This window comes from Cricetulus griseus, chromosome 2, assembly GCF_003668045.3.
Source record: "Cricetulus griseus strain 17A/GY chromosome 2, alternate assembly CriGri-PICRH-1.0, whole genome shotgun sequence".
In the NCBI taxonomy this organism is placed as follows: domain Eukaryota; kingdom Metazoa; phylum Chordata; class Mammalia; order Rodentia; family Cricetidae; genus Cricetulus; species Cricetulus griseus.
In genome coordinates this window covers 422,832,626-422,904,714 of record NC_048595.1, presented here as the reverse complement: position 1 = coordinate 422,904,714, position 72,089 = coordinate 422,832,626, and positions in this window count along the sequence as shown.

Genomic DNA, 72,089 nt, shown 5'->3' with positions numbered 1-72,089 from the left:
GGCATGATGGCATGTACTTACAACCCTAGCCCTGGGACTTCAGTGGGCAGTGATGAGTGGATCCCTGAAGCTAATGAACCAGCCAGCTTAGCCAAACAGATGAACTTCATGTTTTAGTGAGAAAAATAAAGATGGAGAATAATTGATGAAGATACCTGCTAAAAGGTTTCCATACCCTGATATTAAGTCTCTCTGCCAATTCAATAAATCAGATCAAGCCGAATTAAAAGTTTTTGAAGACTCCATAAAGGTATAGTCCCAGCATTTTCTTAGTTACTTAGCAATGTGTTAAGGAACATACATTTACATTTCATGGGCTTGGATATTGATTAGGTAATGCATATACATTCGATATACTTTAAAACTGCCCTGTGGTTAATTTGAGATGATATAGCCTTCAAAGTACTGTAACATTTCCTTCTACCTTGGTACTTGGCCTTCTACATGAAGTATGCATATTAATTGTGACTATTTAATTTATTATTAAGCCATTGAAATATATCTGTGCACATTGTTTCTCCTCTTTGTCTATGCCTTCCCCACCCTGCTATACACTCAGTGTATTTATGAAACTTGAATATAAAAATGTTTTACATATTGTTGAATAAACATATGCATAAAGGAAAGAAATCTTAAACCACTGAGTATATTAATATAGCTACATAAATTATCTGACAATAAAAGAAGAATTAAGAAAACCTTAAAAATCCAGGTTCTGGGGGACTATAATTTGGTGCTTATATAATACTTCCTCTTTGCCAAAGGCCACACAGATACTTAGTAATAAACTAATGACCCTTTTTAACCCATGCAAATTAATATTGCCTGCAAGCATAATGCAGAGTAAATTATACAGGAGCTGAAGAATATTAGGTAGCGAGTCTATAAAACAAGTTATGGTGTTTGACCTAATGCCATATGGAATATATTAATCACAGTGCATACACAAGAGAGTTAACACTCCGTTTTTTTTTTTTTTTGGTCTCTTTTAGAACCCAAATATACATACCCAGAGTTACCACTGCCTATTGATTTGGAAAGGTGATATGGAGTTATAAAATACATGTGCTGAGTTATACTCAGCGGTATATTACCCACTCTGGATAGGAATGAAATTGACCCATCAGAGAAGTCCTTGATAACCGGGCGGTGGTGGCTCACACTTTTAATCCCAGCACTCGAAAGGCAGAGGTAGGCGGATCTCTGTGAGGTTCGAGACCAGCCTGGTCTACAAGAGCTAGTTCCAGGACAGCCTCCAAAGCCACAGAGAAACCCTGTCTTGAAAAAACGGAAAAAAAAAGAAGGTCTTTGAAAGGTGGGTGCTAGCCAAGTATGACATCCCTTTCCTCTGCTAACTAGTCTTAGTAGAGTCTTACTAAGTTTAAACTTAGTGAGTACAATGACAATGATAATCCTGTGTGTGTGTGGTGGGGGGGGGGTGCACTTGTTAAATGTGTTAAAAGGATCCGGAAGTGAAACTCAGCCATTTGTGTATGTGAAACATCCAAGTGAAACTTCTTAACATTTAAATCCTTAATTTTGTGATATTAACTTGATTGCTAGAAGAGAGCAGCAGGAATGGCAGTCATGATAAAAGGCAAATGAAAAACCAAATAATATTTGAAATTCCAGAAGGTCAGCCTAAAAGGTCAACTCTGAAGACATTCAAGAGAAAGCTGTTAATATGGACAACTAAAGTCTCAGAGTTATTTGCAATGTGGTTCTGGGCAAGATGCCTAACAGTTACTTCCTTTAGTTTCCCTGGGTTTAAGTCAGAAGTAAAAGGGAGTGTGCCAGGGGTATATTAAAACTGCACAAGAGAAAGGCAGTGCCTAGTCCTTTTCCTGAAGGGCTGGGAGGCGGTGTTTGTTTGTTTGTTTTTATACCACAGGATTGTCTTGATGCATTTAACAGACTATAAAAATATCACAAAAAAAGATTCTTCATTTAAAAACATTCCTTGCTTTCTACTTCCTTTTTATTTGTCTTAAGAATTTTTACTTGTTAGCCCCCTCATACCACTCCCTTTTTTCTCTAATGCCAGGCAATATGGTGAAAGATGACTAAGGTCCTGGCCCTATCCTACTCAGGGAACTGACAGACTAATTGCAGCAATGTGCTGTGAAGACTCTCAATTACCGGCAGAACACAAGACTAAATGAACAAAGTGTGATAAAACACAGACATTTGGCTGTTCACCTTTCCTACAACCCATTCAACAATTGTGTACCAAGTGACTGCCATGCGTGCCAGGGACCTTTTGCAGACCTTTTTACATCAATGGATAAAATGCATTTCTGATTTCACTGAGCTAATAGTCTAGTGGTTTGGGAAATAGCAAATGCAAATGCAAATAAATACTGTAACTGAGGTCTAGGTAAGCAATGGGGATAAAAGAGTAGCAATATTAAAAGTCAAGTGTGTCTAAGTTACTGTCTGAGCAGATATGAACAACAGAGGCTTTTGCTTGGAGATACTATTTAAGCAGGGACTTGGAAGAAGTGGGGTGAGGTGACAAAAGACACAGGGGAAGGGCAGAAGGTGTAGCTACTGCTAGAGCACTTGCCTGGCAGTGACGTGATCCCAGCACAACCTTGAAGCCATTCAGTCTTAGTGGAGCATTTAAGGGAGGAGTGGTTTGAAGGAAATTGGAAGCAGAGGATAGCTTAGTTATGGTGGGGTTACAGGAGGGTGAAGAGGAGGAATGTGAATGGACTTTCATTTTAGTGATCATCTAGGGCAGCAGAAGGGAAGCAGACACCAGACTTTCAAACTTGCTGTAGAAGAGCTCAGATTCCATGCCTTAAACCCATAGGGTGTACATTCCTTCCCTATTACTGCTTCCTAGACTTCTTGCTGGTGATGGAGTTCTGTCATTTCATCTACCTGAGATGCAGTTCTAATCTAGTGTGATTCTAATTTGCACCTGAGATGTAATTCACTCTTGCTTTTCTCATCATTCTGGTAAAATAATAGGCATTTGCTATAAATCATACCCTTCCTTCAGTCTGCTTTACCTTCAAGACACCATTAAAATTGTTTCAGGCTTTTGACTCTCCTGCCTCTATTGAACTTAGTGTCAAATAATAAGATATAGTATGGCAGATATCATCTCTATCTGAGGCATCAGACAATAGGGCTTACTGTCATTTGGTTTATCTGTTTATTTTATTATTGTTTCCTGTGTTTAGCTTAGTAGGTACTTACACTTATAGACATGTATTTATTGATAACATACATATATAGGTACATGTCTTAGTACAGTTATGTACAGTCTGCATGTGTGCTTATAATTTTGTGTAATACTATGTAACAACACAGCCACCATTTGTTATCTTTTTGTACAGATTTTCTCTGATATATGATTTAAGCCCCTCAATAAACTTCCATTGTGTGGGTACTACTCACTTCAGAAAGAGAAAGGAACAATATGATCAATTTACTACAGACCTAGTAGGAACCAAAATTCAGCCCTAGGTCAGCATGACTCCAAATCCCACATTAATTTTTCAAATAGTGCCGGTGTAGGGAAAATGCAGAATGTGGCTGATAGCAAGAGCCTTTACTTCTAAGGAGATGATACCAGACTCAGAAGTCTTTACTCCCCAGATCACATTTCTGTTAACTTGTTTAGCATTACTCCAGATTCCCTATAAAGAGAGTTTATTTCAGTGACCACATGGATAGTTTCATCAGTGACTTCATTTTGGAGGAATGGTACAACGTCAATCTGCATTTTCTTCTCTTTGTTAGTCTGTTGCTTCCTTATAAATAAAAGATTTCGAAAAGCTGTTAAACTGCATTCAACGAAACACTCAATCCTCAAGCTTTTACAAGCTTTTGTAAAACTAGGGATCTGGGTGAAAAAGTCCTGGCTGGGAGTATAGTGAACAGATGAGCTCACTCCTGGTATGCAAAGCTGCCGAATTAGCTGGTTAAACAGGCTGCTGAGATAATTACATTGTCTGTTTTGTGACACATTACACCGGTGCACTTGGGATTAACCTGTTCTCTTGTGTCTATTCCGATCAGTTTTTTAGACAGCCTTTTATCTGATGAAGGAGCAGAGACATCAAAAGAGAAAGGGGCGTGGGTGAAAAGAAAGCTCACATTAGGCTGAAGAGTTAAAATTTCTATTTAAATTACTGAACCTATATTCCTTATTTCCATAACTTTGCTTGCTCTCTAGAGACCTCTGCTGGAAATTAGGGATAGAAATGAAGTCACATTTTCTTTCCAATTCATTGTTTGCATTTTACTGTAGCCATTATCTAATAAACCCAGTAACTAATTTAAGAATGAAATTTCCATGTTGTGTCATAAGCATAGCACATTAACTACAAAGCTATACTCAGAAGTGTCATATTTTGAAAGTTTCTGAAAGCATTCTCAAGCTAAAACTGAGTTGGTAGTCAGTTAGTATGTACTCATACTGCAAAAGCCTACTACTATATGCTCAACAATGATAAATTTTGGCTTGTTATTTTCATATTTTTGTTAATACTGTCAAAGTTTAAGTGGAATTATATACTTTGAAATTAAATGTGGTAGATATAAACACCAACGACGATAATAATAACAACCGCACATAAGCAACCCTAAAAGCTGTTACTAAAGATGTTTATAGACCCTTAGTTCCATATCATTATACTTAAGGGGAAAATTATTTAGACATTCTGATTATGTGGGAATGTAGCAAACATAAGATTTCATCACAGTGATAATTTAGGTACAGAACAATTAAGAGAATAAATAGAAATCCTTCCCATTAACAGCCCCTGGCAACTCAAATTGAATCTAACCAACTATTGAGCTTCAGGCTATTGGGAGATGCAATTTAAAGCAGGTATAATAAATTTTAACAACTAAAATGTGTTTGTCACACTGTACCAACTAAGATATTTGTTAAATGACGCAAGAAATGTCCCTTCATGTTAATGAACATCAAATTTAACTCCTGCTGTTTATCCCATCCCCATTCCCAGGAATAGCTGTACTTGATTCGATAGACCAGCATTCAGAAATCCGTGTTTGCTCCATGCTTTCAACTTTTTTGCAGGATTTGAAAATATTGGCGTATTTCTCTCTTTTGAGGGTCAATACTGTACTATCAGATGCAAGAGCTTCTGCCAACCGCAGGTGGTTATCTCCGTATCAGTGTTACAGAATATGTTAGCAGGTGATCACTTCTAGGAATCATCTGTCTCTGGAATCATTGTTTTAAATATTTTCAGCAAGAAAAAGGAAATCTTTTCCCGCTGTTTTTACATGAATCAGTTCTGTTGGCTCTAGATCTAGCTACAGTTGGTTTATTATTGAACAGCAGGCAAAAGTGAAGAAACAAACAAGAATTATGTATTTTTTCATCATCTCAGCTAATACATAGAAAATTTAATAGGTATCTATCTTTGTGGATTGGATCCAAAGTTTTATCTCACCATGTGATCATAATTTTACTAAATTTTGTTATAAAACAGAAACAACCCAGACAACTTTATATGATGAAATTACTTTCTCATCAATACTGGAGAAGACAGCTTTCTTTTGATAGTTTAAAAATTACTTCTGGCTATACAGGTATGAATTACACTATGCAAAATTCTCAGATTGGATTTAGTATATATTAGACATTCAGTTTAAAGGTGATTAGAGTTGTATTTTTATGCCTTGAAATTTTTTAATGCTTGTGTTTATGTAGAATCATTAGTCTACCTAGAGTGCAATTGGCAATTTTCTATTAATCCAGAAAGAATGTGTACAACTAATGGTTATGTGAAGTATTTACCATCAGATTGCTCAAAACTCTATACATATAACTTCATTGGCTTCTCATAATGGTCCAGCAATCTTTAGGTTGGTGATCTTTAACACATTTTACAGATGAGGTTGTTGGGATGAGAGAAATTCAATACATTGGAATAGCTTCAAACTCAGATTATTCTTTCTACCCTACAACCCAAGTATTATAATATTTCTGGGGGAAAAACGATAGCATTAGGTTCATTCTCCCTCAAATGCTCATGTCCTGTACATATAATGATATGTTTGCCCACCAATTAGGTATGGCCTTTATGTGCTCTCATTATCTCTTGATACAAAGAAAGTTATATGTAAGTCACTTTTATACCATGTAGTTTAGAGACTAATGACAAGGAATAAAAGTACGTACTAAGTATGGAGACAATTTTCTTTTTCTTGAAAACTTTCCATTCAAAATTGATTGAATCTTTAGGTGTGGAACTGGCAAATGGGATTGTGCAGAACACGATCCAACTAGGCTACCTCTTTCAATAGTTGGGTAGACTGTGTATGTATTCCACAGAAAATACATAGTAGAACCATAACTAGAGCACTGGTTTCCAGTTCCTAAATCCTGTGTAAATTTCTGTTTACATCAGTTGTGCCGCTGCTGACTTCGCACATTCAAACAACCAAGGTCAGACTCCTGAAGCATGCAGTGCACAAAGGGAAGTCTGAGAAGACACAGTACTGCATGCTTTTGAAATAAAATTACCCTTAGTTTGAATTGCAGTGCATATGTAAGCATCTGTATAATGATGTAAGACATACGATATCTCTGAAATTCCATTTCCTCATCTGATCAACGCAGATATTAACACTCACCTTAATGAGTACCTGAGAAGATTAAATATGACACTGAGGTGCCTGGCACGGGAGCAAAGGAGACAGAGCAAAGAAAATAAAGCAAGGTAGAACTGGCAAGATGCCCCAGTGGGTAAAGGTGGTGGCTGCCAAGTTTGCTGACCTGAGTTCTAGATGTTAGAAGGAGAAAACAGACTTCTACATTTTTTTTTCTCAGACTTCCATGGCTGTCATGTGACATGTGTGCAACCTTCTCCACCAATAAATGAATAATATGTAACAGATAAGAGGTACAGTGAATCCTCCTCTCATAGTGAACTTTTGGAAACTTGATATATGTGAACGATACTGGCAGGTACAAAACAATGAAGGAATCCTGGATAACCACATGGAACAAAATGCAACCCTGAATTTTGATACCATTTTTTTGTCAGTATGGACTGGATTTTCAAGAGCAATATTCAAGGAGAAAATGGGGCTTGAGATGAGGGCTGGAAGATAAGATTGTATAGTTTGAGAAAGGAAGCCATTTTATTCAAGAAATACAGCACTCGCCAATTGCCTGGGTGTAATAAAAGTCCAATCCAGTTACAAAAATACCATTCCAGTGAAGAGCTTTAATGAGGTTTCTGCACCCCAGCAGATGACCCATTTATTTAAATACCACACGGCATTCAATACTACAGAATTCCTTGATGACACAATTTAGTCAATCTCTGGCAGTTGGTTGTAACTTAATCAGCGTAGAAATTGAGAATACTTCACTTGCAGTCAGCATATTGCTTCTGGGTTTAGCATTCTGCTCTACTAGCCTAAGTCAGGTCTCTGGTTGTTTGGCCTTCCCCTGTTTTTCCAGAAGGCTATTTCTGTAATTTCACTGCTTGCACTCTCAGACCACTTCTGCACACAGATCATAAAGTGGCCTACCCTGTTTACTCTGTCAGCCCTTGCTTGAAAGTCAGAGGCAATGCTACTCGAGCTCTATCTCTTGGTGGTTAGTGGGATTAAATGTGTTCACAAAGGCCTTTGTGAGTCATGAACAGTAAAAGTGGAGCAAATACAGAACATATGTCATCTGTGCTACAGTCTGGGAACTTTCACAGACTTGGTAAGAGGATAATTAGCTGTGGCCTTTGTGTACGTTAAAGAGGGAAAAAAAAAAGCAGGTTTTCGGGTATGGGGGTAACTCAAAATAGCAGGTACACATTTAGATCCCAGACAGTTGTTCTACCACAATTTACAGAAAGGGCATTTTTTTGCCCCTCAGGTGTTGCATTGTCACAAATCAAGTTTGCATGCATATGTGGTTCTGTTTCTGGAGTCACTATTCTGTTCTGTTGCTCGTCTTTTCTGTCTTGTGTGTATACGAGACTGTCCTACATATGTTAACTGTATAACAAAACTACCTATTTTCTACAGTCTTAATTATAGTTTCTTCGAGATTACCCTGGATATTCTTGAGTCTCTCTATTTCCAAATCAGTTTTTAAATTCATTGATTACAATCCTGCACACAAATATTACTCATTTTAGACTTTAGGATACATTGAATCTGATATTAATATGATATGGGTTTATTGGGATGAACTGACACTTTAACAATACAAATCATCTACACTATGATGATGGAAAAGCCTTGAACTTACACATTTTAAAGTTAGATTCTTTTAAAATTTCTCTAGTTTTATTCAAACCTCTGGAGAGGTTAAGTAGAATGTCTTTTGCTTAATTCAATTACTTCTAGATGACTTATGCTTTTATGTATTTTATAAATAATATTATTTTTACTGTAATCCAGCTGAATGGAAAAACTGATCATCTAAAGGTAACATTTGAAAACAGAACCCTAAAAGACATATCATTCTTACACATAACCATAAAAATCTATATATGATCCTGTACAACTGTAGCAAGATAACAGACAACTCAGTTTTTAAATGGACAACATAGACCAGGAATTCCCAACAGGATAATCCAAAGAGCCAATAACCATAAAAAATTCTTTGTTTGAGAAAGAAGCTTTGAAATCACAATGACATGCCTGAAAACATCAAAGTGCACTTAAAATAAAAAAAAAATCTGATAATGTCAAGAACTGTAAAGAACACCTGGGAATTCCCATAATCCCAACTTGTTGAAGACATCATTTACAGAAGTTATAAAATTTATCACTGTCTCCTAAAACTGAATGCAACAAATACAGGCCAGCGATTATATTGCTACATAAATGTCGGCCATTTAGACCCCTAGATAAGTACCCAACATGAGTTAGCAACACAATGCTTCAGCCAAGTATTTATGACAGTAATATACATGATAGTACAACAGTAAAAAACCTCCACTATCTTCCATTAGTAAAATGAACAGTAGCATGGTGTATGTATTAGGATATAGTGTATTCTATATACATATTGCTTCCTTATTTCAATATGTTGGAAATTTCCTGACAACAAAATTACCTGCTTATACATAGTTATCCATGATAAATAAACTTTGCAGTTGCAATGCAGGTTGTAAACTGTCCTAGAGAACAAATTTTGTGTGGTCCCATTTATCCAGGTGAACTGGCCAATAGCTCTGAGATTCAGGGCATCGGTTTTCTCTGGAAAGCTAAGAGGTGGCAAATGTAGGGAGGCATGAAAAGTCCTTCTGAGACGCTTTGCTTTCACTATTCCATCTCTTAATTCAGGTAAAGAATATGGGTGTGCTCACTTTACGATAATTTCTCAGCTGTCTACTTTTGAATTGTGTACTTTTCTCTGTGTGTTATAGCTCAATAAAACCTCTCAAAACTACCATAGAAAATGAAACCTTTCTGGATGAATACATAAGAAAGCACCATGTCTTAATGAGTGAGACTATGTTTGGAGAGAAATAATTCAGGTTTCTATTGGAAGATCTTAATTATTTGTCTTTAATCCTTTGGTATTTATTATGTGTTTAACTTTTTAAAAATTAAAAGAGTTAAAATCTGAGCAGAATACCTAGGAAATCATTTGTATGTAATAGGATTGCTTTTCCTCTAACTCATTCTTATCCTTCAGGCTTATTGAGCAAACAAATACTAAAACACATTTTAAACACCATCCATAATGTCATAGTTGGAATATAATAAATAGGAGGCCAGGATTTCACAAACACATTTTATTTTACTTTATAATTCATTTGTATCTAAGGTTTATAAAAAAGCTTATTTTTCTCATGTCCTTATAAATTTGGCTCCTTATATTTTATATCACAAAGTTTATGAACATTGGGGATCTTGGTTTTCAAAGGGACACCACAAACTTGCTCATGTGAGATCTAAATTGGACTCAACTTTGTATGTAAGTGTTGTGATCATCAAAACAGGCATCCACAAATTTTAGCAAGATCAAAATCTTTACGAAATTATTGATACACTTCTATGGAATGCATAATGCACCCTTGTTACAATAAATCTTTCTGCCAAAAGCTGCCCGAGCCCCATCGCCACATGGGTGGTCTCCGACAGCTGCCGGAGTTCTGCCCACCGTGTGGATGGACAAAATAATACAGAGACATATTAGGTACAAAGCTGCTTGGCCAATGACTAGGATTCTCATCTGTTATCTCAGTCTTAACCATCATAAACCTATATATTTTATAAGACTTATCTTATTGGATGCCTTATTGGCGTCCCTCCTTGTCAGCGGATCACATTGTGCCACTGGAGGAAGAGCGGAGGGGAAAAGAGGGACACTTCAAGTTTCTCTTTGCTTAAATATGAGTCTCCTTGCTATGTCACTTCCTGCCTGGAACACCACTTCTCTAGTACATTTCCCAGAATACTCTTTGACTCCTAGTTCTGCCTAACTTGCTGCCTCATTGGCCAAACAGTATTTTATTTATCATCCAGTAAGATAAACACACAGAAGCACTTCCTCCATCACACCCTTACAGCCATATTTTAAAATAGCAGTTAAGAGTGCTTGCTGCTCTTTTCAGAGCACCTGAGCTCTGGTCATAATGTATATATGGGGCAGCTCACAACTGCCTGTAACTCCAGCTCCAGGGTATTCAAATCCCTCTTCTTATCTCTCTGGGTAACATACACACACACACACACACACACACACACACACACACACACACACACACACTACACAAAAGTACAAAAAGTAAAATAAATCTTTAAATAATTCAACTTCTAGTGACACTAATAATGCTATAAACTAAAATGTGCCAGAAACCAATATCACTCATTCAAAAAACCAAATGGTAGTTGCCCACAAAATTTCACTTTGAATTTAAGCAACTCACCCAAGTTTATGTGCATTGTGTTTATTTTAGAATTACAGCTGCAGTATTAGAGGAAAAGAAAACAACTCAGCTGCTGTCATACTGAAATTGGCTTTAGGAAATCATCGTTTCTCACATACAGAAATCAAAAAAGTATAAGAAAGTAAAAACCTCAGGTACTTTTTCTAATTTAAAAACTATTTCTTGATGAGTAAATGTTACTTTGGAACCCATCAATATACAGAAATATTTTAGGAAAAAAATGAGATATTTGAAAATGCATAATGAAAGTTAACTCAAGGTTTTAAATTTAATATGCTGTTTTTATTATTGAGTTCAACTTAAATCTTAGAGAAAAGAAATTAGTTAGAATCACCTCAAGTTGTATTTTATGTAATTTTTTTTTACTCTAAAGAAACCTTATAGATTAAAGGTTATTTCTTTCATGTTACAGGTTAAAGAACTAATTCAAACAGATTTACAGACTCAAAACAATGGCATTTGGTTTGTGGAGGTGGGATTCCTATGTGGCTAACTGCCTGAAATCATCAAAAAGATTCTAGTGGTATAATCAACAGTCTGACCCATATGGATGCTACTGGATGTGTAGTTTTGCTAATATGAGGAGAAGATCTTGGTTCTTCCCAGAGTGTTCTACTGATTTGGAGACCCTAGCATGCTAACCAAGTACTTGACCACTGAGCTGTGTTCCTGTTCTCCTTTTAGTTTTTGAAATAGAGTATCATTAAATTGCCTGGGTTTACCTTAACAAACTCTGTAGCCCCCCGCAGAGGTCTTTGACTTCAGACTTCTGAGGAGCTGGGAATGAAGAGCTGGGAAGACACATACCACCAACTTCTCAGAAGTGTGGATAGTGTTCTTTGAACCAGGAGTTCTAAATACTAGGAGTCATTTGAAAGGGTTTCCTTGGGGAGAGGTAGTAGTTTTATTATATCTTTTGCCACTTGCTTGCTGTCTTGTGTAACACTCCCAGTTGGGTTATGTATTAGGTACTTTCCTGTGGCTGTGATTAAACACCATGACCTACACAGCTAATAGAAAGACCTTCTTTGCCTTACAGTTCCAGAAGGTTTAGAGTCCATCATGGCAGGGAAGCAGGGCAGCAAGGGAAAGGATGGCATCTGGAGGAGGAAGTGAGGAGCCCACATTTTCTAAAACACAGAAAGAGGGAATTGCAAGTGGTGTGAGGTTTTGATCTTAAATCTCACTCCCAGGGACATACTTTCTATAGCCAAATTGCACCAGGTGACCTTCCCAAAATAGAACCACCAACTGGGGACCCAGTGATAAATGCCAGAGGCTGCAGGGGACATTTGCCATTCAAGGTGCCAGTGGTTATGATGAACAAAGAGGTCCTCACCAGATGCAAGTACCATGCTCTTGAACTTCCCAAGCTTAAGCATCAGGAACTAAACAAACTTCTACTCAGTATAACTCCACAGCCTGGAACATTCCATTGATAACAGCAATGGTTTTAAGAGGGAGAGGTTCATCACGTAAGTGGGGAACATGAACCCTGTCTCCACCCACCCTCACACCGAGTGCTGGGGTTGTAGACATACAAGTGATCATTTCCAGCTTTTTATATGGATTCTAGGGATTTAAACTCAGGTAGTCATGCTTATGCGCACTAAGGCATCTCCCCAGATGAATTTCATCCATTTAAACAAATTTCCCCAAACTTGGGGAAAGAGGTCATTTTATCTTAATATATTTCACATATTTAAAATCACTTGAAGGTTTTTCATTGTACTGCACAAACTGTACATTTAAAAAAAAAACAGAATGCAGGATTATGGGAGTATTCTCAGTTGTCTACTGTTTGCTTTGCTCCCCCTTCTTTCTAGGGATTGTGGCCTCACATTTCAGAACTCAATTGAACAGAACTTTTGTTTTCTTTGGAAAGTAAAAATGCCATTCCAAATCCTTGTTAATTGATGGGTATGTTCATCAAAGTGGAGTTATTCAAATGTAGCATACATACATATATACAAACATATATAAGAACATACACAGAAATCAACGAGATGGGGTAAGCTAAGCTCTTTTGTCACAGCCGTGTAGGCATATAAAGATACCATTTACCATCAGCAAAAACAGAGTCCTCCCTCCTTATCTCTCTCTTAAAATTCTGTGCTTTTCAGGCTCAACATCAAAAGCAGCCGTCCACCTACAGTTTATACTGGAAAGTTTCAGTTGCTTTTGCAGGACTCGTTAAACCTGAGAGATACTCTTAATTGCCCGAATTGCATGTAAACAGCTATGCATTAATGGGTTAGGTTACTATAGTTTAACTGGGCTCAGGTCCAACATACACAAACTTAGCATGTACACTTCCACAGTATTAAGTTACTTTTCTGTTCAACAGAGTAATAAGGAGATTGGACAAGGATGCAGACAAGTTATGAGAATTCAATAGAGTATAATCTCCTAACCTTATGAATATAAAGTTTGATTTATGGTGGACTCTTGGAAGAAAGACATAGTGAAAATTTGGCAGAACACCAGCAGAGAGTAGAGTGCCTGTGATAGAATTATAGAGTGAAAATATTAGAAGGTGCTAATGTCCCCAAAGAAGGAAAACCTCAGGTATTATTACCTTTTTCCTGTCTTTAGCATTTTCATTCACATTTAGATGTGATTTCCTAGCCTTTACCCTCTAGTCCAACTGCTATTTTCAGTTGACTATTTGACTGTTATCTCAAAATCAGTGCTATGGAATCTCCTAAAAACTTCTTTCCTATACCACTTACCTGCTTTTTTCAAGAACACTTTAATTTCCTGGGTTTGAGTTGCTCTAATGTTGGTGCAGGGCCCACAGTAGGAACTTATATAACAAGAGTTGCATCCTATATTATCCTTTCATGTCACCCATGGATAATCACTCCTTGAGTCATGATGCCATTCACTTTAGGGTGTCTTCAACTTTTCCAAGGTTCTTCAGCTCTTGACCAAGCTGTCTTTTTAATTAAAGTCATGTTTGAATGATATCTTTGTTCTCACCTTTCTCCAAGCTACCTTGCTTATCAGATTGCTATTGGTATGTTCTCTTTGTTCTTAAAGACCAAATATGAACTTCTCAATACAGAAGGATTCAATAAGTATCTGTAGGCCCAGGGGCAAAAAGCAGTAAAACCCCTCATGAGATAGAGAGGCAGTAAACACAGATGGGCAAAGGTAACCCTCAGGAAGAAAAGGTGTGTGGTCCTGTGTGCAGACACACACATACACACACACACACACACACACACACACACACACACACACACACACACATTGTCAGAGATGTGGATGCCTTGAAGAGCAATGGCAACTTCAGAAATAAAGCATTAAACAATTCTAACAGTTGTCTTTTTGACACTTTTCAAATTTGGAGAGAAAAAAGGAGCTAATTGTGAACTTTGGATGTGGTAAAAACATGTGTTAATAATCTACAGCAATACTGACCCAGGGAACTTTCTGCAGGGATGAAACTGGCCATATGGTAGGCTCTTGTTACCTGTGGTTAGGGAACACTTGAAATGTGGCTAGTGTAATTAAGAGGCTAAATTTTAACTTTAATTAATTGTATGGCCAATGATGACCATATTAAGTAGCACAGACCTATAAGCTGAAGTTTTCTAAGGCTCACTAGCATCTCTAAGATTTTCTGAGGTCTTTAATTTCATTTACCAACATACTGCAATTTTTTTCTTTCAGGTAGCAACCCTCAGGGCCAATCTTGATTTCAGTATTAAATCCACTCAAACTCTCATATATTCACAGTTAGCATTATGTTATATTTCTCTTGCTCATTCATCCTAAAGTTCCTTATTGAATATCTACTAGATGATAGCCACTAATGATAGAATGATGTAAACTTAATATTTTTGCTCTATTCACAAACCCTAGCCTTAAAGCTGGGAAACCATCATAGGACCAAATCAGAAACCTTGAATGTGGGTGTCAGTTGGGGGTCCTGGGCAGTCTATGGAACCTTTGGCAGTGGGACCAGTAGTTCTCCCTGGTGCATGAATGGATTTTGGGAGCCCATTCCCTATGGAGGGATACTCTCTCAGCCTGGAAACATGGGGGAGGGCCTAGGTCCTAACCCAAATGATGTGTCAGACTTGGATGATCCCTCAAGGGAGGCCTCACCCTCCCTGGAGAGTGGATGGGAAGTGGGATGAGGGCTTGGTGGGGGACATGGGAGGATGGGAGGGAGAGGGAATTGGGATTGGTATGTAGAATAAGATTGCTTTTAATTTAAATAAAAATTTATTTAAAAATATTCTTGCTCTAACAGAGCTTATTTTCTAATAAGGAAATGAGCAAATGATAAGACTGTAATGCCAATTAATAGGAATTAGATGAAGAAAGGACAGCAGGTTGACAGTTTATGACAAAGGATACCATTGCCATAAAAGTTATCATTAAAAAGAACTCTGAACAGGCAACGTGTGAGCAGAGACCTGAAGGGAAAGAAAGAGTGGGTAGACAAGGAAAGAGGAAAGGATTTCTGCGCAGTTTCACATGCTAAGTACCTGTGAAACGGGTATGACTAATAACCTTAGTAAACACCAATGAACCAAGGATGACACTAAGGGTTCTAAAGAGTTGGGTATTCAGCACAAGATACCCCAACACCAATTTCTCAGCACAGAGGAGATTTATTTGCCCCAGAAGGACAAAGGGTAGGGAGTAAGAGACAATGACAGGAGATATAGAACAAGGGAGACGAGGGAAAGAAATAAGGAAGAGGGTGAAAGGATATTTTGTCCCTGTTCCAGAGGGACAAAGGGCAACCTCAGGACAGAGACGAGACAGATGTGGCACATAGACAAATGGCAGTTTATAAAAGAAAAAGAGGAAACCCTGTGTCAGGATGAGTTGTTTAGTTTTAATTGGGTATATTAATTAGATGAGCCAAGGGGGGCTTTTGATTTCTGCACTTCAATACTTTGATAGCTGGACAGTGGTAGTCAGCCTCAAGAGGAGGAAGTGACCAAATAAGGTGGCTAACTTTAGGAATGTAATCTAAAGGTTTGTTAACAAGACAGAAGGAATGGGAGAGAAGAGAAGGGCAAGGCCTGCTAGAGTTATGCTTGCCATGATAGAGCTGGTTAGAGTTCCTTCAGTTTCCCTACCTGAATAAATGAAAATGTCATTTACTAGGGTGGTAAAGTGTGTGTGTGTGTGTGTGTGTGTGTGTGTGTGTGTGTGTGTGTGTGTGGGTGGGTGGTAATGGATCTGAGTTTTCTAAAGTTAAATTTTAGATGTGCACATTATAGTAAAAACACAGAGTAGAGATTCAGGTTGCAGGCTGGAGTCATGAATTGGTCAGCATTGTTATGATGACTTATTTTCACTGTCAGCTTGACTGACATGAATCACCATGCAAACACACCTTTGATGTGTCTGTGGTGGCAGTTTCCAGAAAGATATAACCAAGGAGGGAAAATCCATTCTGGATATTGGTGGCACCATTGTTGTGTGACAAAAGGCTTTTTGTGGGGAGACACAACACACATGCCTAATCACCCCAGATAGGGAACCTATGACAGACCCAAAGTATGGAAACATCAAAGTCCATATTGGTGAATCAATGAATTTTATTGGAGATACTTACCAGAAATCTGAGCAAGGGGTTACTATAGGAACAGAAATGACTCAAAGACAGCTGCATCATCAAAGCTCAGCTAATATGAGTGACAGCTCAGAAAATCATGAAATCCTGGAGCATACTGCACAGCCTACAATCAGTTCAACAGGTTGGAGAGTGTTCTTTCCAGGTTCTTTTCCAGGGTTAGTTGGTCTCACCCTCTTTGAGGCAGCTACTTTGATCTCAGGCTTCTTTGTAGCTTTGCTTGTCAGAAAGTGACTCTCAGCTGTGTTTTTTGTTTACTCTTTGTAGGGAATTTGATTGGTTTCAGGAACTTCCTGAAGCTACCTACCTGAAGCTATTTTGAGTTGTTTACCTTCAGTCTTAAGACGCTTCCCTTCCAGACTGCTTTAGTCTCCAAGGATATTGTCACACAACAGTCATCCTAAGGGTATATATAGGGGTGCCAGAGTGAAGAAAATGGAGAAATCTAGCTGAGTGCCAGTGTTTACTTCTTTTTGCTTCCTGACTTTGATAGGTTGTGCCTAGCTGCCTTATGCTTCTGCTCTTGTCTTCCCTACCACGAAGGACTGAAATCACAAACTGTGAGCCAATATGAGTCATTGTTCTCTTAAGGTGTTTATTTTCATGTAGTCAGGAATTTGGCCATAGCAATGACAAAACTAACTAACTAACTTAATCCTTAAGCCCATATTTCAATCTGTGAACCTTGCTGCAGCTTCTCAGAAGGTGGGTGTAGATACAGAGTAAAGCTGGGCTACAGTCCCATATAGAGACTAAGAGCATGTGGAGGGAGTCAACAAAGTCTGGTCATTGGTACCAGAGAGAGCAGGCAATAGAGAGAAGGCAATGGATCATTGGCAGGCATATGCAAAGTTTTTAACAGCAGGGTCTGTTATTCTAATCACCCCAGATAGGGAGCCCATGACAGACAAAAGTATGGATACCATCAAGTCCATGTTGGTGAATCAATGAGTTTTATCGGAGTTACTTACAGAAATATGGGTGAGGAGTTACAGGAGTGAAAATGACTCAAAGATAACTGCATCATCAAGCTCACAAATGCTAATGCTTATGCTAATGTGAGTTACAGCTCACAAGAATCATGGAACCCTAGGGCACACTGCACAGCCTACAGGCAGTTCGACAGGTTGGAGAGTGTTCTTTCCAGGTCCCAAGTATCTACCCAGACACTACTGAGAAGTTAAGTTATGTCAGGACTGAGAATTGATGACTAGCTATGGTGACCTATTGCCTTCACAAGTTTCACAGAAAAAGCAACTCTCTGGAAAAATCTTAGTAGTAGGTAATTAAGCAACTTGGTAAATCTAAGGGATGGCAGAAAATATGTCTGTACTTTCTTCTTCTTGAGTTACCACGCAGATGGGCTATTCTAAGTTCAGGTTGGACATCACAAAGAATTCCTTTTCCTGGGCTTCTCTCCTTTGTGTCTTCCTTTTCTACAGAACCTCAGTCTTCCTAACCCTCTTCTCTCTTTGCTGGCTTCTGCTGATTCTTCTGTCCTCTCCTGCCTCAATTTCTTCTCTTTTTACATCCTCGAATCTGGGTGGTCCTTGGGGGTACAAAGGAAATGCTTGCAATAGAAAACTATTTTCTAATTATTAAAATTGGTACATCATATCACAAACTAGTATAATTTAAAACATCTCTGTTTTTCAACAGTGTAAATTTTTATTTTTTGGTTAGTTTAAATTTTTTGTGTGGAATCTCAGGTTCTTTGCTTGCAGCCTGGCCAAAACAAAGCCACTGGACAGAAGTTAGTGAAGGGAGGTGGAATTTTTTGTACTTTGGGACAGAACTAGACAGAAAAAAGTTATTAATTTCTCTCTGCTTTTCTGGTAGGCACACAGATCAACATTTAACAAAATAGTGAAACAAAGGCAAGGAAGTATGTCAATTTAGCTGTAAGACACATTATCAGAACTGTGAGGAGATATTTTCTTAGGTGACAATTCTTTTGTATACCTGGGCTGGTAGACAAAATTCTTATGGTCCTAAGCATAAGAATTCTGAGAGAAATTTGAATTCCCTAGGATTTGTATTTTAAGGGTCTCTGTTACTTTGGTACAATTTCAACATCCCTATCTCAAACCCAGTAGTTCCAACCATCTTTATTCCCCTATCTATATTTTTTCCACTGTAGCATTTATCACCTTTTACCACAATTGCCTATTGATTTTGCTTGCCATTTATTCATTATCTCTTCTGCTAAACATAAACCCCAGATGACCAGTGGTTTATCTGTGTTTCACTTAGTCACGAATCCTAAGTAAGTAGCATTCTACCTGGATTGTAACAGGTGATTGGGAAATTATTGATAACTCCATGAATATTGTCCTTCTCTACAAGTGAGGAGTAAGTAGATATGTATTATAGGGGACACATGACTTTGTCCCGGTTCAAACATGACATTAACTGGAACACAGAAAGTTATTCTTTCTTCAAGGCCATTGAAGAAGAGGGTATGATAGGACATGACCTTTTGTAAGATAACTCTGGAAAGTACTCAATTACTCCCAGAATACAAGGTATAGGGAGGGATAGTGACATAAAGAAACACATTTTAGAAAACTAGTATGGGTAAAACAAGACAAAGATAGACTTACCTCAAAAATCTAAGTCCAGAAATAAAGGCTTCTCTACTTCAGGGATGCAGCAAAATCAGCTTGCTCTTTTCAACTGAGGGGAAAAAACAGTGAAGAGACTAGGAAGAAAGAAACAGTGTATAGAGTGTAGTTAGAAGTAGCTGAACTACAGAGCGGGGCTACTTAAGAAGAATTTAGCTCTGTTTACACAGGAGGAAAAGGATCTCCTGTTTGTGGGGAAAGATATAGAAAACTTGTAGAATTTCAAATATAATGAAAATGAAGCAAATACTGGGAACACTTCCCCCAGAAAGATGTGATCTCTAAAAACAAGGCTGTTTTCCTACATAAACACAATTTGAACATCAATATTGTGTTACATGGAGACAACCAGAGATGACCATTCAGACACAGTTTATAGCCAACAGCTAAGCACTTAGCTGAACTCTTGGAATTCAGTTGTAGAAAGGGAGAAGTGATGAGCAAAGGGGTCAAGATCATGCTGGAGAAACCCACAGAAACAGCTGACCTGAGCAAATGGGAGCTCACAGACCCAAGTCTGACAGCCGAGGAACTGGCATAGGACTGAACCAGGTCCTCTGAATGTGGGAATCAGTTGGGAGGCCTGGACAGTCTATGGTGCCTGTGGCAGTGGAATCAGTATCTAGTCCTAGTGCATGAATTGGCTTTGGGAGCCCATTTCCTATGGAGGGATACTCTCAGCCTAGACACACGGGGGAGGATCTAGACCCTGCTCCAAATGAAAGATCCCCCATGGAAAGCCTCACCCTCCCTGGGGAGCAGAAAGGGGATGGGACAGGTGGTAGGTGGGGAGCAGGGGCGGATGGGAGGGAGCGGGAACAGGGATTGGTATGTAAAATAAGATTGTTTTTAATTTAAATAAAAATTTATTTAAAAATAAGTTTAAAAAGAAAGTCTTTATTCTAGCACGTTGGGACTACACTCATTCAGGACTCATGTATAGCCCTGGCTGTTTAGAGCAAGAGGCTTTTAAAGGCAAAGACCACATCCTGGGCTCTGCAGTTGCTGGGTCAGTAGAATTTTCTTTTCCTTTACTTTTTTTCTTTCTTTTTTTAATTTTAAGCAAGCAGCTTAACAAAAGCTAGACTAAGTTAGCTGGGGCATCTTTACTTTGCATTCCTAGAACATTGTTTGGTAATTTACCACGGGATTTTGCATCAAGGAGGTCAAATTCTAGTTAAACCCAAAATTGTCTCCTCACCAATACAAGGCTGGGGAACTTTTTGCCCTGTCACTATCAGAAACCAATATAATCGAGACCCTGTTCAGAAAACATCAGCCCCCTCCCTTCATGAAAAGCAGCTTGCATTTAGTTATAAGGTCCCTGCAATATGCGTTTGTTTCTAGTTTTTTCTTAGACTCCAACAGTTTTAACTATTTTTCAAGATTACAATTTTTGATTTGTTTTTTCGAGTGTCCAGCTTTATTTTTTTCTTATGTTGTATATTCTTAATGCTTGTCCTAAGCACTACACATCTAGGCAGCAGAAGGCTGGAGATAGACCTTTCTCACAGCCTGCTGAAATTCTTCACATCAGCCAACCTAGACCTATTTCATCTGCCTCACCCTGCATCGCCATGGAAACTGCATGAGGGCCACCATCTTCCTCATTCTTTTTGCCACGATAAAGCCTAGTTAGTGTCTCTCTGTGTGGCCTGCATGATGTAGTGTATTCTTCCTCTTAGAGACTGGAATTGCATAGAACTTGTCATTTCTTTATTTTACAATTTCATATGTATGTGTGTATATATATATATATACATACACACACACACACACACACACACACACACACACACACATATATATATATATATATATATATATATATATATATATAATGTACTTGGCCATATTCTGCTATTATCCTTGCTTATCACCCTCTTCCTTCTACCCATCCCCCCCTTTCTAGCCAATGAGTCCCCTTCCTAATTCCATGGCTTTTTGCATGTGTGTGGGTCACAGTGTTTAATTAGGAATGCTTGTATGAGCATAGGTGGTAGTCATTTATTTGTTCAAAGACAACTTACCAGTGGCTATACCACTAAGGAATATGACCGCTCCTCCCCTGTCACCAACTAACTGCTTCTCAGATAGGGGGTGGGACCTCATGAGCCCTTTCCCAATGTGTGATAGCAAGTACTGATCTTGAGCAAGTAATTACCATTTTGGTGGGCACAATAGCCATGTCATGTCTACAGTTTCATAGCATGTCTACTCATCTTCCAGTTCTTACATTTTTATATTCACCTCTTCTTCCACAATTACCCTTACGCCTTGGAAAGATGATAGAGATATCTGGTTTATGATTGAAGACTCATCAGATTCTTATTCTCATTCCTTTGAACCTTTATGAGTCTCTGCATTCACTACTGCATACTTCAAAATGCTTCTGTGACCAAGGCTGAAATCACTACTAATCTATGGGCACAAACAACTGTTTAGATGGTAATTTGATAACATGTCCATCTACCAAATCATCAGGTTCCTCCCGAAGCTCATGACCTCCTAAACCATGAGCTTTGGACCAGGTTTATAGTGAAAGCCATAGTTTCTCTCCAGTGCAATGAGCCTCAAATGCAATCAGAGAGTAGTTGATTACTTTCGTATCAGTGGACACAACTTTACACACTGCAATATTTAATACCAAGGATCTGTTGGACTTGCTGTACTTGAGTAAATAATAAATGTATGTTTAGAAACAATCTCCTCGTGATTAGATTCCATACCCATTATCCTAAATATGTTTACTAATATTATAGAAGGAAAGTTTTATATGTAATTACCCCCCCCCAGGCCTTTGGTGTCTTCCCTGCACAAACTTTCACTATAGTTTAACTTTGTTCCCTGTAATGCTCAGTACATTCTTTGACAACCTAGTTATTCCTCAAAGACTTTGACACTGTATGTCAGTCCTTCCATACAATACATTTTACTTAAAAATGCCATCAAATAGTGACAGCATTCTTTACACATTAACTGATATGCATCACACAATACCAGAAATGAATGCTGATCTTCTTACGCTCTAATAATAGATGAAGGAGCTAAAACAACAATGGACCTTAAGAGTTTGGGGAAAATGACAACACTTCTTTTTCACATTTTATTGTTATTAGAGGTTCAGGTTATTACCTTTGTTAGCTGATATGAAAAGAAGTAGTACATGGCCAAAGCCAAGTACATGCAATATGCATCAGAAATTACTATATGCCAGCCTACAACTTGGCTTTTATGCATAATAAGCACAAGCTCATCTCTTCTTAATCTATAAGTCTTACAATGGACTATAAAGGGTTGTGGGAGGAATCCAGGGCAATGGATCAGGAATGGAGGACACATTTTTAATTCAGGAAAGCCAAGTTAGCATTGGTAGGTGGTATTCATCTCAGAACTGATGGCTATGGTTCCAAAGATAGGCTACATGGATTATTAAATGTTTCCTAACCATTGAAAGGTTCCTTTAACTGTTAAGAGTCACTATTACCTTATCTTATAAATGCCCCTTAAACTAAGGGCATTTATATTACTTGGAATGCATGTAGCTATAATAGCAGAGAATGCGGACTCATACAGGTTAAATAGGTTAGATACTTAACAAGAAATTAGTTTGAAGACAGCATCAGGAAGTCCCCTTCCATGTGTGTGTGTGTGTGTGTGTGAGAGAGAGAGAGAGAGAGAAAGAGAGAGAGAGAGAGAGAGAGAGAGAGAGAGAGAGAGAGAGAGATCCTTCCCTAGCATCCTTGCTGTGTTTACAAGGTGGCCATAAATGGTGGCAGCAGAGCTGATGGCCTAACATCTGATAACAAGATCCACTGGGATAGAGAGGATTTCTCTTCCTATATAATTCTTATTCGAGAACGCATCTTCAAGAAGCCCCCAGCAGTTTTCTAGTTTGATAGACAATATTGCTATCATGTGGCCTAGTGGAAACCCATCACTGCACACAAGAATCAATACATGATGATTGCCTTTTATCAACCATTATTCACTTTGTGGTGAGGGCTGCATATCAGCTCCCTCAGGCTGTGGAAGGGAGAACAGATCCCTGGAGGGAGAAGAACTTGACTGAAAGTTCACAACCATTAGCAGTGAAGCTATGCTGGCTAAGTGTTATGTTACTAAGATTCTTTTTTTTTTTTTTGATTCATTCAGAATTTTATAAATTACTTGAGAATAGGGTTGTGATTTTTAAAAATATGTTCATCCAACTTCTGTCATTATTGAGTTCTAAGCAAAATTCCACAGAAATATTGATGATTAAGAATTCTTTAAAATACCACTCCATTCAGGGAAAGGGGTACGCTAACTGAAGACCTTCACCTTTCTGCCCTCACCTCCAATTTCAATCCCACAGTAGATTATAACCCAAAAGTTAGGAAAAATCATGATTGGGCTTACTTTTATTCGTGTAAGAAAAATTCACTAGGAATATCAACTTCCATGCATAACAAGAATAAATGAGGTTTTGGTTCACTTGTTAAATGACAAACTAATGAAGGCCTTAAAAACTTATATAGAGTGAAACTTTAATTATGTGGAATGGTACAGGTATTTATGTGTATTTCAGATGCTAAATCCTGCATAGTGTGGGATTATAAAGTGTTCTTTTACAGTAAATTTAAAAGATCTTTGTTTTTGCCCATACATTGTGTGTATTACAGCATGGGGATTAATAGATTGGTTTATACAATTGGGACTGTATTAATTGGACAATTAGTCCAACACTGTATGTCTGTCTATAGAGAAGCTGAGAAACCAATGACTGCTCAGTGCATGAGCTGGGTACCTCCTCAGTCCAAATCAGGCACTGAAATCCTGGAAATTCCTTAGAGATCTTCTGGTATTGATTCCATATTTGCTCAACTAAAGAAGGTGGAGTCTGACACAGTGGAGTGTAGCAGCAGAAGGCATAGGCACCCTTGACCAAAAAGAAACCAAGTGTCTTGGCGCATGATGCTTCCTTAGTGCCTGAGTCACTTGTTGGAAGTTACTACCCCATTTGAGAGTTGGTCTTCCCACTCAGTTAATCCTGTCTGTGAACACCCCCACAGATGCACCCAGAGGTGTTTTCCTAGGGTAATTCTAAAGCCTTCCAAGGTGACAGTCAAGAATATGACAGGTGCCATCTCTAAAACTTCCCCCCAAGCTGGAGTGAACTGTTACAGACCCAAGATTAAGAAGCATGAATTGTTACAGCTACAGACCCAAGAGCCTCCTTGAGTCTCCTGCAAATTCTTTGGCAACTCAAAATTCACGTCTGACAGTTTGTGCCTGCTCATTCATGTCGGTCAACGGATGTCTCCTGTTTCAGAGCTTGGCACCACCCATGCTCTCAGGTGTTCAAGCTGGATGGCTGGCACGTTTTCCATTCCTCGGTTCTTCTTCAGCCCCATTAACAGCAGATCTCACTGGTGATGCCCCCTTAGCACCACTCTACTCACAGCCCTCCTTTTCCTTTGCCATTGTCATATGTCACAAGACTGCCTTTTCTCTGAGTGTATGCAAACTGCCTTCACAGTGATTTCATTTTATCCCCATCCAGAAAGATCTTTGTGGGAATTAAGAGTTTGGCTCTCCCTTACTTAAAATATGCTCAAAGTCATAGGCTAATGGCTCAGTGGATGGTCCCATACCCACGCACTGATTAGACTTGGGGGAAAATGATTAGATGATGATGATGATGATGATGATGATGATGATGATGATGATGATGATACAGACATGAAGCTAGGAGGAAAATAGATAGAGAGGTCCCTGGAGGCATTAAAGGAATGTAGTGGGGACATGGATATGATCAAAATAAGTTTTATAAAAAATACATACATACATACAAATTTGAAAGGATAAAGAAAATTATTATTTGAGAAAGCTCTACTAAGAGACTGATTATCAGGGATATCATATTCTTGACCAGCTGCCCTATTTCGTCTCATCCACTATCACATTCTACCTGAGTCTTAATGTCAACCAAAGATTTTCCGCATTACATCAGATCTCTTATGAACTTGAGTAGGTGTGACTATACTGGAGCTGCAGCCTCTTACTGATTGCCTTTCTTTGCCTGGTGGACTTTTATGTGCTGTTCAGATTTCAGCTTCCACAGTTTCTGTTTTGGGAAACTAACCCAGATCTTCCCTTCCTCCCAACAGCACTTCCTGTATGCATCACGTCACCTGTGTTTACTGTTGACTAAGTTCTCCACTCTGTGAATGAATGATTGGATGGCTCTTCTAGCTTACTATTCCACCTTGATTTCTGTGATGTGTACTTCTATTTGCACAGTTACCCAAACAGTTTGGTTTATAATCACTGTGCAGAATAACATCTCTCAAGCATAGCCATAGTAAATTTTCTTTCATAAACTGGCCAATAATTTCTTGTCAGTATTAGAGATTATATATTATATTGCCTTGGCTATGTAAGAAAAATTATTTTAATGTTTGTTGTTTTTCTTTGCAACTCTCAGAGTTAATGTTAAAGGGTAGTGTCTGAATAGGAATAGGACCAGTGTATCTGATTTCTTTCTGGTTCATCACTCATATAGAAACTGTAACTACTTCATAGGAAAAATCTCATTAGTCCAAAAGAATCTGTGAACTCCAAAGTGTGTTATCCTTAATCCCTTTATAAACTAACTGCTGATTAAAGACAATTTTTACAAGTAGTATTCAGTCAAGCACAGTGGTGCCTAATTATAAACCTTAGCACTGGGTAGGTGAGGCAGGAGAATCACAAGGAATTAGAAAACAGCCTGGGCTAAAGAGTGAGACCCAGCCTCAAAATAGGAAATATGCTTAAAAATTTAAATTTCATTATTTGGTTATTTTTGAAAATAAAAACAAAACAAAATAAAACAGCAATAACAAAATGCAAATAAAAACACCACCATGCACCAGTCAAAGCACCATTTCTGTACAAGTTAGAGAAGCTTTTGTACAGTGTTTTATTTAGCATGTGATTTTTCTGTAACTTCTGACTAGTGCTAGATCCAGATTATTTAATATTCATATAGTGTGGAAGACTTTGTAATTTGAGGAAAAAAAGAAGCAATTTACACACTGTCTTTGTAACCCAACTTTGGTTCATTTTAGAACTTGACAAATCATATGAGAAAACTGTTAGGGAAATTTATCTAAAACTGCAAATTGTAAGAACAATTTTTGTAATGTGGAAACTTCATGAAAACTCTATTGACTTAATCCCAACACATCTAAAACAGTGGAGAGAGTATTCTGAAACCTAATAGAATAAAATTGTCACAACGCAGGGGAAGCATTTTTGTTGTGTGGCTACTGTAATATAGAAACCAAATCAGCATGAGATCTAGGACACAATGCATGATTATATGCTTTAATCCATAAAATAATATTACTACAAACAAATAATAAAACACAGTGTCGGAAGGTTCTCAGGGAGGTCACATGCTGTCCCTATACCCATGCCTGTAATCTACCCAGAATTTCTCCAGTTGAAATATCATATTTTCTACAGTTCCACTGTAGAGCCTTGAGCAAGACAATTAGCCACTTCAGATTTGATTTTCTTAACTGTAATATGAGGAAGTGGACTAGAGTAGCCTCAACCTCCTAACAGACTTGTGATCATGGATTGATTTATAGCTTAATGTGAAGCTGAAAAGTGCCCATCTGGAATTCATTAAGAGGTATTAATTTTATATGCACTGTGGAGGGCAATTAAACATTTGAACCACATTCCTTTGTAGCTTGTCTCCAAGGTTCCTACCTGAGAAATGGTTTGTGTAATCTCCTGATCATTTTACCCAATTAGCTATTTATGCAGCACTTAACACTGATGCCTACTTCTCTGACAAGGAAAGAATTAAAAAAAAAATCATATCGCTTACATTAAAAAAAAAAACCTCAGGAAAATTCAAAAGAGATGCTTCCAACTAACTTTTGAATAATTTACTATTGTGCACACTGTACTGATAACCCTTTCCACCACTGGAACCCCAGCTGATGTTTAGTAGAGAAATCAAGTAGCCTGTAACTTCTACCATCTGAACCTGAGAGGTTCTCCAAGTCCTTTGGAAAAACTGATGTGACAAATTACAAGTTCTGTTCTGGTCTTTGGTCATGTGTGCTTCTATAGGAGAAGGGAAAAGACACAGGCAGTAATTTGTGAAGAAATAGAAATTTCCCTAAGGTGGTGTGTAGGGGAATAAAGTCTACTTATTAATATTTTTCTTTTTCTTCTCTATTAACAGATATTTTATCTGTTGGTTCTAACTAATTGAGAGATTGGTACTATTTTCATTTTGACTGTATGGCAAAGAATGTGGGAAGGGTACTTTCAAATAGCTAAAATTATGCATATATAATTGGTTATTGAATTTCAAATGCACTTGTATATACTGAGTCAGCATTTCTCTCAACTCTTACATTTTTAAAAAATTAAAGTGATTATAGTTGATTTTTGATACTGAAGATTTTTCAGTGTAAGAATGAAAGTAGAAAAAATAATAAAGGGGTGATTCAGTGACTTTGTCTCAATCTGAGAATAAACCCTATGGCCATAACAGCAGACATTTCCAATTTATTACCCTCCTCCCTGTAAGGGCTTGTGTAATCAGCATTATCAAGACAAATATATAATTACCCCTGTAATTGTATTGTTCTAAAGAATTTGTCTGGTTTTAGCATCTACCACAGCCCACAACGAGCATATAAATACTGAACTGAAGAGTGTTGCCAGGTACTGAGCCATGACTAATTTATTACCTGTTGAAATGCCTTAACACTTATAAGGTGTTAATTGTACCCAGGCGGCACAACTGTAGTTGGGAAGATAACTTGGCACACCCTTATCAAATCATGGAAGTGTGGAAAGCATTCAGGTGCTCTGCTGTAGAAGGGCAATTCTTGCAAGTCATCAGCAGGTGGTAATGGACACTTAGCATTCTAACTGGTAAATGATGGTTGTTCTATCACCATTAAGGAGAGTCATTTCAATTAATAATAAGAGAAAATTAAAGTTTTGTTTCATAATGTTTTGACTTGCTGTCTTTTAGAAAGAGATTAGTGGGACAAATGGGAATATAAATTGTTGGTTTGCATGCTTATTGCCCTCATCAGCAAGTCAGTTTGGAGTTTTATGGTGCCTACTCTAGATGAGACCGATATGTTTAGGTGGAAGGTGAGGAATGCCAGTCAGTCATCCTTCACTCTGCGCATTTCCTTAAATGCGGAATGTGAACTAGGGTTAATGTTTGGATCTTAGGGGACTAAGTGCAGAAGCAGAGGATGTTCAGTGCTGTCACAGTCGCTGCAGTGCAGTAGCTTGTTCAGCAGAGATAGTGGGCTAAAGCTGGTCTCCCAGCACAAGCCAACTTGTGTTTTCTCATTAAAATCAGGATCATTCACATGTTCCACTAATCTATCCCATTCAAGATAACAGATTATTAGCATTTCCAGTAGACTATGTTCTGAAGCAGAGTAAGTAAATATGAAATGTTTGCCACAAGATGGGTTTCTTAATGCTCATTTATCCTTTTGTCCTGTACATTTCAGTCTCTGGCACAAAGTGCACAGCTGATATTTATATTTGTATTGACTTTATTTTGGTCTTTTATTGACAGAGCATTTTCTCAAATCTAACAGTTATCTTTTAACAGTAAGGGCTGAGATGTATTAAGCCCAAATTCTGGCCTAAACATCATTTTAGCTTTCTGTGAGTTGTTTTATTCAATTTTCATAGTAACAATATGAAATGGGTTTTAGTTTTAATCCCACTTTTTCAGATAGGAGAACTAGAGTTCAACACAGTAAGGCAGAAGTCACATTCCTAGTAGCAAGAATTCCTGGGGAAGCTGAGGTGACCTCAGACTATGCCTGACTTTATGTTTTAGATCAAAGTTAATTGAGTGCACTTCAATGGAAATTTTATTCTAGAGCTGCTCATGGCTATGAAATATATTTCCCTTTTATAGAATCATGAAACAGTTTCTCTTGTCATATATATATTCATATGTATCCTCCAAAACAAACAGATATATACATATATGCACAAATATATACACATATATGTATATACATTTACACACACACACACACACACACACACACACACACACACACACATATATATATATATATATATAATATATATATATATATATATATATGTTTGGAGTCAGGATTTACATAAATGAGAATGAAATTGAAGAAAAATGTGGAGGGTTATAGAATCCCCAAATGCGCAGATTCTAACTAAGAGAATTGGGGCGCACACTGCACCTGTCTATTAGAGGACTGTGAAGAATAACCCTCCTTTATAGTTCAGTCTTTCAAGGTGGCTGGGTTGATCACATGTTCTGTAAGAAGCTGTGGAGTGAAGGTATAATGTGTAACATTAAAATGATGGCTAAGTCAGTGTTGGCTTTAGTCCTTGCTTGATGATGAATTATGTGCTCATGAGTCAGCAGCAAGTTGCTCATAAAATATTCAGGTAATGAAATCTCAAGATACAAAGTATGAGAAAGAGAAGAAAAACTCATCCCTCTTCACTCTTCTCTGGGTTTTCCAGGCACTTCTACCTGTAAATAATATAGGGGGCTAAAATGACAAAATTATTCAAATTTAGAGAGATGGACATGGCAGATACATTCTTGAGGGACTATGTTAGTTGGTACAAATCATATCTTTTCTTTTTCTGTTTTAAAATGCCTATATGTTTATTCATTTGACATCCAACTTGTCTAGGTATTAAAAATTACCTTAATAGGAAAAAAAAGCAAGAGGCAACTTGAGGTATGTTGTAAAGAGCAAGCAACATGGGCAGTGACTATGGAGGCAGGCTTTAAAGGTTGTGGAATTTTCTAAATAGTTATGACATATAAGAGAGATAGACATAGAGATGAAAAAGAGTGAGATGAGAGAGAGATTGATTTTTTTGGACAATGTGTAAGAAAAAAATAAATGAAATGTTGCTTATCTCCTATGTGATAGACATTTAACTGTGTAAAAATTGTCTCATCAGCCCTTACCTATTTGTGAGTTTGAAAAAAAAAAAGCACTTTATTGTTGACCTAGAAAATAGCAGCCTCCTTGGCTTTTTATATAACTTAATGTCACCAAGTCTGAGTGTTTTTCTTTTTCTCCTCTTTATTAGGCTAGAGTCCTCACAACTTAGTTTTCTCCTCAGGTGTGTGTTCCTGTCTTGAGTTTTAACTGGATCTCTTTGGAAAGATTTCTGAATTTTTTCAAGCTCTAATTTTCTTGCATGTTTGAGTTTGGCCAAGTGGCTACTGAGTATTCTGGGCCATTCTTTCAAAGCATACTCCCTTTGACGGCCATCCATGGATGGATTACCAGTGTGTTTTGCCTTTGGCTTGCTTGTGCTCCTCTAGTCCCAGCTGTCACTGTCTGTGCATTCTGAGCCTTCATGAATACTTAGGGCTTCCATCCTTAGTCATTTCCACTTCAAGAAAACATCGCCAATATTGTGACTTATTCACTTACCAATACTTCTGAGGCCCAATGGGTAAAAGATTTTAAAATTATGCTTGCTTTGTTCAACACACATGGACAACTTTATGTGTGTTGTCCATGTTTCTAGGGAAAGAGCCACCAAGTTAACCAAAGTTGCATCCCCAGTTACATCATTCCTCAGCCTTTCTGAAGAGTACAGGTCTTTCTTTGCCTCTGATGAACTATCTCCAAGTGCCTCATGTGTGTCTCTGCAGCTTGGCTTCTCTTACCAGCATCAAATTTGTCACATGTTTTGTTCAGGGGCAGCTTGCCCTGTCTACAGAAACTAACGTTAGATGTTCACATCTCTATAGCAATGACAGCAGTTTGGTGACTAACTTACATTGCAATTAAGTTATTTGATTTTTTTTGTTATGATAAATTTTTTCACTCCTCATCTAAGAATCCTTCCAGTTGGTTTTTGAGGTAAAATTGTACTTTTGGAAACAATAAAAAGTTTCCAGTTTGGGAAGCTAAAGATAATTCCATGTGTCTAAGATTTGCATAATTTTTGTCCATCAGGAAAACATGTAGTTTATTTTTTGTTGTTGTTGTTTTGGGGGGGTTGGTTTTTCTTCCTGGTTTCTGTCTTCTGGAGATTCTGATAGATAATTAAGAACTGCTGTCAAATAAAAGGGAATAAGGAGACAGAAATACAGGCAAGCCATTGATAACAACACAGATTCGAGAGAACAGCTTGTAGCTTCGTCTGTCGAGACATGCCATCATAGTGACAGTTGTTTCATGCCCATCTAGTCTGGCTGAGTCGTGGGGCAAAAAGGAGAAAGGCTGTATACTTACATGAACACAGGGCTATAGTAACTACATTATTTAGGAGTTCAGACAGGTGTTGAGATCAGTGTGAGTCTTGCTTTGTGGTATAACATGTTGCATAAAGCTGGGTTTTCAGCCTGTGTCATTCCCTGAAGGATTTGAGTTTACGAGCAGCATTTGACCCTATATAGAGTGCATGCACAGAGGCAGGATGACTCACATTGTCCAGACAGGCAAGTACCATGGACCAGGCACCACACAAACTGATAAATACTTTTCCTATGATTAAAATGGGTACTACCTTTATCATAGTAAGCCAGAATTATGACAGCATGTTAAAAACGTAGAAAATAGGCCCAAGGCTTGTGAGTTCATCTTGCAGGGGCTGCATTTGTGGTCCCGAAACTAAGGGTGACAGAGAAGTCAGGAAGGGGGGGAGGGGAGGCTGGTTTTCCAGGGAATTGACTTTGGGGTGTGGTGACAGTGAGATAATGAGGGGACATCCAGGTAGGATTAGCAGGTGGGAGTCAGGGAGTGCTGCAGTAGGATTTCTGTGTTTGGAGCCAGGTATGCTGCTTCATGGTTGTAGTCCTAGTACTTAGAAAACTGAGGCATGGAGATCACCACAAGTTTGCTAGTCTGGGCTATGAATGAGTTTTGGGCCTTCCTGGGCTACAGAGTAAGGTCATGCTGTAACAATAAAACAGCAAAAACCAAACAGAAAAAAACAATCATACAGAGCAAACAAGTCATCTTCACAGTAAGGAAATACCAGTAGGACTATGAAGACTGCTCAGTAAGACAGCAGACAATGATACGAGTTATAAAGGAATATAAAGAACAGCAAAAGGCCAGGGGCCAGCGTGTCCTGCAGCACTGATTTCTTTTCCCGGTAGCTCTACCTCACTAATCAACTTCCTGTAGGCACAGAATCCACAGGAAATGAAACCCAGCAGCCTTCCCATTAAACACAGACCACTTCTGCTAAGTCAGGTGAGCCACACGCCATGTCCCTAGCAGGACCCATAATCCTGGTCAGTGGACAACTTGGGAGCCTGTTAGAGCTACATGGGCATCTCATTTTCAGCCCAACTCTGGCTCCATATGGCAAAATCCATGATCCCAAAGTAATAAAGCCAATTTATCTCATCTGAGCTACCAAAGCAGGCCCTACTGAAGATTGAAGGAAAAGGAAAACCCTCAGTCATATACAAGATTATTCTTGTTAAGCATTGATATGTTTTTATTCCTTTTACTACTGTACTGTTAAAATTCAGAATAAAGTTATTAACACACATTCACACTGACACATCTTATTAACCAATCTGGGAAATAAATCTTACCAAAAGGACCTCTGTACAGAGCAGGACCTTCAGAGGACCGGCCTGGGGATCAGCTCCCCTCCTAGATGATGACAGCTGTGGAGGGGCTGCCAGTCTTGTGATTTTCTTAGACAGGGCTTTAAAAAAACTCCCCCTGTGCCACCCTTTATGGTTAACATGGTCTATGTCAAGCCTAACTTATCCTCAGTGTCCACATTACAAAGACTTCTTATATAGGTTTTGTTTGTTTTTCTAAACTGCATCCTGAGTCCTAGGAGCGAGTGGAACAAATGCTCCTGACCTTCTTGTATACCCGTCTAAGTTGTAAGCAAAGACTTCATTTCCCTGGGTTCTTCTGAACACATTGTTTCTTGGTTGGCACTCTCTCAGATCTGCCACTTGCATCGCATCTTTTACTTGCCATGCATGTTATTGTGGTTTCTTCAATCATGCCAGTGCTTATAAAGAAATAACACACTGATTTTTTTCATGGCTCCTGTGCATTCTCACCAAGTGCTGTTTTAGTAGAAGTTAAGTGGAAAATTAAAAGGGATCAAAATAAGTTCATAGGGTATAAATGATATTTCTTTGCATTTAAATGATTGCCCTATTCCAGCATCTGCCACAAGGAATCATTCCTCCTTATTGGAAAGAATTACAAATATACAATTATTCAATGACACATTAGGCATGCTCTCTCTCTCTGCTCTCTCTCTCTCTCTCTCTCTCTCTCTCTGTGTGTGTGTGTGTGTGTGTGTGTGTGTGTGTGTGTGTGTGTGTGTGTGTAACAGCAATGACAGTAACAAACTCCCAAAGTTGTGATGTTCATTTGTTTTCCTTGAAGAGATGAAAAGTGAATACATAAAGGAAAATATTAAGGATCACCAAGGAAACAGAGAAAATGTCAAAAATAAAGTGACAGGTAAATTATTTTCTACAAGCATGGTACCTTATCTGCATATATGCCAAATAGGAATTTTTTAATTAAAGACCTTTCCATACTTTCCTTCCCATTTTAAATTGACATATGCCAAATAGCTGGTATATTCTAACTTGGAAACACAGACACAGACACAGAAACACAGACACACACACACACAGACACACACATGCACACACACACAGACACACACACACACACACACACACACAGACACACACACACACACACACACACACACACACACACACACACACGATGCTCACACAAATTTAGCTGAATACAAGTCCAAAGATTGTTGCCTGATGCAAAGAGCAAAATGTTAGTTGATGTTTTCAAATATATTTTGACATCTCAAGATGTCTTTTTAAGTGAAAATCCTCTTAGACGTCTTTAAATTTGAAGGTATTTTCACTACCTCAAATTGACATAACTATAAATGTAAACATGTGAGTCAAGAAGGTTATTAAAGCAATATCACATAAAAACTATTAATCTCATACTCTCTTAGATAGGCTTTTGCAAAAAAACATAATGAGCACAAAAGAGAACATGTACATTGTTAACTAAGATTTGAATTTGCAACAGTGATTTCAACAGAATAAATTTTCTTGGAAATCTTTCTATTCTGTGAAAAAAGAAAACTACCTATGGGTTTCTTTAATCACTTCTGATGAAGGAAGAAGCATAGCAAGTAAAATTGAAGGGCTCTTTGTTTTCAATTCACAGGTATAAGGGATGAAAGCCCGACATGACTCAACACAGCCTTTATTGCAGCTCTGTTATGCAAATATGAGCTTTCACAGGTCTCGAAATTCGATATTCTGTTTTCAATCTTCTGTTTCCAGATTTCTGAGTAAACATGGGATAGTTTCATTGAATAGAAGAGCCAGGTCATTTAACTTATGAATAATATTGTTAATATTGACATGCAATCAGGATAAGCCACTGTGTGTGGGTGTGTGCCTATGGAAATCAGAACATCACTAGTGTTGGCTCTTGCCTTCCACTTAATTTGAGACAAGGTCTCTATACCTGGCTAGCTTGCCCATGAGTGTCTGGATCATTCTGTCTCCACTTCCTATCTCCCTGTAGGACTGATAGGATTAAAGACATATAGATGTGTTACTGCATCTGGATTTATAGGTAAGTGTATTCCACGGTTGGAATAAGATACCATGACCAAGAGAGTTATCTGGAGCTTACAGTTTCAGAGGGTCAGAGTTTGTGATGGTGGCATGGGATAACAGGTGGCAGGCAGCTGGAGCTTCATCTCCATGCAAGAGGATGAGAAAGAACACATTGGGAACTGCATGTATCTTTTGACTGTCATAGACTGTCCCTCCTCCATCAAGGCCCCAACTACTAATCCTTCCCAGACAGTTCCACCAACTGGAGATTAAGTGTTTAAACATATGAGTCTGTGGGGCCATTCCCATTCAAACCACCACAGTAGGATTTGGGGATGAGAGCTCAAGCTTTCTGGCTTGTACAGTAATCACATTACCCACTGAACCACCCAGCCATCAGGATGCTATGTACTTTGAAAATATTTCTTGTAATTTGTGGTTTTATTTAACTGTTGTGCTGGGGATGGGGCCTTTCATGATTTGAATGAGGAATGTCCCCTATAGTCTCATGTATTTGAACACTTGGTCTCCAGTTGGTGGTGCCATTTGGGAGCTTACGAAACCCTTAAGAGTAGAGTCTGGAAGAAGTATGACACTGGGGTTTTGATAGTTTATATCCTTGCTTCACTTTCTGTTCTCTCTCTGTGCTTCCTGTGTGCACATGAAATGGGATCCCTGCTGTGTGGCAGGTGTACTTGTCAGTGTCATCCATGTGGTACTGATTTTGGGGACAAGAAAGATTCAATGTTGACAGTGTCATGAGTTCTTCCTTTGGGGTTTGAAAGAACTTCAGAGGCCAGACAATGTATCATAGGTTTGGAGTCCCTTTGAGGAGGCCTGGAGAGGCAATTTCTTGATGCAATAACTGTGAAAGCTTGGGTTGTAGTGGAGAGTACAAGATGTTGAGACATCTGCCACAAAGAACTGCATGCAGTTCTTCCAAGAGAAAATATGTGTTGTAGGCAGCAAAACTGGAAGAACAGAACCATAAAAGTACTTTGCAAATAAGCCATAGATGGTGAACATGGAGCTATAGTAGTTGATGTTTACCTCACTAGGCTTGCGTCTTGCTTTGGTTCAACTCACTATGCCTCCATTCCTTCTTTTGAGTAGGAACGCATATTTGATGCCACTGTATGTTGGAAGTAAGTACTTTATTTCTTGATTTTACAGGGGTCATATTTAAGAAATTGACTTGTGTCTCAGAAGAGATCTTGTACTTTTAAATGATGTTGAGACTGTTAAAGCCTATACTGACTACTGAATTTGGACTAAATTCATTTTGCATGATAAAATGGCCAGAAGTCTATGCAGGCCAGGAGCCAAATACAGTGGCTTAGATAAGATCTTTCCCCATAGGCTCATGCCTTAGTATAGGGAATCCTTAGGAGGTAGAGCCTTGCTAGAGGAAGCATATCACTGGGGTGGGCTTCCTGTTTTGGGATGAAATATGATCTTGTTTCCTGCTCCTGTTGCCATGCTTTCTCTGTCATTGTGGATGGACTCTTTTATCTCTTTAGAACCTAAACAGAAATAAACCTCTTTTTAAACTTGCTTATGCACATTGTATTTTTATCACAGTAACAGAAAAATAACAAATACAAGGCTCATAACTGTTACAGTAGCACTTGAAAAGGTAAGGCAGAATTGTGAGCTTAAGGCCAGCCTAGACTACATAGACCCTATGTAAAATATTAAATGCAAGAAAAACCATCTCCTTATCTAAAATCTCTTGCATATTCAATCCACTGACTCAGTGGCATCTACAGCTGTAGATTCAGCAACCAAAAGATAAAATATGTACTTTAAACACATCTGATGTAGTCTCTGGCCCATGATCTCCACCTCTTCGAAGGCTGAGACAGGGAAGGTGTAAATTCATGCCTTATTGTAAATACTCCAGTGACACTTTGCATAGGAAAGTGCTGGAGGATATAACTTCATAGTCGGAAGCTTGCCTAGTATGGGTGAAGCCCTTTGTAACATCTATAAGTACTGCATGTCAACATGGACAACAGCAACAAAATGGACTGAGTTGGCTATGGTGTTGCACACATATAAGCCAAGTCTCTGGAGGCTGGGGCAGGAGAATGGCTAGTTCAAGGCCAGACTGAAGTATGGTTAAATATTGTCTCTCCTACATAAAAGAAATTGAATGTTGCCAAACATGTACAAGTGTTTTTCCTAGTCATCATATCCTAGGCAATATAGTATTTATGTATACTTTCATTTACTTGAATGGTCATTTATGTTGCATTAGTTATTATAAGCAATGTGAGGGTGATTTGAGATTGGGGGAATATTGTATATATGTGTCTGAGTCCCTGTGTATGTATGAGAGCCTGCATATATGTGTCTGAGTCCCTGTGTTTTTATGAGAGCATCCATATGTGTGCTTGAGTCCCTGGATTTGGAGCTTCAGATAGTGGTGATCCACTGTGTGAGTGCTGGGAACTGAACCTGGGCTCTCTGATGAAGTAGCAGGTATCTTAGCCACCAGACCATCTCCCCAGATCAGTGGTTCTCCACTCCCAAATGCTACAGCCCTTTAATACAGTTCTTCATGTTGTGGTGACCCCCACCATAAAGAAATTTTTGTTGCTACTTCATAACTCTAATTTTCTATTATGAATTATAATGTAAATATCTGATATGCTATGCCAGATATCTGATATGGGTTCTTTGTGAAAAGGTTATTGAACCCCAAAGGAGTTGCAACTCAGGTTGAGATCCGATGCTGTAGCTCATGGATTTAATGGACATTTCTTTGATGACAGATACTATTAACTGTCTTTTCAGGTGCTGATTGACAATGACAATTGAGAGTCATATTGAATATGTTTTTGTGTGCTTCTGTTTTCTTTTATGTGAGTGTGTGTGTGTGTGTGTGTGTGTGTGTGTGTGTGTGTGTATGTGTGTGTGTGTGCACATGTGTGTGTTCCTTTTAAAGACAAAATATACTTTTATCAACCCAGGGTTGTAAAGATTTTGTAGTAAATTTTCTTCTATGTTTTTGAACACGCTTTTTGTACTTCAATATAGGAAATATTTTATTTTGTTTTGTTTGTTCTATATGAGTATCCAGCTGTTCTAATTTATTTGGAACAAGTGGATCTTCTCACTGAATTCCGTTAAGACCTTTTTAAAAAGTCAAATAGCTAACCATGACCCATGGCCACTGCAGCACTGTTCGTAACAGTTAAGATTAAGATATAGGACCACTGTAAATGTCTGGTGATTCAAACTTTAGTTCATTTTTTTTCCTATGACAGAATACTACATGCTGGACAGTCTATAATGAACAGAAATACATTGGTTTATAGTTCTGGAATCTGAGCAAAATTGATGGCCTCCCTCATTATCTTGCAAAGGCCTTCTTCCTACAGTATCTCATGATGTGAAGGCAAAGAAAAGGATATAAAGCTGAGACTCAATCTTGAGTCTTTTAGTAAGAATCTTTCTTGTATGTATAAATGCATGTACATAATGTAAACATAAAAGTATAGCACTAATCTACTCACAAAAATGGTGCTCTCGTGACCCAAATATTTCCCTTACTTAAGACTTCTCAACATTATTTCATCATGGGAAAGTTTATAACACATGCCTTCTGGAGGGCCAATTAAAACTACAACAAATGGATAAAGGCTATGTGATATATATACTTACATGTATTCTGAATAATTTTAGATCTATATAAAATATTATGATTCCTTGAAGTTCTATATGAATATCCAGCTGTTCTAATTTATTTGGAACAATAAAGCATTTCGGTGTTATTTGTCCTTCATTGATCCTTCTCCTTCTGTATTGACCTCTCGCCCTCCTCTCCAGTTGGAGACCCCCCCCAATTTCATATCGGCTATATCCAGATATCCCCTTCCAAGCTCACTTGTCCTTCCAAAGTCACTTTATACTTTCTTGGTTTCTGTGGTTACTCCATGTTTTATACCCACATTTGAGGATCTGGAACTATGAACCTCAGATGAGAGAGAACATGTGGTATTTGTATTTCTGGATCTGGCAGTATGCTCCTCATAAAAGCCATAGACTAACAAAACCCCCAAATACCAAGAAGGAATTTCATTTCAAATGGTTGGTCATGGTAGTTCAAATGACACCTAAAGCAATATAGATTATCAATGTAGGCTTCAGTTATCTTTCAAGGGTTGAAGGTGAGTCTATTGCTGAAGACACTGCACACTTAGGACACAGGACTCAGGTGATCTGAGCTGGATCTAACCTGGAGGTTTTCTTTCCATCTAACCTCTATGATTTCTACATATACACACTGTGTCAAGGAATGGAAGCAGTAAAACAGTCCCATACAGCTGCGTCACCTGTGGGCCACAGCAATTACCAGCATGGCAAGATATGTATAGTGATGCTAAAAATGACACTCATGTGTTGGTTACTCAGGTAACCAACAGCTGACTAATTGGACTTAAGGCCCATTCAGTAGGAAGAAAATCATGCTGAGTACTTGAAACCTCACCAGATGTAGGATGATGTTCTTGTTCACCATAAAGATGTATTACTTGTATTGACTGATTGGCCAAGAGCCACGTAGAAAGTATAGGCAGGGCTACCAGACTAGGAGAATTCTGGGAAGAGGAAAGGCAGAGATGCAATCACCAGCCAGACACAGGAGCAAGATGAGAATGCCTTACTGAGAAGAGGTACCAAGCCACATGGCTAAACATAGGTAAGAATTATGGGTTAATTAAGTTGTAAGAGCTAGTTAGTAATAAGACTAAGCAATAGGCCAAACAGTTTGTAATTGATAGAAGTCCCTGTGTGTTTATTTAGGACTGAATGGCTGCAGGACTAGGCAGGACAGAAACTTCCATCTACACCAGCCAGCTTTCCAAATCCTGTGAGGTCACAGATATTAGAAAAAGGATCTATTACTGTCACTTTGCTAGGTCAGCATAATTCTTAACTTCTTTCTAAATCTTATCCTTATAGCCTCAATTAAATGTAGCTACCATCCCTCATCAAAGAAGCCTGTCTTTACAGCAAAAGGAGATGATCACAGAAAACCACAAGCAGACACGATACAAAGATCAGCAGATTGTGAGGAGCCCAGACCCCACAGAGGTATCCTTATCATAGCTCCTGCATCTATGGCTCATCTATGGCCCCTGCATCTATGGCTTTTGCATCTATGACTCCTGCATATATGGCTCCTGCTTCTAGGGAGTTGTGGAAGAAGGGGGTGGAAAGGTTGTAAGATCCAGAATAAGAGAAGTCTTCTATGAAAAAGTGTCTCCACATAAATAAGACTGGAATAATGGCAGTACAATGGACATGTTACCATGGAAGGAGTAAAACTTCATGGGATCTCACTCTAGACAAAGAACTACAGGTAACTAATGACTGCTGGGAATTAGTGTCTCCTGGGCATGAGCCCTGTTATTGACTGCTCAGTCTTGAAGCCATATACACACCAACAAAAATTGACTCAGCAGGCAAGTTGACTTGTATGTATGTACACATGCACGAGTGTGTGCGTACACACACACACACACACACACACACACACACACACACACACACACACCAATAATAAAGAAAAAGTGACTATGAAATTAAGAGTTGGAGGATTCAAATGACAGTTGCTGCAAAAGCCTGGAAGAAGGAGTGGGAGGAAGTGATGTAATTTTATGTCAATTGAAAAAAGAAAGAAAGAAAATGTTATAAACAAACACAGTGGAATTTTACTCAGAATTTCTAACAGAGGAAGTCTGTGGTGGGATATTGTACATGATCTAATGCAAAGCCAGCCACACTAGTTAGCTACAGAAGCTGGGCAATGGTGGCACGCACCTTTAATCCCAGGACTCAAGGGACAGAGGCAGACGGATCTCTGTGAGTTCAAGGCCATCCAAGGCTATATGAGAGTGAATCAGTCTAAAAGAACAACAGAGCTCACACCTTTAATCCCAGCACTAGAGAGGTATATAAGGAAGAAGCAAAGGGTCTCATGTGGCAATTAGTCTCCAGTTACGTTGAGGACAGGAAAAGATTTAGTTTCCAGTCACAAGGAAGACAGAACCTTCATTTCAACCTTGGTAGAGGTAAGAGCTACTGCCTGGCTGCTTTGCTTTTCTGATCTTCAGCTTGAACCCAATATCTGTCTCCGGATTTTTATTATTCATGCTACAGAAGTCCTGTCATTTCAAGAAATTGGAAGAGCCTCAGTGGTATTATAACTGAAATAAGCTAGTAATGGAATGATAAATACAATATGATTTCATGTTTCCAATTTATAAAAATGTTGCTTCAAAAGCAGAGTAGAAAGGCGGTTATCAAGATTTTGGGAACCTGATGGTGAAAAGATGCTGGTTTATATAAAATTAAAGAATCTTAGGTTCAAGAGATCTCTATATGTTCTATGAAATAAAATTAACTGTATTGCAATTTGAAAATGACTAGGAAAAGTTTTACAGAGGGATAGAAATTAAACATCTTTCTGGGGTTCCGAGTGATGCTTTCATCCATTTATACTGTGTATCAGTCAACTTAGCATACTTAGACTGTCCTTTCTTACAAACATTTATCATTTCTTTGTGATGAGAATATTCACAATCCTCTCATCTAGCTCTTTTAAAAGATTCATTTGGATTATTTTTAAGTGTGTGTGTGTGTGTGTGTGTGTGTGTGTGTGTGTGTGTGTGTGATCATGTAGGTGTGTGCACATGAGTGCAGGTATGTGCAGAAGCCAGAGGTGTCAGAACCTTTGGAGCTGGAGTTTCAGTAGTTGTGAGCTACCCAATGTGGATATGGGGACCTAAACTCAAGTTCTCTGCAACAGCAGTATTTGTTTTTAACCACTGTACCATCTCTCTAGTTCATCATTAAACTGTTTCTGTCCACATAATATTGTTAAAATAATCACCATTCCATAATAGGAGATCCCAGAACTTCTGATCATAGCTTGGTACTCTTAATAAATCTGCCCACAACCCTCTCTTCTGTTGCCTCTGAACTCCGCTAACTACTATACTGCACTCCACTTCTATGAGTTCAGCTTTTAATATTCTAAATATGAGTGAAATCTTGTGATATTTGTCTTTCTACACCTGGTATATTTCACTTGATATTATAATGTATCTCTAGGTCTATCCATGTTGCTGCAAAGGGTGGGCTGCCATAACTTTATTATGGCTTCAAAGCATTTTATCATATATGATATATATATATATATATATATATATATATATATATATATATATCATATTTTCTTTATCCATTCATTGGCTGATATGATACCTAGAGTTCCTCCTCATTTTGGCTATTATGAATCCCTGCTTCAATAAATGAGGGTAAACATACCTCTTTGATATACAAATTAAATTTCCTTGTCTGTATACCCAAAGTGGAATTACTGGTTCATGTGATAATTTTACTTTTTGGGTTTTGTTTTTAGAGACCCTTTTTACTATTTTACATGAGTGTGTTAATTTACATTGCTAGCAATTTTTTAAATTTTTATAATTGTAATTAGACCAATTTTAAATTAGAAACAAGCTTCTTTTACTTGTCAATCCCAGTTCCCCCTGCCCTCCACCGACCCCCCTATCCCAACCCCTTTCTGCTCCCCAGGGAGGGTGAGGCCTTCCCTGGGGGATCTACAAAGTCTGTCATATTATTTGGAGCAGGGCCTAGGCCATGCCCCCATCTAGACCCTCCCCCATGTGCCTAGGTTGAGAGAGTATCCCTCTATGTGGAGTGGGCTCCCAAAGTTCATTCTTATACTAGGGATAAATACTACTCTACTATCAGAGGTCCCATATATTTTCCAGGCCTCCTCACTGACACCCACATTCAGGGGGTCTGGAACAGACTTATGCTGGTTTCCCAGCTTTTAGTCTGGGGTCCATGAGCTCCCCCTTGTTCAGATCAGCTGTTTCTGTGGGTTTTTCCAGCTTGGTCTTGACTCATTTGCTCATCACTCCTCCCTATCTGCAGAGTTTAGCTGTGGGTGTCTGCTTCTGCTTCCATCAGCTACTTGATGAAGGCTCTAGGATGGCATATAAGGTAGTCATCAATCTCATTATCAGAGAAGTGCATTTAAGGTAGCCTCTGGACTATTGTTTGGATTGTTAGTTGGGGTCAACCTTGTAGATCTCTGGACCTTTCTCTAGAACCAGAATTCTCTTTAAACCTATAATGGCTCCCTCTATGATGGCATCTTCTTTCTTGCTCTCATCTATTCTTCCCCTGACTAGATCTTCCTGCTCTGTCATGTCCTCCTCTCTCCTTCTCTTTCTTCTAGCTCCCTCTCCCCTCCCCCCATGCTTCCAATTAGCCCAGGAGATGTTGTCCCTTTCCACTTCTCCAGGGGACCATGTATGTCTCTCTTACGGTCCTCCTTGTTTCCTAGCTTCTCTGGCGGTGTGGATTGAAGGCTGATAGCAAAAATTTTTAAGACTTTCTGTTTCTCTTTATTCTTTCCAGCACATGGCAGTTTTATCCTCTGATTGCAGCTATTCTGTGATGAGATGATCCCTTATTGTGCTTTGATTTCATTCCCATGGTGATTTGCATCCTCCAATATACTTGTCCATTTGTACATCTTCTTTGAAGAAATATCTATGCAGATCAACTGTCTATTGTGCTTTTCTGCTGTTGATTGTGTTCCTTATATATTCTTGATATTAATACCCTCCTGAATAAATAATTCACAAATATATTTTCAAATTCTTTAGGTTGTCTGTGTCCTCCCTTTGTTGATTATATCCATTATTATAATCCTTACCATCCTTACCATAAAAACGCTAAGTATTGAGGTTATACATATGTCAATTAACTTGGCTGAGTTATTATATTAAACAATGTATACATATATAAAATATGTTGTAATATGTATAATACTTATACATATATGTATTGCAATAATAAAAATTTACATTAAAACAATTTATGAAATTATGTATATATATATGTGTGTGTGTATGTGTGTGTGTGTGTGTGTGTGTTGCTTTGTTTCTAGATTTTTCTCCCCTTTTCTATATGTTGGCTTGTATTTCAACTGTTTGATTATTCAGTGTTACGATAATTTTTAAAATCAAATAATTAAAAAATTTAAAAGTCAATAAATTCCTTGCTCCAAATTTATTCTTTTTATAGAATTACTATGGCAATTCTAGGTCATTCTCATCAGTTTCAAAATCAGTGCTTGAATTTTTTCAGAGAAAATCTTGAAATTGTCATGTGGACTGCATTGCCTCTCTAGATCAATTTGGAGCTAAGATATTCCTTTAAAGTTGAAATGCTGCTAAAAGGAGTAACTACAGATTACTGTCATCTTTGTGACCATGACAACCAAGACTTAGCCATAAAAGCATAAAGGCCCAGTGTGGATGTCACCTCTGTTGACCTCTCTAGAATTTTGCATGGAAGTAACTTCAACTAAAGCTTTCCCCGAACCTCCCTTAAAAACATCAACAAAGCATATCTGCAATACTCCAGTGTGTAATAATCTGCATTTTGCAATCTACCCCACCACTCTAAAGGAAAACTATGCCTGATGCTCGTGCTTGCTCTAAGCACTTGCTTTAGAGTACACACAGCAATCAGAACTATGGTACTAGGTCCTGGGGAAGTTCCTTGCATGGGAACTTGTCATCATTTTGCCTCAGCACCTGCTGATGAGCAGACAAAGGAAGTGCTGTATTGATTTAGATAATAACACATCAGAAGAACTGAAACCACTTTCAAAACTACTTCACTTGAAATTTTTGCCCCAAAGGAGTTTTCAGAAGCCTCAGAGGGCATATGCCTAGATCTCTATTTACTCAAAAAATTTTCTTTGACCTTTTAAAAGGGCTAATATTTGCTTTTTTCCCCATTTTTTATTTGAATTAGAAACAGGATTGTTTTACATGTCATATATTTGCTTTTGTAAATCTTTTTATTATTTTTTTGGTATTTAGTATGTTCTCATGAATGCCTTTCATGTGCAACAAAAGCTGTAACTCTCAGCTTAGATTGAAAGTAAAAGATTGCTAAACAATACTCCTATTATGATAAGACAATCCAGGATGTATTTTGTACTGAAAGCAAGACATTTACTAAGTGACAAAAGCATTTTTCCCTACTTTAAAAATATGTATAATATTATATTATTTCTAAAACACAGGGTTTGTTTTATAGATTTTTGTTTCTGATTGTTTTTTTTTTTTATCTTTGTATTCTTGGAGACATTCTTTTTGCTTTGGAAAGAATCTTGGTCCTCATTCAAGATGGGGGAGATGTTACTAGCCAAGTGTTTATCTCTTTCTGGAAGACAGGAGTGGCCCAAACCTCTCTCTGTCTTTTGGGGTTGGTCTATGTCTCTATCAACAATTTTTAGAAGTTTTATCAGTAAGTATACCATAATAGAAGTGCTGTATAATTCGCTCAAGGAAATATTTTCCAGGCTACAGAAAGTAAGTTGAGTTAGCTGCTTAGAAAGCTTGGATTTTGGGTGTGTTCTTATACACAATTATTGTTCACTAAATTCAAGGTCTAAGAAAGAGAGTCTGAGCTCAAATCCTCTCACAATCACCACTAAATTACTTAATCTAAATCCAGTTTAAAACTGTAGAATTTTTATGACTGGTTCTAGTCTTTCAAATTTGTTACCTTTTTTTTTTCTTTCCTTGTTTTTCCTGCTCCCAGAAGTGGGATAGGCAGAGTGGTCGGTGGAAGAGTTGAATTGCTATGTCACTGTTTTGTTGAAGACCTAGTCACTTTTTCCTTTACTATGTAATATTCATTTATTTATTAATACATTTGCATAAAAGTCACCTGCATCTAATGCATACCCTTGCCTGGTGCTAGAATATGGGATTTCCAGTATGTGACAGGATCATTTATCAGAGCTATTGCTCTCTCTGGCCTGTTTTCCCACAGTTTGTCCCCTTATTTACATATCCTCCAGAGCCACAAGGACCATGGCTAATCTTGTATGTAACAAGATACTTCTCCCTGGCTGAGTGCTTCCCACTGCCTAGTTCTCTGTTAGGCAGTCTTCCATGGGAGTCAGTGTTTCACAATATAATGTGCTGCCTCAAGGATAGCACACTGTGGCTGCTCTTGGCCACCACTAAGTCGGAGTATTGGGTGAAAGCCTGGAGATTTGGATGAAGGCTCCTGGTCTGTTTCTGAGAGAATGTCTCTCACCTTTATTGTGGAGCAGCCTTATATACAAACTTACAAAAACCCCAGGTCAAAGGGTTCACAACAGGATATTGATTCCAGTGGGGTGAGGTCAGGAAAACAGGAGGTGCCTGTGGTTAATGCTGGAAAACAACTCTTAGAGACCTCATGGGGGCTGGGTTCCAACAGCACACAGGTGATTTTAGGCAGGGTGGTCACACCACTGATTGTCTAGACCGGAACACTATTGTGAACAAAAGCAATGTTCTAGTCATTACGCCAAGAGAGCAGAAATAAGTTTTCCTGACAATTTAGAAAAAAAAAAAAAAAAGGTGTTTTGTCTAGTTGTCTGAGATACATATTTGTCTTTGTTGTGCTTTTGGTTTATGCTGAGCTATTATTATGACTAGATACAAAGCTTTCATTTGAAATGTGCATAGGTCAAATAAGAATATCGAATAATGCTCTGAGTGTTAAGTCAACTCAATACATCTGTGAAACACAAGAAATACTTAGGCTTAGGGAATACCCCCTTCCTCACAGCTGGCCTATGGAACATATGAGTAGAGTGAAGAAGGGTGAAGAATGTGGAGAAGTCACAAAACTAGCTTGAGATTCTACGGGCAATGAGTAGTAGGTACTTAACTCCTATGACTAAAAAATTTACTTTTTTTTCTATTGAGAAATATTTTACCCAAGGCCTGAAACTTTCTGTTTCCTCTTAAATTAATAAGAAGGAAGAAAAACCTTCTGGCATGGCGTGAGGTACACTTTTTGTAGTTTGGTGCAGTTTAATGTCTTTTTGGCTGAGTTTGTTAGGACTCAGCCTATTGGCCTTAGGTCCTACAAAATTTATAGGTTCTCTTAGTTCCTTCTTTTATGTCTAAAGTCTCTGGCAGACTTCTCTGGGGTCAGAGTCGTACTATAGAAGATGTTTTGTCTCTGGCCTGCAGTAGGGATGGGGGTGGGGAGGAGAGCTTATCTAGGGCCTTATATAGCTTTATTTAATCCTTCCCTTCCCAGAAGAAATACTTTCTGACTGAAGCCATAGGTGGGATGAATGTATATGTTGACAATCCCAACTGGATGATATTTAGAGGTGTGGCCATTAGGAGGTGTCATGAGGGCAGTGTCTTCATGAATCTGATTAATGCCTTTAGAGTACCTCTGTGAACCAGGAAATGGTCCCCTGACTTGAGAGCTATTACTCAATCTCTGACTTCCCAGTTCCCTCAGAACTGTGACGAATATCTATTTATCTAAGACACATAGTCAATGGTGTTTTGGTTTCAGCAACCTTAACAAACTAAGAGGCCTTTCTGTATATAATTTGTCCCCCACCACCACCACCAAAGTAAGGGTTATGTGATGTTTGTTTTGTTTTGCAGGCTAGGATCTTTCTGTATCAGCTCCTGCTGGCCTTGGGCATTGGATGAGATGATCCTCCTCCATCTACCTCCTTAGTGCTGGGAATGTAGGTAAGAGACATCATATCCAACCTCACTATTTGCTTTGTAAATCTGGCTTAATCACTGAAAAAATTTAACCCTTTGCACACTCATTTTAATCCAGTATTGACCAATCTTTGTGATCAAATATATTCTAATTCAGTCAAAATTTTTACTTTAATTCTAAAAGCATAGTTATGCATGCATACTATATTATATCATTTCTATATATCCCTCTTCTCCCTAAAACTCTTACCATGGTTTCCCAATTCAGGACATCTTCAATGATTGTTTTACACACACACACACACACACACACACACACGTAAACACAGCCTAATGTGTTTATTTAGTGTTGTTCTTATGTGTATTTGTTTAGGGATGACCACTTGAGACCACATAAACAATCAGGGTGCTTCTCCCTGGAGAAGACTGATTCCCCCTCTGTTAGCAACCACTAATTGGCTATAGAGGTTCATCTAGGTACAGGGCCTTATAAGATTTCCTCCCTCCATGTTAACACCACAAATGGTGTTGTTGTTGGACAGACCTTACTTAGATAACAAAAGTTTTGAGATTTCATGGTTGCAGCTCCATGTTATATGTAGAACACACTATCTTGCAGAGGATATCCTGGTCTTCTGACTCTTAAAGTCTTTCTGCCCCCTCTTTCAATACCAATAGGAGGGAATTCATGCTTGGTGCTTTAAACCCAGCCAACTACCTGTGGCTTATGGGCCATGGACCTTAGAAAAGAACCCACCACTGCCACTTTCCTAAACTAGAATTCAGTACTTTCTTACTGAAGTCTGAACACTAATCCTTTATATCCACAGATAGTGTTGCTCTGACTCCTCACAAAAGAAGCTCCTCTTTTTAGCAGAGAGCATTAAATAAAACCACAACTGGTCAAATGTAGAGAACAGCTGACCTTGACATGCCTAGCCCTAAATGATAAATTTATAACATAACCCTACTCTCGAGGCTCATAGAACATCATGGAAGCTGTTTACAACTGAATGAGAAGTTCTGAGTTCCTAGATAAAGAACCCATCCCCAAGTCTGGTCACTTATTAGTATCTTGGTTACAAGATAAATGGGTGCTTTGCAAAGAAAAGCAGATTCGCTATTTGATTATTCCTTCTATAGCTTCTTTTTCCACATAGCATCCTGTCTAATTCTGTGAGCCCAGCCATTGTTTGTTCTGAAGATGACTTGAATTTTCAGAAGAAAAAGACTGCAGAGTGGAAGGGGCTATGAGTGCCACATATTATACACGTTTCAAACTGTAATGAGAAATGAAAAACATGAAACAATAACCTATTTGTTCATTGATAACCAATAGTAGCTACTCCACAACAAACTTTGTCATTTTTGAGGGGCGTGCCACTATAATGAAGAATTTGATAGAGTAGACAGAAGACTCAGCCAGACCACTGCCTTTTGAATGAACTTTTATCTTAGGATGATTTGTTGAAATTAGCCTACTTCCTCATAATAACCACATGGCTGATTTTCAAATAGATCCATTTGGCTATTCTCTCCGCTCTTTCTGAGACTCTGAAGAGGCAGTAACTGCTTTTTTTTTCCAGTTCATTTTCTAAAAATACACCTGGTAATACAATTCACCAACCACTAGGTATCCCACACAAAGAGACTAGATTGTTGGGGCCACAACAATCTGGTTTTGCGGGGGTGCTGTCTGGTTTCACAGTCTCAGCTCCCTTCTCATTTGTCGGGAGGCCTGTCAAGGGCACCTCTGAGTGACTTGTCACACTGCAGCCAGTTGTGGTTTTGTGCAGTACTCAGGGAAAGGTAGAATGGCGGGGAGAAGAAACTCCCCCCTAGTCAACTGGCAAAAAAACATTTGTAAAGGTTACACACCACCCACACATTCCTTTTAGATGATCAAAGATGCACAAGAGGTCACAGGAGAGAAGAGGAGACAGCCTGGAAGAATTTTTCCTTTAGTTCCCTGTATTGCAATTCTTGCTGAATAAGGCACTCATTATGATTTAAAAATCCTCTGGGAAACTTCTGGATTGAAAAAAAAAATAAGCATTGAATTGAGTCAAATTGATAATGCCGAAATGTATATCATATTCTTTGCTGCACCTCATTCAACATGACTTTTTGTTTATCAAGTCATTTTTAGTGTATACAGGCTTGCTGAGGCTCAAACCCAGGGCTTTGTACAAGTTATGCAACATACCATACCAAGCTACAGCTATAGCCCCATGGAATCTTTAAAGTGTAATTTTCACTATTATTTCTGTTATTCACTTATTTTCCTTATGTTTAAATTTCATGGGCCTCCTTGCTTCCTGGTCTCAATAGAATACATCAAACTTGTTATCTTGATATTTCTGGCCTATCCCAAACCAGGAAGTATTCAGCATTTATCAAAAATGTGTTTGGACATGATTTACTTACCCATTACCCATTGGTAGTTTCTAGCTCAAGCCCAGTGTTTTGTGTGGGCCTTAGATTTGCATGAATATTGAATCATTTCTTCCAGCTCTTGTCTGGTCCTCAGCTCATTTCCATCAGATTGAGCGACATGCTCGCTCATCTATGTTTTCCCAGTAATGTATACCTTGATTAAAACAATCCATGTACATTTTGCTTGTCGGCCTCACCCTGATGTCAAAATCCCCTCAAGGGAAGAGGCTCTTCCATATCTTTGTATCCATATCTCCTAGCTAGCTGTCTGACAGGTAATGGATACTTAATAAATATTTGTTGAAAGAATTAATAGACAATTTTCATTTGGAAGGCCCCAGGCTTAAATCAGTGGAGTTACGATTATTATTTCTTTAACACTCTCTACCAGGTGCAGGTGGCTTACGGCCAGGGTTTTTCCTTGTTGTTTAATCCCTCTTTGCCCTGTGTTTGTTCTTCATTCCTTCCCTTGTCCCTGTTGCCTTGGTCTACACACAAACACAGGACCTATGTCACAACAGAGAGGAATGACAGAAGAAACTCCTTGAAAGGTGCTTCAGCTTCTTGGGTTGAAGGGACTGTTGCAGCAGGTTTTTACTTGACTCTAGTAAATGTTCTTTGTCTTGTACTTTATGGGTGATAGTCTAAACAAATTATTTTCTCTCTTTAGTCTCCAATGACAAGTAACAAAGTCCTAACTAAGCTTCTGGCTGTTGCTTTTTCTATCAACTACTCCTGATGTCTCAGTTGTTCCCTACTGTTATGATACTATTTGGTCTTTCTTGTAAAGCCCTTAGTTTGGAAAGATAAAACATTTCTGTCTGTTTCTGGTCTGGACTTTTAGGATATCTTTCTTATCAAGGGTAGCACTTACTCTTTTTATCTTTTTTTAGAAGATTTATTCTATTTTAAAGTGTGTGTGTCGAGGGGGGCATATGAATGTGAGTGCAGGTCCCCATGGAGGTCTGAAGATGGTGCTGATTTCTCTGGAGCTTGAGTTACACACAGTTGGGAGACAACTGATGTGAACCAAACTCAGGCCTTTTGTGAGAGCGGTATGTGTCCTTACGTGCTGAGCCCTCTCTCCAGATCCAATATTTCCTTTTCCTATGAGCTGCTGCCATGAGCAGGTATGATCTGTTCATATGGACTGCTGTTAGCACAATGACATGCTTTGAAAGATTAGGACAGCCTGTGCTCAACTTTCAACTTGACAGCTTCTACCACATTTAGATTGACCAAAACCCTTCTGTTTCCCTCACTTAATCTTCCCAGACACTGTATTATGTATCTTTTCAAAAATAGTCTGGAAGGAAATTTCAGCAGCTAAAGCAATTAAGGATGTGCCCTTGTTTGTCAAAGATAAATATTTTGTTTATTTGCAAGGCATATGTGTATCTATACACACATACACACACACACACACACACACACACACAGAGAGAGAGAGAGAGAGAGAGAGAGAGAGAGATTGAGAGAATGACAGAGAGACTCACACAAACATGCAAGACATATGTGTATGTATACACACACATGCACACTGTGTGCAATCTCTTAGTTGTTTGAATTATAATATTCGCAGAGCTCTACCCTTGCACAGGAGCTATTGGCAGTTGATGGCTTCAGGGGGAGGGACAATTCTTTTTCTTCAGTATGTTACTCTTGGTAGATTGACTGTGCTCCATGTATGGCTCTAAAGCCATGCACTTATTAGAAGTAATGACAGAAACTATGAGCTAAGAGAAAAGTTGGTGGGTAGGCAGGGGAGAATGTGATTAAAAATACATTTTATACATGAATGAAAGTCTCAAATGATGTGTGTATATGTGTGCCAGAGTTAATGGATTATGTTCACCTAATTTCATAAAGATTTTTAGCAAATAAGTGAGAGATTTTGCCAAAATTATTTAGTTGATAAAATAATAACTTATGAAATGACAGTTTAAAATAAAATAAGCTATGGAACTTAAGCAATCATTTTCTAGAAGACATGAAGTTAACCAAACCTAATGTGTTCATGTCACCTCCATGGGAAGAAGAGTTCAACATGTTGTGTCTACTGTTCCTCACTGCTGTCTGTTACCATCAGGCTATTTTTGACAAATCTCAAAGATGAAAGAGAAGGGCATTTTCCTCACACGAGTTTTATACCATACTTGCCACTTTTATATTTCCATTGCACAGCTCTCATCATTGATGGGGATATGCAAATGAGGCTATTAACATGAACAACATCTCAGCAGCTTGGTGAGTATGTGTCAGTGGATCCCTATTCTCATGGCAGTAATTTTCTGAAATGCTTTACGTGAGGCCACACTTTGGTACTTACACCAACAACCCATTTGAGTCCTTCTAATGCCTAGCCCCGCTTCTTAAATAGTGTGTCATCTTGAGTGCCTTCCTGGGCTCTAAAGCTGAAAATGTTGGGGGACAGGAGGCAATGGTCTACATTATATTCAGATTTTTCTTTAGGGAAGTCTTGGTTTGGTCTAAGTAGAAATAAGCAGAATAGTTTCTCTAGCGTTAGGCCTCAGATCTAATCCTGGGTGATACTATTCTAATTCTATATTATTCCTTCTTTTCCCAAGTACTCCAACCTTTATCTCAATCTTCTAGGCTATTGTTTCCCTTCATTTCAAACAGAAGAAGAGCTCATGCATAAAGACATCATTTTAATGTCAGTGGTAGGAGAATCAACATTCCAGAGGCTCTTCAAATGCCACAGTTTTAAGTGCAGTCAAGGAACTCTACTCTTTTTTAACACTTCAGCAGCCCAACACCCAACTCCCAAATACATACACGGGGACTTACTTTTTTTAATGAATGCCAAGCTTAAGCTTGGCTTATATCTAGGCATCTTTTCTTAACTTAAATTATCCTGTCTACCTTTTGCCTCTGGGTTCTTATCTTTCTCTCTTCTATATACCTTTCTTTACTCCTTATCCATGGCTGGTTGTGTGGCTGAGTAGCTGACCCCTGAAGTCCTCCTCTCCTTCTTTTCTCTTTTCACCTTCCTTCTTATTTTCTCTTATTTATTCTCTCCGCCTGGCATGTCCACCTATCCCTTTATCCTGCCTAGCTATTGGCTGCTCAGCTCTTTATTAGACCAATCAGGTGTTTTAAACAGGCAAAGCAACACAGCTTCACAGAGTTAAACAAATGCAACATAAAAGATTTCAACACATCTTAGCATCATTAAACAAATATTCCACAGCATAAGCAAAGGTAACACATCTTCAGCTAATATTGCACAACACTGCTCTATTCCTAATTGAATTGTTTCAGTTTAGCAATCTTCTAAACCACTTGTTTCCCTGTTGAAGCCTCAGGTTCTTAGGTCCTTAGGGAGCCTAAGACCAAGAGGAGATAAGAAGGCACTGATGAAATATGAAGAATGAACAGTGCCACAACTTCAGGGAAATAAACCAAGGGCTACACACATGTGATTCTACCCAGTGCCCTCCTTTTCTCCCCTAACCTTGTCCAGTGTACATCTGAAAGAGGAGGATTGATAGATGGTGAAGAAAAGGGGGTCACAAAGTCTATCATCTGATGGAGAGTGTATGAGGGATCCAGTGCAGTAATGCCATATGTTAGTGATTGAGAAGTAGAGTGAGAAGCATTTGAGTGATCTGTGAGCTACCTGCAACATATTAACTTGACATGCTTATTTGGAATGCAGGTTAATAGTCCAGCACAATTACCCATCTATCTGTAAGAGAACAGTATCAGCTCAGGACCCCCAAGACCAAGTTCTCAGCACAAAGGAGATAGATTTGTTTTTCCCAAAGAGTCAGAAGGCAGGAAATAATATACAAAGACAGGAGATAGAGTATGAGGGAGAAGGGGAGGGGGAGAGGGACAGGGTTATTTGTTCTGGAAGGGAAAGAACAACTGTGTCTGAAGAGAGAAGAGATAGATATGGCACATAGGCATAGGAAAATGACAGTTTATAAAGATACAAGGGGAAACCCCATGTTATTATGAGGCGTTTAATTTTAACTGGGCATGTTAATTAGGTGAACCAAAGGGAGCTTTAGATTGCTAGACTTCAATTCTCTGATAGCTGGACCCTGGTAGGAGAAAAACGTGGCCAAATAAGTGATTGGACCTTGGTGGCTAGCTTTAAGAATGTCATCCAACAGTTTTTATCAAGGCACAGGGAATCAGGGAGAAAGGCGAGGCCCGCCAGAGCCATGTTTGCCATGCCTGGGCCAGCCAGAGTTCCTTCACCATCCACAACATTTAGTAAACTTGTGTCCCTGGCGTCTCTCCCAGTTTGTAGTATAGGCACCTAGAATCCTCTGCCAAGCCCTGTATAGGCCCCACCTGGGGAATTTGTATACACATGGGAACCACTGTTTATCAAATAACTGTACTTAGTAAGTAACAGAAGGTTCCTTCAAGAAGATGTCAGGTTTAGTACATACAGAAATAAGAAAAAGAAAAGGGAAAGGAGCAAGCACATTGAGCCCTTAGAGTGACTATGGAACAGATGAAGGAAGTGTAGGGGGCAAAAGCTGGAAATCTGTAATTATCGTCAGTATCAAAGAGAGATGTGGAACTCTCAATTTGATTGCAGAAATGTGGAACACAGAAGAGAATTTGGGGAGATGAGAGACAACCTTTTATCTGTCCTCACAGTGACAAAGTGACCAGTATGTTTTATTTTCAGATTAACTACATGGGGCACTCTCTCTTCCCAATCCATTTTATGCTTCCTGCTCTTATCCATCATACTTTTGCTCTATGGAGTGTTTGCAACTTCTTTTGGGGTGATGCAAAGCAGCTCGATCAGTGCAGAGGAAGACACAGACTGGCTTTACTTAGTAGAAGAACAGTGGCATCCCCTGTTAGGACTCTCATACTAAAGAGGAAAACATCCTGCAAAAATCTGGATGACTACATTGTTGCTTAGTGGAGCTAATTGATTGGAAAATTGTGAATGTTTGTATACATGACTTAGTTTTTTAATTTCTAGCAGACAGTTTAAAGAATAAGAATAATTAAACCAGTCAGCGGTTTCCTTAAATTAATAAGCTGACATTCTTTAAGGCACCATGCAAATATTAGCTGTCTCACTGTGTTTACCGTAGCGCTCCTCTGGGAAGCACTGAATCCAGCCAGAGGTACTCATACTTAAAGGCACTTCATTCTCCTGCTCTTTCAACTCCACTGTACTCACTGAACACTGAATGCCCATGGTAACCGGCCCAACTCGTGTTTATATTATTCTAGTGAATATTTTGCAAAGCACTAAGGGGTAGACATAATTGGTAACCCGCTTTGTAAGTGAGGAGATGGAGAGAGCCGGAGTGCAAGCTACACAGCAGCACATTGCCTTTAAACAAAGTCATTTTCCAGGGGAATTTAAAAATAAGTATATTAGTAGCCATTATTAGAAACCAGCTAATAATTCTGAAAAGCCATCAAAATAATTCATACATTTCAGTAACTCATTTCACTCAATAATACATGGTGCTAGGTGCCTGTCTGTGATACATCTAGTTGTAATATAAATCTGGACACAAGAACTTTATGTGTATACATTCGTTCTCCCTTCTACTGTTTGGACCTCTGTAAACGTTACATCACACAGAGTTCTTCTGAATCCTGTAGAGCGAGACATAGAAGCATATGTGTGTGTTTCTCCAACTTTAATTTCTTTTTTTTGTTGTTGTTTTATTGGCTTTATTTTTATTTATTTTTTATTTTTTGGTTTTTCAAGACAGGGTTTCTCTGTATTGCTTTGGATGTTGTCCTGGAACTCGCTCTGGAGACCAGGCTGGCCTCCAACTCACAGAGATCCGCCTGCCTCTGCCTCCCAAGTGCTGGGATTAAAGGCGTGAGCCACCAACACCCAGAAAACTTTGACTTCTTAAGCTTTCCAATAAACTCCACGTTGAAAATAGGATTGAAAAAAAAAGGGAAGGAAAAGGGGATTGAAAGAAACAAAAAAGAAGGAGAGCATGACCATGGATACACTCCATGGCTGTCCTCCAGGAACCTCCTATGACTGTGAATTAACCTAGATTGGCCGTCTTATCAGCTCAGATATTTTCATGTCAATATAGTCCAGCAAATACTTTTTGGATTGCAATGCCAAACAATCTAACAAACGTCTCTCTGTGTGCAAGCACTAGGGTTGACACAGAAAGGATGAATTTGACTTCAGAGAGCCTCTCTGGGAGATGGGGCATCAAGAGAAGTAATATACAAAACCAGTATGATGCACCTGAACCGAGGTATCTGTAGGTTCTTTGCAGCTTTTCTGAAATTTCCATATATTCTTTGAAAGATTTATACATATGTATATTGATCATATTCACTTCTCTGTCCCCCAGCTTTCCTCGGGAACCTATCTTAACATCATGCCAAAACCCCTCCGTTTTTTTGTTTTTACTTTTTAACCTACTGAGTGGTCATGGGGCTAAAGAAAGTGACTCCCCTTTCCCCTGGCTGCCACCAACTAATAACTACTCTGCTAATGCTGAAGCCTTTGAGCCGCTCCTCCTCATGCCGGCATTCGTAACTGGCTTGGCGCTGTCCGTGCAGTTTCTTATCACCAGGTCACTGACAAAACTTTCCCTGCCATGTCCTCCAACAACAGCAACAACAAAAAGACTGCAAATTTTTAAAAGGCTAGTCTTCATGGTATTTTTAAGGTTCTGGAATGGGTGGAGTGGCGGGAAAGTTGTACTTATGAAAGAGGAGTAGGGTTCTTGCAGGTGCAGGTGGAGTAGGGGATATTCTCATCAAAGAGAATGTAGGCTGCAGCTCCTGCTAGCTCCTCCGGCCCAAGCAGGTTGAGTGGCAGAGCCACAAATGGAGTGAAAGTATGATGAGGAAACTCTTTAGATTTTATTTTGGAAGATCACTATCCTATCACTGTGGGCTCTGAGTCACGTGGTTTAAGCAGAGAGAGGTGTGGGGCAGAGATGTGAAGAATGGCAGCAAGCTTTTTCATAGGTGAAGTGTATTTTCTCTGAATGAGATCAGGAGTACATATTCCATTATTAATGATCCCTATTAAATTTAGGAAAATTTTGACTTGGAGGTTGACTGAGTTGACAGCAGAATTTGCACACTCGTTTCTACCTTTGTCCATGGGCACCATTACAAATATGTAAACTTGTAAATGATTTTTCTTCCATCATAACTTACGGCAAGAAATAAGCATTTGGCATTGCCTATGGTGGTTGGTGATGTAGCTCAGTGGTAGAGCACTTTCTCTATATTACTGAGGCTCTGAGTTCTTTGATGAAGGAAAAGGTTATATACATATCCGAAAGTGATTCCCCAAGACTAATAATAACTGACAGAATAAAAATCAGCCTTTGAATATGAAGTGATTCTTTTAAATTTTGCATTTTTAGTGGATATTTTTTACCTGTTTTGTTCGGTTGGAAAAATATGTAGTATGGTTGTCAAGGCAAGCATAAGGAATCTTGAACCTTTCACATGAAACTAATCTTATTTTAGCACTGAGTTGGACTCAGTAAAACGAGAGTGATGCACAAGGGATGTGCACAAAGAGATGCTGAAGCAAGATGAGTCAAAGATACGGAATGTATGGGCTGTTATATGGAATATGACACTCTCTCCTCTAGACCATCTCTCCTTTATTAGCTCCTACTAATTTTCCATGCTTCACCCTATCGTTTGTTTTTCCTTCTGGGAAAACTGAAAAGGAATTGATTGTGTTCTGGCCATACCCCTGCCCCATTAATGCTGGTACCAAATCCTCATAGAAAGAGTGTGGCTGGTTCAGTAGCATGATGTCTTGCTTGTAGGGAGTTTTTCAAATCCTGTGATGCACTAGTTTTCCTAAGCCTATGTGTTTCTGCTTGGCCTACAGAGAGTTCAACTCAACAATTACTGTAACCATCTATAGCCAAAGACACTTGTTTTCTGTCCTTCTCTAGGAACAGCACTCCATTTCTGATCTCCCTCAGCTGTACTGAGGCTGATTTCTTCCTGCTCCATTCTGCATCCTTTTTGCACTGGAGCTTTTCAGAAGTGCTCTTTTCCTTCTATTTCTGATGGCCACAATTGCCTAATATCTTATTATGCACCACTGTCAGCCCAGTTTTCCCAAGGCATTTAGTGTGTAGGAGTCAGAAAGACAAAACGGTCTGGATGCAGCACTTATTGAAGCGGGCACAAGCTTTATTGATGACTTTGGTTTGAAAATCTCTTCCAAGCAAGACTGTCTCCTGATACACTCTTCGGAGAAGAGAGGTGAGCTCACAGCCACCCACACTGCCCACACAGACTGTTAGTTATCCTGTGCTCTGTGTACCTCAGCGCCAATGTTTCCTTTTGTCAGAGAACCTGCCTCTGTTCATGGCCCTTGACTTTGTTCACATCAGATTGGAGGTGTCTGGATTCTTGTCCAGGAAGCTAGAGTCCAAACTGTCCTTACATGCAAGAGGTAAGACGATAAACGAGGATCTTCCCTTAGGTCCTGGGATCCTATGAGTGATGGTTTATCTTGATTTAGAATCTCCAGGCAAACACACATCTGGATGTGTTTATGAGACTGTTTTTCAGAAAGGTTTAATTGAAGGAAAGACATACCCTCAGTGGGAACATTTTAAATCCAAAGTAAGTAAAAAAAAAAAAAAAAAAAAAAAAGAGAGAGAGGGAGGAACTGGCAGAGTAACATCACCTCCCTCCCATTCTGCTTCCTGACTACAGAAGAAAGAACAGCAAGCTTCCTTGTGATTCTGCAAACTTGCCTGCCCCACTTCTATGGACTATGTTCTTTCTTTAAAAGTAAGCCTAGACAGACCTTCCCTTCCCTAAATGCTTCTTGTTGGGTATTTAGATGATTGTAGCAGTATGAAAAGTGGGACTACACTCGTGATGATTGTGAAACTGAGTTAGCATAATAAATGTCAGTTCTAGAATCCCAAGTTTTAAAATCAGCATAATTGACAGGCTCTCAGTAAGTGTTTGCTTACAGAGTGAATGAACTCATGAATAAGTTGGTTGGACTACAGCCCCACCTTTCTTCCACCCACATTCCATATTTAAAATTCCAATGGAAAATCAGTGGGAGCGGGGAATGCTGGGGTGAGTACAGGGAATGTCTGACTTTTCCTGTCACATCTCTTGCATGGTATTGTGTGATACAAGCACAGAAGAATCTCAGCTTTGCTAAATGCCTCTCTGGGCATAAAAAATGTTTCAGTCGTATTATCTTGTCTTTCACATGTGATATATGAAAGAGAGAAAATAAGGTCTTATTTTAGTAGTCCTTGCCCCAGTGCGAATCGAATACCTTATGCCTTGGTTGATAACAAAGATGAGAAAAACCATTGACTTCTTAGAAAGGGTGGAACACAAGTAAAGCTTGTGCTCAAGTGTTTTGCTTTTCCTGTTGACCTGTCTCTACAGAGAGCAGCTTGAAACACCCATGACTGTGTTAATCCTCACAGTGGCACAGGGCTGGATATTCTAAAGCATGCCCACACACATTTCCTTTTTAGTTCTTGTCGTGAAGACCATGAGCTGTATCTCCTGTCACTCTCCCTCTCAATGGATTCACATAAGCTTGCTGTTCTTGGAACAAGCCACCAGACTCCTCCTTACCTTGGAGCCCTTGAAGTGTTATAGAATGTTCTCTCTGCTGCCTTTCTTCCTACCCTCTTTGTTTAAATCTTATTCCCCATTCTTTGGTCTCCCCAATTCAAATACATCTCCTCATTCCCTTTTCGATTTGTTCTCATTAACTCTCTTCATGGGATTCTTAGAAAGTAGTTCCAGATTATTTTTCTACTTGTTTGTCTTCTCCAAAGAAACAAGGAACTAATGAAAACAGAGATTATGCTGGCAATGATATCCATTTGACTGTCCTGGCACATACTAAATTCTCAGCAAATGCTAAATGTGTTGTGGCAGAGCGAGCAAGCATTTGAGTCCTTGACTCACCAATTGAGAAAACATGACAACTTCATCATACAACTTGCCTGACTGACACCTGCACTCTATAGTAGTGGAAATGAATATGGAAGGGAAGGCTATGACTTAATGGAAATGTGTTTTTCCTTATCTTTTCTTCACCTGATTCTGTGCCCCAGATAAGATGAGCAGGTAGGCATGGTTGGAAGTATGGGGTGAGGGACTCCAGTGTGGGAATCACTTCTTATTTTGTATCTATTTCTAGTGGATAACTACTTCTCACAGACCAATCCTAGTTGGAATGACAGATCTTGGTGCACCAATCCAGGATATCACCAGCTAAATGCTTTTATAAACTATGAAGAAAATAGTACTCCTGTGCACACACACTCTCACACCCACACAAACATACATAAATGCATTCATACATACAGTGCATACAAACACACACACACACACACACACACACACACACACACACACACAGGTATATGTATGTGTATGGATGCAGTTTGACTTCTCAGAACTCATTTGGGTAGAATTCCCAAAGGATCACAAACAAAGGGCAATACTTGTAGACACAGTCTTCCTTTTGTTACATCTACTTTTGTTTATGTACCTGAAATGCCAAGCCATATCTATTTTTTTAAATCTCCCAGTCCTGATCAGTGGTTTTATGTCTAATCATTACTGGTTGCTAAGTGTGTTCACCCCCACCCCATGTATGGGCATTCTCCAAAGAAGCTCTCAACAAATAGTCTCCAGATAAATGGATGTGTCTGGTATTAAAATCACTGACATTGCGGCTGAATCAGAGCCCTATGTTTATGGGTAGATCACCTCATCTCTCATTCTACCACTGATGACTTGGATTCCTGAGAGATCGAATAAGGATTCTGAGTCAACAGAGCCATGGATATTTCTCAACATTTGTGTGGCCTTTCTGATGAGGTTTCATTGTTTTTTTATTAAATTTAAGAGTATAATTCTAATATTTCATTACCTTTTAGATAGAATATATAAGCACATACTCCTTTGGAACTCTATATCCTTTCATTTATTGGATTATTTTAATTAAAAATCTCATTCTGGGACAATTTATCCAGGCATATACAGTATTACATTTTTGAAGGACTGTGTACTTCAGTTGTGTGGGGCTTAAAAACTTTGTGAGGTTGAGGAACTTCTCTTTTTAAACTCAGAACCTTCAATGTAAAATTTAGCTATTAAGACAAGCACAAAGTAATTTTGATACCCTATAACCTTTAGATTAGTGTTTTCTCAACCTGTGGGCTGCTACTCTTTGGGGTCAAATGGCCATTTCACAGGGGTCCCATATCAGGTATCCTGCATGTCAGATATTTACACTATGATTCTTTTTTTTATTTCTCTTTGTAGCCCTGGATGTCCTGGAACTAGCCCTGGTAGACCAGGGTGGCTTTGAACTCAAAGAGATCTGCCAGCCTCGGCTCTAGAGTTCTGGGATTAAAAGCAGGAGCCGTCATTGCCCAGATACACTATGGTTTTTAATGGTGGCAAAATTACAGCTATGAAGTAGCAAGGGAATAATTTTATGGTTGGGGGTCACTGGATCTCAAGGATACAGAGCTTGAGATAAAACATTACCAATAGCGAGGCTTTGCAGTGGCAAAAGGAGAAGAGAAGTCCAACCAGTTTCCATTAGCCTAAAAGGAAGAGGTTTAGTTTTTGTGCCTTGCTGGACAGCTTAAGTTGGTTGAAGAGATGAAGTTATAGACAGACAATGGAAGGGTAAATCAATGCTACTCACTTTAAATTATTACTTTGAGATATGACATATGTGATTATTCAACCTCATGAATCAAGTATTGCTGTGATAATTAATTAGACATCTATCTTAAGAGGCCACTGGTAACCTAATTACTCCTTCCTTATCTGAGGATAATGTACGTCAAGATGCTCTTGCATTCTATACAACTAGTGGACGAGTTCTGTTTGTACATAAAAAAAATGATGACATATTTTGTAAAGACTTAAAACAGTGTAGGGTCATTTAATAAGGAGGTTGTAGGGATCCGTACAAGAAGCCCTCTCCTGAGACATCAAAGCCTACCCCAACAAGGGATAGTTGGTGACAAGAGTTCTATCTCTGGCTAGAGCCTTTGGATCCTGGGTCTGACACAGGTAGCTTTTCTAGTTCACAACTTGAGGATTTTGACAACTTGGTGGCTGTTTGTGCTTGTGATGCAAGATATAAGTATATTATCTGGACTGCATTGAAATTCAGTATGTATAATTATGTGAATAACTAAATAAAAATATGCTCTGTCAGTACTCTAAATACATCTTGAATGCCCCTGGATTGGCTTCCTTTTCTATGTTTTTAACAACTCCTACTCACAGAGCATTCTTTTGAAGCACTATGCTCCAGAATAGTTTATATTTGATTACATTTAGGAATTCATCATCATTTTCCCTTTGCTGGCACCTCCATTAACAGACATACATGCATACATCTAAGCTGTTGGTGTGTGTGTGTGTGTGTGTGTGTGTGTGTGTGGTGTATTTATGTGTGCACACATGTGTGTTGTGGAGGTCAGAGATGGACATCAGATGTCTTTGCTAATTTGTATGTATGTATTTTTACAGACAGACTTTCTCATTGCACTAGAAACTTACTGATTCAGAAAGTCTGGCTGGTTAGCAAGCCCCAGGCATCCTCCTGTCTCTGCCTCCCCTAAACCAGGTACATACTGTCATGACTGGCTTTTATATACAAGTTCTGCAGGTATGAACTTAGATCCTCATGGGGCAAGCACATTACTGACTGAGCTATCTCCTCCAACGTAAGCCACGGAGGTGGTTCGTTTTCCTTTCTCTGTGTAGGAGAGTGCTCCCTGTCACCTCTCAGAGGACTTCCTCCACTACTGCCTTTGCTGCGTATTCAACTCTTCAGCAAACTCAAACCTATTAGGGATAAGAAATAAAATCTTCTAAAATAAATGTATATTTTAATACTTGACTAAAACTTGTGCTCAATAATATAAACAACATTATAGATCTACCACTGTCACAATGATATTGAAGAAAATAGCAGGAGTTTGCAAGGAGCAAGCAAAGACTGTCTCAGAAGTAAGATATGCCAGAGGAAAAGTCGGTCATGCAGAGAGAGGAATGGGAGACACAGATTAACAAAAGGCTCTGAAGTAATAGAGTTTCGCACATGACAGTCTCTTAAGGAGATTGTGATGAAACAAACTGGGAGGGGAGAGCAGAAAAGAATCCAAGGTTCAATGCTAGGCCATTTGGTCAAGGAGGTGAGAGTAGGTGGGGTGGGGCAAAAGCCAAGCCGTGCTAGACATTGTAAGGCAGGTTGGGGAGTTCAGATTTTAAGTTAAGATCAAGCAAGGCAGGTGCAAGGGCCATTTTATGTTATAGTGAAGCTATGTTTACTACATCACAGGAAGAAGAAGAGAGGATTTGAGACCACAGATGGGAAGTTAACATTGGAACAGGCTGGGTAGAGGTGGGAACAAGCAGACACTTGTGAGCTTAAGAAACAGAATGTAGAAAGGGTTCCTGAGGATTATCCACAAATTAACTGATACACAGATTATTGCACCATCAGGCATGGAAGAGAAAGAAGAAAGTTCAAGGGCATTAGAAGATTCCAGAAAGTGTTGCTTGATCAGATTGATCAAGATTGATCAGATTGGTCAGACTGTAATTCTCCCTACTCCAGGCTATCATGAAAACATGGCAACCTCTGCCCGGAAAGTTCCACAGGAGAGGGATGTCATCCAAGATTACTCACTGTTTTTCTCAGGCACCTCTTGCCATAGCACTCCCACTCTTCTCTCAGACACTCCACTGCGGTGTTAACTTTTCACTGTCAACTTGACACAGTTTCAAATAACCAGGAAGAAGGATTGTTATGATTGGATTGGTGTATGAGCAAGCTTGTGAGACATGTTCTTAACTGAGCTAAGTGAAGTGGGAAGACCCACCCTGATGTGAGCAGCATCATTCCCTGGGCTTGGGTCCTGCACTGTATAAGTTTGGGCAAGTGAGCTGAGTAGTTAACACGCATGCATTCCTTCTATCTTTGTTTTTGACCATAGGTGGGACTAGTCTCTCTCTCTCTTAAATAATTTCTTGTATGTTTGAGGTTATAATATAATTTCATCTTTTCTCCCTTCCCTTCCCTCCCCGCAAACCCTCCCTTATACTCCTCCTGGTTCTCTTTCAAATCTATGGCCTATTTTTTCATTAATTGTTATGTATGCATCTACATATGCATATTATATATTCCTAAATATATATTCAGTATCATATTTTATGTGGATCTCTTTAAATTTCTGCCTTGACTCCCCTACCTACAATGATAGAATGTTACCTGGAACCATGAACTAGAGTACATCCCCTTCTCTTGTTGGTTGCTGTTTTCAGGGTATTTCATCACAGCAACAGAAATGAAACTAGGCCATCAACCAGCCTACTCACTTTAGAAATACCCACAGGAGTTGAAGGTGCCAGTGTATGTGGGAATGCATATCTTATAAACTGGAAGAAATGGCATGCTCTTCCAGGAACTCTTTCCTCACAATGCACTCCACAACAAGGCTGCCTCTGAGTGCCTCCAGGAAGGATTCTATCTGGGAACAAGATGTCTCTTCCAATCTCCAATCCCTAGTGTCTCAGAAGCACCAACTCCATGGAACATCAAATTCTGTAGTGGGCTACACCTGAGACTTTATTGCTTCACCTGAGACTTACTGCTGAGTTATCATCTTCCTTTCTCCTTATGTATACTTGATGGGGTTGAGTGGAGCCAATACAGTAATTAATTTTCCTTGTTCTTTCCTTTCATATAAGATTCTATTGAAGGTTTCTTGAATCTAACAGCTTTGTGTCATTTGCTGCTTTGGAAATGACTGATTTTAAATTGTCTTTGCCAATTCCTGGTCAACAGTACAATTTCTATATAATCTCCTACTGGAGGGGTTTTACTTGATTTAGTGGTTACCAAGTTCAACACCAACTATTAGATGATGGATGAGGGTTTTCTTTCTTCTTTTGTTGTCTCTTGAATATTTTGTGGTTTACAGTTGGCTAATATGTTTTATGTGTTTATTCTAATGTCTGCTGGTCTTGAACACTTATTGGCCAGTCCTCTCCAATGTCTCTCTTTCCTAATGGGTCTCTGATGATTACTGGTTTTAAATCTATACATCTGTCACTTTCTGAGTTGGTTCTCACTATCATTAATATTCATCAAGATGCTTACAGCCAGTCATTATTTGCTTTGTTGTGGGGCACATTGGTCAATTCTGCCCCTTGCTTCTATCCAGTGTCTTTGAGTTGGATATTATACTATTGGCAAAGCTACAGAAGGATGGAAATGGAGATAAAAAGAAATAAAATGACAGAAAGTTCACCAGGAATGTGGTTTCTTGGGGGAGATTATAGACTTTAAGATGTATGACCAAAAGATCTGCATAGAATTACAGTTACAAAATTATAGAACAAGGTCAACCTTCATTGTAAAACAATGTCTGCTAGCAATATAACCAAATAGCCTTTATCCCCTTCTATCTTAGCAGTGGAACTCAAGTGCAGTCATGGTTGTCACAGACCTCTCCTACAGGCACACTGCTTCTCTCCCAGATAGGAATGCCTTTAGAAGCACTTTTAAGGTAATTTAAAAGGCAGTGCCTTCCTTATGATTGGTTTATGGGTGTGATGGGCAGAATGGTGGGAGGTATTTTTACAATTCCAGAGATTCAAGACACACAGCAAAGATGTAGAAGCACAAAAGTGGGAAGCATCTGATGAGTCACATTAAATGTGATCAGTTTAAACGGGGAAAGAAAGTCTTTGTTCTGGTGGCATTTTTTGGTTGTGTTAGCAACTGAACACAGTCCCTAACAGGCAGTCTGGTCACCCCATAAGGCTCTTGTATTTGCTGTCTAAGGAGGTGTAGAGAATTCAGCCCAGACTCAACTCAGTGTTACATTGTGAGTGCATCTAATATGGAACCACAAGAATATCCATTATACAATATCCAAATAACATACATACATACATACATAACATAACATTTTTGTAGGTATATCTATCTCTGAGAAAACTAAAGTCAAAACTTCAAGTGAAATATATTTTAGTCCAAAGTTCCATGAAATTTCCAGTTAATGAGTCTGTCACGGGAAGCACAGATTTCACTATTCTTCTGGGATGAAATCATGATCTCTGAGTCACTGTGTTTCCCTCTATTCATTATTGCATCTCAACTTCTGTGAAGGGGTTCTGGTTAAGATCTGCCTTCTTTACACTTTGCTATATGTGAATCAGCCTTCTGGCTTTGAATATGCCCCTGTTGATTGACTCTATCCACTACAGAGTAACTAGCATTCAGTAAATTATATTTCCACCTTTGCTCAGAAACATTCAGTAGCTTTTTGTTTCTTATTGATTAAAGATCCAACCGTTTACTGTGGGAAATTGTGAATGTTCTATGCATGAGCCTCTGTCTTGACATTTCAGTTCAGATGCCTCTGTTGCCTTGGAGTTAACTCTGAATCCCAGCCTCTCTCAAGGTTCAGCTCTTTAAACATGCCAAAGGTGGTAATTCCTCCTTTAGATGTGGCCCAGCATCCAAAGGCTCATCACAGAAGCTTTGCTGTAAAGTTCCTGAGGTCAGTTAATTTGACCAGGTTCTCTTGGGTTCCGACATCTCTCTTCAGCTTCTTATCTACTTTTTATTTCTCAGAATTCGCATCAGCATTATATTCATTAAGAGTTACAGTTTGAATGAGCTGGCAGTTTTACTACTATTCTCCCTGTGTAACTTGCTCTAACCCTAAGAAGAGAGTCAGACTTCTTTGTGCAAGGTGAAAAACTGAAGAATCCTGTCCACATTGTAAAGGGTGTGAAATGTGGAGAAAGTTCATCTATAATGTTGCCACTCATTCTTATAATACTATAACTTAAGAGGCTGACACAGGAGAATTTAGTTACAGCACACCCAGCCTGGGCTACTCACCGAGAACTTGTCGATCATTCTCCTTCTCCATGGCTCCCTAGCCCCCCTCCCCACACCTTGCCCACCACCGTGTGTGTGTGTGTGTGTGTGTGTGTGTGTGTGTGTGTGTGTGTGTGTGTGCATGAGCACTAGTATGTGGGTAACCATGTGGGTTCCAAGGTTGAACTCAGGTCATTGGGCTTGGGAACAAACTCCTTTACCTGCTAAGGCATCTTACTGGTCATTCTTTTTAAAAAAAAAAAAAAAACAGTGTGATTTTAGTTAACTGAGACACAGAATTTGTCCTGCTGAAACTTGAAACAACCAGTTTGCCAGCAAAACACACTTTATAAAATAAATGATGTTTTACTAATAGAAACTTTAAGAATACAGAGGTCACAAGGCTGAGAATTTCAAAGAGAAGAAACCCGGAATCTCTGCATTTTCTCCAGTGAATTGGGGCTTATTGGAAGCAGAGGCATATTTCTGTCTTATATGAGGCTCTACTGGTTTGGCATAGCCCATGTAACACTTACTAGTATCCTTGAATTTTAGTTCATAAATATTTGTTTATTTCATGTGTATGTTGTGTGCCTGATATCTGTAAGCACACTACATGTGTGCTTGTACTTGCAGGCACCAGAGGAAGGTATTGGATATCTGGCAATTGGAGCTACAGGTGATTGTGAAATACTATTGTGGGTCATGGAACTGATCCTGGATCCCCTGCAAGAGCCTGGGTATTCTTACCCACTATACCACCTCTCCAGCGATTGTGTGACAAACTTTCCCCGAGGAGCCATAAACCAGTGTCTTATCACCCTAAATAGGGAACTGATGACAGACCAAAGTATGGACACAACTAAAGTCCGAATTGGTGAACCAACTGAAGGGACTCTGCCTAGCTTGATCATGGTGAGCATGGCTCTGGCAGGCCTTGCCATTCTCTCTAATAGATTATATTCCTAAAGCTAGTCAACAAAGTCTGTTCCCTTATTTGGCCACACCCTCCTCCTGAGGCTGAATACCAAAGTCCAACAATCAAAAGTCTCCCTTGATTCACCTAATGCCCAATTAAAATTAAAAGCCTCATCCTGGGCTTTCCTCTATTTACCTTTATAAACCTCCATTTGCCTATGTGTCATGTTTTGCTGCTCTCTGTCCACAGGCAGTCCTTAGTCCCTCCAGGACAAATTGCCCTGCCCTCTTTCCCCTGCTCCCTTCCCCTTCTCCCTCCTCCTCTATCTCCTTTACCACTGCATCCTCCCCATTCTAACACAGACCTCCCTCTTTTCTCCTCTTGAAAATTACAGCTGCAAGGTCATCTGCTTCTGTTTTTCTGCCTGAGTCAGAAAGCAGCCACTTTAACTTTTCTTCCCTGATTAATAAAGGATTGCTCCATGGAAACAGGTGTTTGGGTGTGGTTTGTGTCTAATCAGGTGTCCAGGAGGAAGTGTGACATCCTCCCATTCCCTCCCCCCCATGTTTCTGCTTTACCAATGGGTTTGATTGTGGTTACTCACAGGATATGGGTAAGGAGTTATTTACGGAGCAGAGAATAATCAAAAACAGCCTCATCACCAAAGCCCACCCCATCATGACAACAACTCTCAAACCAGGGGACCTGTAGCACACCTTACAGACTGTAGGTAGCTCAACAGGTTAGAAGGTTCCTTTGTTCGTGGCTCTGCTGATTTGACTGGCCCCTGCTTCTTCCAGGGGGCTGGATTTGCCACACAGCCTCCTTCTCAGCTTGCTTCCTCTGAGAGTGATTCTCACCAGTCTTTACTGTTTAAACATTTTTGAGGAGGGAGGGGCCTTGATGGGGAATGTACTGTGTATGTTTATCTTATTGATTGTTAAATAAAATACTGTTTGGCCAATGAAACGGCAAGTTAGGCAGGACTAGGAGTCAAAGAGGATTCTGGGAAATGTAGTAGAGAAGTGCTGATCCAGGCAGGAAATAACATAGCAAGGAGACTCATATTTAAGTGAAGAAGAAACAGGAAGGGCCCTCTTTCCCGTTAGCCTCCTCCAGCAGTACAATGTGATCCACCGACAAGGAGGGATGCCAATAAGGGGTCCAATAAGTCTTATAATATATATAGGTTTATGATAGTTAAGACTGAGCTAACAGATGAGGAATCCTAGTCATTGGCCAAGCAGCTTTGAACCTAATACAAATTTCTGTGTATTTATTTGGGACTAACTCGGGCAGGCGGCTGGCGTAAAGCACACACATGGCGGTGGGGCTCAGGCAGCTTTTGGTGGAAAGATTTATTGTAACAGGGCCTAGTGAATCCTGCCAGGTTCAGGGACTTCCTGAAGCTATTTTGAGTTGTTTACTTCCTGTCTTAGTAAAGCTTCCCTGCAGGATGGAACGTTTCACCCAACATCCTTCCCAGAACATTCTGTTGTTTTCCCTCCTTGTAAACATCCTGTCCTAAAATACCCCGATATTTTACTTTCCCTGTACTTCCTGTCTTAAGAACTTTGGCTCCAAGATGTAAGGATTTTTAACATCGGAGAAAACTGCTAACACAACACCACTCCTAACACAACAACACTCCTAAATACTTTTTAATTAATTAATGTGTGTGTGTGTGTGTGTGTGTGTGTGTGTGTGTGTGTAGGTACACATGTGTTAAGGCACATGACTGTGTATGTAGAGGCCAGAGACTGATGCCAGGTGTCTTTCTCAATCACTCTCTACTTTATATTTTGATTCAGGGTCTGTTACTTAAACCCAGAGGTAATTGATTTGGCTACTGTAGTTTGCCAGCTTGCTGCAGGAATCCCTAGTCTATGCCTCCCAAGTGCTGAGGTGACAGATGGACCACTGTACCAGCCCAGCAATTACCTGGGTGCTGGGCACCTGATATGTAGTCTTCACTCTTGTTCTCTGAGTCCTTTACCTCCTGAACCATTTGCCCATCCACTGACTTACTAAAGTCTTTATACTCTAATTTAATTTCTTCAGACTTCAGCAGCTATTTTGTCTGATTGTCCCAACTTAACTTAATATACTGCATCACTAAATTATAACATATCAGATTATGCCGCAGTTTCTGGTACTGTCAGACTTAAGTAATGCTACCACAACCATATGAAAATGACTCCTAAGAAAGTGACAAATGAATTCACTTATGTGACAGGGCTTTGTAAGAATTGAGCCCCACTAGAACTTGTCACATTTCAGTTATTCTCTTTAGTTTATGGTGTGTGAATGCCTGTCCATTGTTCAAAATATAACAAATTATATGTCTATATGCAATATACACAGATGGAGATTTGTATTTAAAGAGAATAGAACATGCAAATATATGTGATATATCCATATATATGTATATATGTACACACATGTGTATGTACATATATAATGAAAACCATAAGCTAGTTGCATGTATATAGGTACCATCTAAATAAATTGCTACCTTTTCCCTGTTGTTTGCTACAAATAGCAAAACAGCTTTCATGAAGGAAGCTGCTTTTTGTCAGAGGGTTGTTTCTAGGTTTAGGTGACATTGAGGATTAATTCCCTTTATGATCACCTGTTATTGTTTGGCTCAGATTTCTATATGACAGGAAAGCACAATAAGTCAGGTTTGATTTAAGACCCTGATACCAATTGAGAATCAATGCATCCTAACAGAAAGTAATACGTTTGTGAAATCAATTTAAAAAGCATGAGATTTCATTCCCTTCACTAAATCTGGAGATCTGAAAGTGATGCACTTGGTCTCTTGACTAATAAATGGGCCATTTTATTTTCTATTAGTTCTCATCTCACTCACTGACTTCTCTTCTGATATTCTGCTACCTCTCATTGTTCCTTGTTTTGTGTTTTGTATTTAAAGAGAATAAAGCATCTGGTTTGAAGACTATGCACATGGCAAACATCTGTAAACAGGGAGTAGAGCATGCCTTTTTTAGCATTAAGGATCTCATTACTAAAATGAAGCATATAGAGTAGAAAAGGGTATGATTGAATGAGTAGTGACACGAGGTTTTTTGTTTGTTTGTTTTTGTTTCTTGTCTAGAAATTTGTATTGGAATTAAGGGAAGTGAAAATAACCTTTTAGGGTGGAATAAATAAATTAGAAAAATAACCACAAAGCTGTGAGGAGGCAATAAAGTATAAATAGAATGAAGCAAGGTCATTATGTATGTGACTTAATAGCAAGTATTCATATCTGAAAACCTATATAAGGGAAAGCAACTGGAAATTAGTATGAATTATTTACCCGGGGGAAGGTAGGAAAATAATTTTTATTCACATTTGGAATATTCAGAATGAAAAAGGAATAACTGTACTGCTGATTGTTGGGGTGAAACCCACACTAAGCTTTAGATTTCATTCTGTTCTGTATATTTGCTACAATGAAGAACTGCAGAAGTATTTTTCACAATGGAACCACATATGCTGAATATCAGCTCTATACAATTAAGTTTTTTTCTCCTAGTTGTTTGAAGCTTTCAATGTTTTTAAAAATTCTTATAATAAAAAACTTTGACATGATTTTGCTTTTCTATTTTTTATTTTATTATCTTACTACATTTAAAAAAAGTCTCACTTTGTAGCCCAGGCTGACCTGGGACACACTCAATCCTGCCTCTGTCTCCCACATGCTGGGTTTATAGGCATGAGCCACTATTCCTGGTTTGGTTTATTTTTGCTTTATTGTAACTCATTTTTTATTTTTAATTCTACTGTGTTTGTCACTATCTTCCGTTGATAATTAGCCTTCGCGTAGAATGTCATATTGGGAATATGACGTCATGATACTTTGGAAAACCCAGGAAAGTTATGGGTGTTTGTTTTTGTTTGTTTGCTTTTGTTTTCTGGAGAGAAAAATACATGATATAACTAATATAAGAAGTTGAAATTTTATTTAGAGCTGGAAGGAGGCCTGGGGAGGGCTAAACTTTGAGTATTATTTCAGAGATGAGAAAATGAAATAGAATAGTCACAAATAATAAAGAGCAAAGCTAATATGTAAAATTATACAATAATAGAATTATAAGTACTTTGAAGAAATTGTATATGAAGAAATTGAAGTATGTTTTCATTTCTAAAAAGAGACACCATTGTGCATAAACAAGAGCCTCCATCATTTCTCCTTAAACTCCATTCCACACCAAACACAAGGTTTGTCCCTTGGGACATATGTGACCTTGGGCCATATAACATGCTTCCTTCGACTTTGTGCTTTCATCAGTAACATATGCAATGAGCTCCTGCCAACCTGGAATATCTGAATGACTCTGTTCATTTATTCCTTCATTCATTTAGCAAATAATTGTGAATGTTTTAACAACTAAGACTATGTATGCAAGATATTATGGGATAGAAA